Here is a 72,089-nt window from a genome sequence, read left to right as displayed (position 1 = left end):
CGCACATTCTAAGTTTATTTCCCTGTTTAGGGACTACGACTACGTTTGCTAACCATTCGGGGTATTTTACCTCCCAAATGGATCCTATTTTGAGAAGTTTAGTTACCTCGTCCTTGATGAAAGCATGTTTTAGTCGATGTGCAGCGATTTCCGGCAGAATCCCGATCATATCTAGGTGGGACCAAGAAAAACAATCCATATTATTGATAAGAAATTTGATGAGTTTTTCCCTGAGCTCGGGGGTTAACCCCGTACCCAGGTATACCTTTCGATCCGGTAGATGCTCGATCAGTCTGACTTGATCAGGTAGATGCCCGATCATCTTCGTTCGTTCACTGCTTCTCCGATTGAGTCGAGGCTGGTAGTTGTGGTTGCTATTTAGCTTCCCTTTTTCCTTTGGATTCCGATTCTTTTGTTGACGAAAGCGCCGATACCGGTATGACTTCGTTGACCGCGAACATCTCTTTGACAGCATGTTGTTCCCCATACATCATTTTTACTCCATCCGGTGTTGGGAACTTCAGCATTTGCTGAAGGGTCGAGGGGACTACCCTCATATTGGGAATCTATGGTATTCCGAGCAGTGCGTTTTATCTCATATCGCCTTCGATCACATGGAACTTTGTTTCTAAAAATAATTCCATCTACATTTACTGGTAGGATGATTTCACCTTTAGTTGTTTCACTTGCCATGTTAAATCCATTAAGAATCTGAGCTGCGGGTACGATATGATCTTGTAGGCCGAGCTGCTCCACGACCCTCGATCGAATAATATTGGCTGAACTTCCTGGATTAATTAAAACACGTTTAACCTGAATTTTATTCATAAGGATAGAGATTACCAAAGCATCATTGTTGGGTTGTGAGTTCTCTTCTTCTTTCTCATCATTGAATGATAAAGCACCTTCTGGCACATAGTCTCGAGTTTGTTTTTCTCTGGTAATTGATACTTTAGTGCATTTGAACATGGGCCCTTATGGAATATCGACCCCGCTAACGATCATGTGAATCACGTGTTGTGGTTCTTCCTACTCGTTTTTTCTGTTTGTGTCTCTGTCTCTGAAATGGTTTTTAGCTCGGTCGCTCAAGAATTCTCAAAGATGACCCTCGTTGAATAGATGGGCCACCTCCTCCCTTAGTTGCCTGCAATCTTCGGTTTTATGACCATGTGTACCATGGTATTTGCATGTTTGATTGGGGTTTCTTTGGGATGGATCTGTTTGTAGGCGTATGGTCCATCTAGTATGTTTGATTCTCCCAATGGCCGACACAAAACCTGATGTGTCGATGCTGAAGGTGTATTCTAACAATCGTTGTGCTTTTGTGGGATTGGCATGTTTATCTAAGCCACTTTTGCTCATGAGCCCTCGAGAGCTCTGTCTTCGATCATTCCTTTGATCATTTCGGATGGGATTGCATCCTGGGGCGTTGTATCTACGATCTGCGTTGTATGGTAGATACCAATCTCTGCTCGACCAGGGTTCTCTGTCGATATCCCTTTGAGTTCTGCCGACGGGCGTGTTTGGATAAGCGGAATCGAAAGGGGTCCCCAATTGATCATCCTCGAACCTGATCTTCGACTGGTACCGATTATGTACACCGGACCAGGTTACCGCTGGATATTCAATTAAATTCTGCTTTAGCTGTCATGATGCTACCGAACTTCATTCGTTCAAATCTTGAGTAAAGGCTTGAACAACCCAATCATCTGTGACTGGTGGTAGTTCCATGCGTTCCATCTGAAACCAAGATACGAATTCCCTCAACAATTCGTTGTCTTTTTGTTTCACCTTGAAGAGGTCCAATTTTGTAGTCGCGACCTTTATTGCTCCTGCATTTTCCTTTACGAAGGAGTCTGCAAGCATGGCAAAGGAATTGATGGAATTAGGCGGAAAATTGTGGTACCATATCATTGCTCCTTTCGACAAGGTCTCTCCAAATTTCTTCAGTAGAACAGATTTAATCTCATCATCTTCTAAGTCGTTTTCCTTTATTGCGCATGTATAAGAAGTGACATGCTCATTAGGGTCAATGGTCGCATTGTACTTAGATATTTCTGGCATTCGGAATTTCTTCGGAATGGGTTTCGGTGCCGCACTCGGAGGGAAAGGCTTCTGTACAAATTTCTTTGAATCCAAACCTTTTAAAATCGGTGGTGCCTCCGGTATTTGGTCAAACTGGGAGTTATATGCCTCTACTTTCTTGTCATTTGCCTCAATTTTCTTTTCTCCCGATTCAATCCGTTTAGTGAGCTCCTCGAACATTTTCATAATGGTGGGGTCAGTCCCCGATTCGTTGACATTCGACCTTTCCGGCACAAGCTCGGTCCTTTGAACGACTTCTGGTTCGATCCTACTCGGTGTTTGTGTTGATTTTGTAGTTGTGCTATAGCGGCTTGTTGAGCATGTAACATTTCGAATATCAATTGGAGGCTAACTCCACCATCTTCTCCGCCTTGTGTACCTCGACCACCTGATCGAACTTCCATGTGTATACTACCTTCGGACTCAACACCCAAATTTGCATTTAGGGCGACATGTGAACTGACATCGACGGGATTTGCAATTGGTGCTCCCTCGAGTTCGGCCTGAGGTACCTCGATTCCTGGGGCGACTATGTTGTCATTTTCCCATGAAATCCAAGGCTGTTGTCACCATATGTAGGTGCTGCTTGTTAGTTTGACATGTTTGTCCTGAAAACAAAGATTCTTACGAGAACAAGTGTAAAGCAGTGTGTGTTAATGAAATTAGTATTTAGCAATCACTATTATCCTTAGTCCTACGGTGGGCGCCAAACTATTTACCCTTAAAATTGAATAACAATTAAACTTATAATGTGGATTTAAGGATATGTGATTTCACTTAATACCAATTGAAATATATGAAAATTAATGATAGAAATATACAATAAAGTAAATCAAACCAGTATTTGAGTAGAACTCAACCTTTGAGTTAGAGTATACTCGAACTGGTCGATGCAAGGACAATAAAAATACAATAAGCTGAAGAACAAGAGTGTGAGTCTGGAAGAAAATTATATTGCTTTGCCTCCGTTGTCCCCGCAAAATGGTTAGAACTCCCCTTTATATAGTAGAGGAATTCTATATATGGTACAATTTTCATTACAAAAGGAAATCTCATGATTAGCTAAACAACCGTTCTTGATTCGATCCTTTCCGAGATTTCCGCCATGACCTTCGACTAGTCGCAGATATCTCGCTTTTCCGTTATTACGCTATCTTCGGTATTACTCGATGCCTGTCTTGTTTGGTCTCGATTGTTGTCGGCCTCGATCTTGGCAGGTGTCTCGAATTACGAGCTTGGTACCTTGTCTTCATGCCTTGACCCGATCCACTTTGGGATCGACCTTCGATGCAACTTCTTGGTCTCGGTCAGCATAAAAAAATCGGGTGGGCCCGAGTTTAACCGTATACAAAACATATTGCAATCACGAAATTTAGAAGAAGATTTTGAGACTCATTATTGTTGAGTTTGAAGCATTTAGATCTATAAATTGAAATTCGAGAAATTTTTTAATTTGAAGTGAGTGTTCAAAAATCTTATTGATAATACTTATGTGAAGCTTATACTATGTTTTGGGTTGATTTTAAGAGTTACTAGTCGAAACTTTGAGTTGGTGCATGAAAGAAAGCAAGCTGAAGAGCTGTGAATATCTATCCGTCTTGTCTGTGTATCTGTGTATACCCCCCCTTTATATCATGTGTCTATGATATCCATTAAAACATGTGAGTGATATACAATAATGTAAATAATGTACACATCAGATATACTTTATCACAATATTTTTTTAGATCGATCTCAAAGCTGATTTTGATTTCAAATGCATTCAAATCACCTCCAATCTTTCTGAAATTTTATATATAGCTTCATAGAAGTGTTTCCAATAGATTTCAATTACATCTACTCAAGAAGTAACTACTAAATAAGATCATTAGGCTAGATGATTGTAAATAAGATTGTTAGACTAGTCGCTGATAAATATTTTTTAATTGTTGTATATTTCTAAAACTTTTCCCATATAATTCATGTACATGTCCAAAGTATATCTAATACCATCAAGGTAATTTTATTTGCAAACAAGTTATATTACTATTATAATATGAGGATTAAATAATAAGGAGATTATTTACTAGACATATGATTATGCCTAACTATGCCTCCTAAGTAGTCCTGCGGTCGTTGCAAATATAATCCGGTTTACAAGTCTGGAGTCGAATCCCACAGGGAATCAACCTACTAATCTCAACCACTAGTTTCGCTAGAATTCAAGTAATCAACCTTCAGAAATATAAAATAACGATTTGAGTGTTTACTAACTACGCGCACAGTAATTAAAGTGCAGTAATTTATAATTAACAAAGCAAATGTTGTAGACAAGATTGAAAAACTCTAGGGTTATGATTTTTCCTATTGTCAGCATCTTCCTCGCTACGTTTCCTATAAATTCACCTAAGTATTCTCTACCGATCGTGAGTACTTTGGGTGTCATAATTCTCTTCCAAGCAGCTACCACAATTAACTAGACGTATTCTTTCGAACTACACTAGCTGACACTAGTTTACCACTCATTATGGTCGCACCAAGGTTTCGATATTCCTAATACCCCCTTTAAGCCTTTCATATTGATTCCTCATATACGTTAGGAGTGATGTTGTTCAAGAAGAACTATAAATTCAAGAAGAACGAAGAGAAGTGCTCCAGAGTGTTCCGTAGTCTTTTGCCCCTCCAATAATGTCTAACACTCCAAAAACTAACTTTAAGAGGTATTTATATGGTGGGGACGGGGTCTACACATTCCAGACATAATGAGAAAATAAAAGTGGCTCGGATAAGCATCATCGGCGCGGGGCATTGTCAGCGCCAACATTACTCCGCGAGGTGCCGACATTTCCCCGCGAGGATCTATCAGAGGCGCCAATGACAATGCCCTGGACAAAGTCTTGCACTGTCTAGGGCTATGAATTCTTATTTCCTTGCACATCTTCTTTTATTGCTCAATTTTTGTAGCTTTGAGGTACCATTTCGTGCAACGTTTTTTCACTTCATGTCCAAGTATTCCTACACGTAAAATAAACTCTATTAAGCTCAATTGTTGCAGAAATTAGCATCCAAACAACAAGCAAGTAGGATAAATAACGTCAAAATATATGGAATTATAGCACGACATCAACACCCTACACTTAAATATTGCTCGCCCTCGAGTCAACCAACTAAACACTTCCTCTTCAAGGACCCAACAAGTCACACATTCATAACACACTACACCTATGAAAGCACGAGTGCACATTTATTCCTTCTAGTGGTTCCACTCAAAAGCTTCCCCAAGTTTTTTCATTACTTCTTTCTAGCGCTCTATTTAAAATTCAAGTGCTTTAAAAGGTCTAAGTATCAAAATGATTCAATTAAAAATAAACGGGGATAGACTTGTAATGCGGGTGCCAAAAGAAAGGCTTATAAGCTCAAAAAGGGTAACTAGGGATGATTTTATTTGTGATAGGCAACAAAACTCAAAAAGATCAAACACTACTAGAAATTCGGCAAAATCCGACCAAACAACCGACCAAAGTTGGTCGGGTTTTCAAAATATTTTATTTTTTAATTTTTTTTACGAAACCGACCAACTTTGGTCGGTTTTCTTTGGCGCAAAAATGCGGGAAACTATTTTTGAGTCCCGCGAAATTTATTTTTCAAGAAACCGACCAACTTTGGTTGGTTTTTCAATTAAAATAAATAAAAAATAATATTAAAAAAACCGACCAAAATTGGTTGGTTAATTCGGCCGGTCATTTAAAAAAATCGACCACCTTTGGTTGGTAATTTTACTTTTTAATAAAACCAACCAACTTTGGTCGGTTATTTTCGTGCGAAAATACAATTAAATAGTATAAATCAAATAAAAGACAGTCTTAAAATAAAATGCACCAATGGTCTAGTGGTAGAATAGTATTCTGTCACAGTACAGACCCTAGTTCCATTCCAAGATGGTGAATATTTTGATTACATAATTAAAATACCAACCAACTTTGGTCGGTTTTTTTTTTGCAATATTTTTTTTTGAATTTAATTGACCGACCAAAGTTGGTCGGTAATTTCCGACCAACTTTGGTCGGTATGCCTTTCCGACCTCTAGAATACCGTCCACACGTAAATGGTCACGTTTACACGTAATTACCGACCTACGTTGATCGATTTTTACCGGATTTCTAGTAGTGAAAGAAATCCTAACATCACTTTTCAAACCAAGCAACACCTAAGATTTCGATTCAATTCACATTCCGGGCAAGTTCTAGACTCGAATGCAATAACATGAACTATGCAAAGAACTCACTTCACACATGGCACATGACTTCCTAAGGACGGTCCCATTCGGACCCTCAATCAAACAAGTATTCACAAAGCCAAGAGATATATTAAGCATAAAGCACAAAGTGAACACAAGTCAAGCAATCAAGATAGGAGTCATACCACATGCTATTCATTTTTATCAAGGCATCATCATATATTTAAAGCTAAGGGAAGGTGAAACACATACCAGAACCTATGTATGCAACCATCAAACAAGTCAAAAGGTGTGATTCACATAAGTTCTTCTCCTTTATTTCCTACATACTACTCTAAAAATAAAGAAAATAAAACTACATACCTCAAGAAAACTGTCTAGGATATCCATTGTCGGGAAAAGTTCAATTTGTTTTTGCTTTAACTTTTTTGAATAAATAAAAACAAAAACTACTACACTAGTCAATACTATTCTAATGATTAACTACTCTATATAAGCATCCTAAAATAGTAAAACAAGAAGCTAACAATAAAGAAAATAAGAAGCTAGAAATTAAAAATATAAGAAGCTAATATGGTTACTAATCTATTACTACTATGCACAACGAGAGTTACCCACCCCACAGTTAAAACAAAGCAGTGTCCCCAATGCATAATTAAAGTAGTAATAAGGGTGAATAAAAAACTCCCTGATCAATCCTCGAGACGCTGGCCCTCATAGAAGAAGAATCTGTCGGCCTCATCCCAATCATCAACATCATCATCCGGATCCTCACCAGTGGCATCAACCGCTGGAGCAACCTGCTCCATCGTCACCATGTACCGAATGCACGGGAGTGTTGATATATCATCTGGTGGCACCCCCTATCCCGTAGCTAAACCAACCAATCACTCTGCATGTATGTTGAGCGGTAATCGCTCAGTCAACTAAGTCCTCTCCTCTGAAGTGGTAGGCCTACCCCAGTCTAAACTGCAAGTCCATCATCCCACACAAATGAGCCATGACGCTCTCATCGCGAGCCTAACGCTCCGCTGTAGTCAATGTCGTACCATCTTCTTCATCGTGTCCACGGATAACATCAATGTTAGTAGTTCTAGGTGTGTCTGTAATCAACATGTCAGACCTAGGCTCCTCACCCACTTGCACCCGACGCAATATTGCGGAAGCAGATTCACAAAGAATATCCTAGTAAGCATGCCTTTTCTAGATTGTGCCATCTGACTACGTATCAACTGGCCCACATTCACTGGCCACCCTTTCATCAAGAAATACACTAGACATATTCTCTCTAAAAAAATAGCAGAATCATAGTCACACAGAAGTAATCTCGTGTTAACCAAGCGCAACCACACTTTAGCAATTTTTATAAACTTCACTTTAGGCAAAGAGGCATGAATGTTGTATCTCATTTACCGTGTCCACCCCACCTACATAATGCACCAACCGAAATATCAATAAGCCTCCCACGAATAGGTACCAATTGCTCCTCATCCTCAAGGTTCTACCCGACATAGAACTCGCGCACTAAGCTAAAGTTTGCCTCTCTCGGATTTTTGAATACAAAACCCAATCCCAATTCATGTATTCTTTCCCAAATATGAGGGTAACGGGACTTCAATTTGTTCTCATCAATTGCAAAATTATGGAGATATGAGTTTGGACGACACTTCCTGTACCATGCCCTCCTAGATGAGGGGACACTCTTGATGCCATACTCACGAGTCACCTTCTCTTGAGGTTGCTCCTCGGTAAAAGAAGAAGCCACTTGCTTTCCTTTTCCACTGTGACTACCGGACGTAGTCTTAACTCTATTCCTTTTCTTTTACGGTGGGCCTGACGGGGTAGTCTTTGCCTTTGGTGGTGCTTTGGCCTTAGCCGGTGCCTTAGAACTAGCCGTTGGACGAACCATATTGCACGTACCTGTCAACCATACCAATTGTCAATTAAAGGAAACAAAAACTATTATAAAAATAAGGTCGGAGTGACCCCACACTTAAAGCTCTGCGATATGCTAATTACTTAAACTATAGGCTACTCAGACTTCACCGTCATCAAGTAAATGCATTAGCATCTAAATTTTGACACGACACATAGCCCGTATGTCATTGCAAACACACTTTATCAATCCCCTCGAATCCGTAGATTCACCCCACTTTTATGTTTTCATATAAATCATGCTCACCTAGCACAAAACATCAATCTCGGAGACTCGGGCTCCAATTGGGACTAAAATAGCTAATGTGGCAATTTATCAAACACCTTGTATGCCTTATTTGTGTGTGAGTTTCTTTGTGGGTGAAGGATTTCTCCATCCTCCCAAATTGGCTCGGGAATCGAGTGTGAAATACTTATTACAACAATCACAAGATATACTATGGGGTATTTTAAATTGGGAATTATTTAGCATAATTGCACCATTATTGCACCTTGTAGAGCATATTATCCAACAACTAGAATTTACATAGAAAAAGATAGAATATAGGAAAGAGAGAGAACGGGGTAGTGTAGTTAGAGAGGGGAGAATAAGGGCAGTGGGGTTAGTGCGTGTAGTGTGTGATAGGACAATGTGGTTGTTTGTGGTTAGGGGGATGAGTTAGGCGTTTGTTTGTTTTTGATATGGAATGGACGAAGGGTTTTGCTGGTTGTGGGTTGGTTTTTATGTTTTATTGGGTTAGGAGTTTAAGTAAAGTAAAAGAAATAACTAGTCCTACCTGGGGCCTCGATGCGCTAGCAGTGCGAGCCAGGGTGTGGCGTAGGGGCTGAACATCGCGAGGTAGCGTGAGGGGCAGGGCTTGGATGATGCGAGGTGGCATGAGGCGCACCAAGAGTACTCATTAGACTTTTCCCCACGATGGCTATGTATTTACTTGTTCGTTTTGCAACCTTTTAGCCTGTTTAGGACCCCCGAGCACATCTTCCTTCCAAGTAGCTCAAATACTTAGAAAAATACATGAAATTCACACAAATCTAACTTGTTAGTCTGCCTCCATATCAAACAAAAACTAAAACTAAAACTAAATTAAATCTACGCTAAAAATTGGGTTGCCTCCCAATAAGCGTCTTAGTTAACGTCATGGCATGATGAATACAACATGACCATGGGTTGCCTCCCAGAAAGCACCTTATTTAGTGTCGCGACATGACACAAGCTTTCCCTTATAAACGATTCTTCAGGTACACGGTCGAGATCATTTTATCTTCCTCAACCATGCCTTAATAAATGTTTTAGCCTTTGCCCGTTAACTTTGAACTTGCGAGATCCATTTTCTGATGCAGTTTCTACAGCTCTGACGGGATGCATATCTACCACACGAAATGGTCCTGACCATCTTGACTTCAACTTTCCCGGAAACAACTTCAATCTCGAATTGTAGAGCAATACCACATTTCCAAGTTTAAAATTCCACTCAAGAATATTTTTGTCATGCATCATCTTTAATAACTCCTTATAAAAGCCTTGTACTCTCAAAAGCATGGTAACGAAACTTATCAAGCTCATGCAACTATGTGACTCTGCTTCTACCCCCAACCTCCATATCGAGATTTAGTTGCCTCAATGCCCACAAGATTTAGTTGCCTCAATGCCTCATAAATGACACACGTTGCCAAACACTAATTTATACGGAGACATGCCAATTGTAGTTTTGAAAGGGGTACGATAGGCCTAGAGTGCACCATCTAACTTTCTCGCCCAATCTGTTCTTATAGCATTCATGGTCTTTGTCAAAAAAATCTTTTTCTATTTGTTCGTAACCTCTACTTGTCCACTCGTTTGTGGGTGATATGGGGTGGTAGCCTTGTGGCGAACACCATATTTTTGTAAAAACTTTGCAAAGGCTCGGTTGCAGAAGTGAGTGCCTCCATCACTGATTATTTCCCTTGGAGTGCCAAACTGGGTAAATATTTTATATCTCAAAAAACAAATGACCCCCTTTGCATTATTTGTAGGGAGTGCAACAACTTCCACCCATTTTGACACATAGTATACATCTACGAGTATGTACTTGTTGCCATATGAGCTGATAAAAGGTCCCATGAAATCGGTTCCCCATACATCAAACACTTCCACCTCCTGAATTAGGTTCATGGGAATCTCATGTCGGCGAGAAATATTCCCGGTCCGTAGGAATTCATCACAACCCTTCACCCAGAAGTGCACATCTTTGAATAATATCGGCAAGTAGAAGCCCGACTCCAACACTTTTGCAGCAGTCCTTACACTCCCGAAATGGCCACCATATAGGGATGCGTGACAAGCCTGCAAAATAAAAGATTGGTCTATCTCGGGGATACATCTCTGGATCATGTTATCAACACAAATCCCGAACAAATAAGGCTCATCCCAAAAGTACATGCAACAATCATGGAAAAACGTTTTTTTTTGCACAAAGGAAAGGTCATAGGTGTAACGACCCGACAAGTTATTTTGAGCTCTAGTGCATCATTTGGCAGTTTGAGGCCTTGAGTAGCTTCACTTCAGGTATTATGACTTGTACGTGTGGTCGGAACTAAACTTCGGGAAGTTTGGGATTAATTTGGAAATGAATTTTTAATTTCGAAAGTTGTAAGTTAGAAGAATTGACTAAGGTTTGACTTTTGAGTAAATGACCTTGGAATCAGGAATTGAAGGTTTCAATAGGTCATATGGTGATTTTGTACTTGGGCGTGTGTTCGGGTTGAGTATCGGATCACCCCGGGAGCATTTCTGTACTTATTATGGAAGGTTAGCATATTGAAGGTTTAAGAATTTCTTAAGTTTGGTTTGAAGTGAATTTTGATGTTATCGATGTCTGTTTGGGGTTCCGAACCTTGGAATAGCCTCGGTATGTCATTTATAACTCGTGTGTGCAATTTAAAGCTATTCTGGATTGGTTTGATATGTTTAGGCAAAAGATATAGAATTTGGAAAATTTATAAGTTTGATTCGAGTCGCGATTTGTGATTTGGATGTTGTTTGACATGGTTTAAGGCTTCGACTAAGTTCGTATTGTATTTTGGAATGTGTTGGTATGCTTGGGCAGGGCCCCGATTGCGAATCAGATTGAAAACGGATTGAGTTTAAGCTTGGGGGAAATGCTGAAGCAGCTGGCATATGGTGTAACTGCACCTGCAAGGTTTTGCCCGCAGGTGCGGAGTCGCAGAATCGGCTAAGAGGGTCGTAGGAGCGGTTCTGGTCGTGCTGGGCAGTGGCGCAGGTGCGAGACCATTTCCGCAACTGCGATGGTGCAGATGCGGCGTCCTTGAGTGTAGAAGCGGAATGGCTAGGGAAGGCTAGGACCGCAGATGCAGTCGAGTTCTGTAGAAGCGGGACCGCACCTGCGCATGAGGAGCCGTAGAAGAGAAGGCATAGAAACACTGGTGGGCCACAGATGTGGAGGTTGAGGGACCTGAAGGTAGCCGCAGAAGCAGACTCTATGCCGCAGAAGTGGAGCCACAGAAGCGGCTTATTTTCTGCAGATGCGAAATGTCACTGGGCAGTGAGGTTTTTATAAAAACGGGATTTGGCCCATTTTCTTTCATTTTCACTTGATTGGGGCGATTTTGGAGAGCTTCAAGGGGAGATTATTATCAAGCAACACAAGGTAAGTGAATCCCACCTATTACAAGTTAAATACATGGTTTGTATATGGATTTAAACATGGAAATTTGTAGAAAATTGAGATTTTGTTAGAAAAACCTAGAATTTGGTATTTTTGAATTTTGACCACGAAATTGGACATGAAATTTGAAATAAGTTATATATTTTAGTTCGTGATTTTATGGGTAAAGTTTAACTTCGGAAATGATTGGAATCCGGGCACGTGGGCCTTAGGGTTGACTTTATCGACTTTTCGAGCGGAGTTGAAAATTGTTTAAATTGATTAATTATGGGTAATAGAGTATATTTTGATTGGTCTGTACATTGTTTGAGTAGTTTTGGATGGACGGGCATTGGTTTGAGGTGTTAGAGAGGCCTTGGAGATGGTTATGGAACTTCGGAGCGAGGTAAGTCTCCTGTCCAACTCTGTGAGGGGGAAACTACCCCTAGGTGATGTATTTGATATGTGCTACTTGTTGCGGGGGCTACGTACGCACAAGGTGACAAGAGTCCGTACGTAGTTAAATCCATATTATTGTCCGGGTAGACTTAGGTTCACACCGTGCTATAGCTATACTATTTGAGTTGTCTCCTGCCTATTTAATTCCTTTATTTTACGTTCGACTTGAGACTAGACTTGTGTAGAGTGATAGACTTGCTATTGTAGAGATTTGACAGGCTTCACGATTAGACGCAAAATAATTATACTCTTCTTTACGAATTTCTCCCGCACTGTTCTCATCGAAAGGTTTCCCAAAAATTTATAACTCACACGTCTGTTCATGAGTAGGGTCAAGGACCCGTCAAAGCTTCTTATTCTAATAGGATCAGGACATTCGCCTCGGTAGGATAGATACATCTATGGTTTGTGCCATTCGTCCCTCGGCAGTGCGCATATTATGATGGATCAGGCCGTACGCATCGGTAGGATTATGTACCATACTCTCATGGGAGCGGGCCGTTCACCTCGGCAATAAAATAGATATATCTATGGTTTCGGCAATGTTATGATGGATCGGGCCATACGCCTCGGCATTTATATAAAATACTTTTATGAAATCGTGCGTAATAATTGGCAAGAAGCCAACATATCTGTGAGCAATTCCTAATTGAACTGTGACGACCTCTGGTAAGGTCCATTATATATATACTCTGATTGAGAGGTAACTAGTAGCTTAGAGTTGAGTTATTGTTGAGAGGAGGATTGTACCACGTATTATATATGTTATTTCGCTTATTTATGCTGACTCACACCTGTTTACTTCTACTGTATCTGTCTTATCGGACCACTAGTAAGTGTTGGTGTCAACCCCTCCTCACTACTTCTCTGGGGTTAGTCTAGATACTTATTGGGTACGCACTGATTTACGTACTCAAGCTACACTTCCTGCACTTTTCGTGCAGGTACATATTTGTCTGGTGGTCTTTTGGTCGTAGAGGCACAACTATTGCGGGGGACTTTACCGTGAGCTGCATTTCTTGTTATGATCCACAGCCTGCAGAGTCTCCATCAGAGTTATTTATATTCTCCTGTCTAATTTGTATTCCAGACAGAAGTTGTATTTTATTATATTTCCTAGTTGATGCTCATGCATTTGTGACACCGAATTTTGGGGGTTCCTACGGGTTGTTCATTATTGTAGTTCATGTAAATATTATCATTTACACTATAAATTCTATTTCAAACTATATAATTAAAAAAATGATTTCAAATAATAAAAATGAGTAATTAAATTGATCAATCACTATTGTCTTGCTTGATGGCGGCGTTAGGCGTCATCACGACCTATAGTGGATTTTGGGTTATCACAACTTGGTATCACAGCGTTAGGTTCACTTAGGTCTCACAAGTCATGAGCAAGTCTTGTGGATCGGTACGGAGACGTCTACACTTATCTTCGAGAGGCTGTAGGGCTGTTAAGAGCACTTCCCTTCTTGATTTCCTTATCATGCGGTTTGATTCCATTGAGGCTTTTGCCTTTATCTTCTTCCTACTCAATATTATGCGACGTGAAGCGCTTGTTGTCAATTGGACGTCCAGGAGTTGTATTGATACTGCAGACGTAGTGCAGGACATTTTTCCCTGCGTGTTCGGGTAGGCTATTATCATTGCCTTACGGAAGGGTGTTCTGCCATTTCAGTTCAGCATCTGTATTTCCTATGGTTTTGAGGCTATGCATAGGTTGCTATGATGTTCATGTGTTGTTACCGCATCGTGTTGGTGTAATGGTAGATTGCTTATTTATGGATCGCGGCAGTGAATGACGCGAAAAGAGAATTCCTCAGTGCATGAGTTAGAGGTTCAGCATTTAATTCCAGCAAAGGAAAGACCATCAGACTATGTGCGTTTAGGTTTTGGTTGATGGAGTAACGAAACTTTGTATTCTCGAGCGAGGTAGAATTTTCATTGTGATGCGTCATTGTCGTCCTTGTTTGAACGCATTACGGTTCGTCGGTGTTTTGGTCTTCTTTGATTTTGCCTTCGGGACAGGGTGTTGTGAAATGGTATCTAAGGGGCAGTTGTTAGAGATAGCGGTGTGCAGCGGTTCAGAATCAAATTGGTATTTCTAATGTTGATGGCTCGAGAAAGGTGATCTTCTAGGAGGTTTAAAGTTGGTAGCAATTCATTATTTCCGGTGCTACAGGTATGGATTTGATTTGAGGCAACATTTGGGCAGCAAAGTATGAGGAAGGACATAGCGGGAGGTGTCTCGCGATAGATGAATTACTAGCAGGTCAAGTATGAGAAGCGGAGGTCGAGAAGTTGCTTAAAGGAGATGGTTTGACCGAAGTGGGAGTGACAGAGTAGCACAGAGATTCTGTGGTAGGATAGCCACATATCTTAAGGAAGATTTAAGCGATTTGGGAGGCATGGTGGAAAGTGACTAGGTCTACAAATTATAATTGGAATGGTGGTTATTGTACGAAGAAAGATTGAATATGGCAGAAAGGAGTTTGCTTAAAATAAAGAGGGGTGTGAAGATTTGATTATCGTTTCGAATGCAATATGGCTTTGAGTTTGGAAGGTATTGTTGAACTTTCACTTGATTTCAATGGAGAAGGAGCTGACTTATACAGCCGGGGGGCGAGCACGGGCTCAGGAGAATTTACTAATTACGTGGTAGTTGTACCCAATGCAACATCGTTGGAATATGTCGGTAAGGGATACCACAGGTGGGTTATCTCCTTTGAACATGTTAGCAGTTGAGTATGCGATCGTGGCCGATAATTCGAAATGTTTCATGAAAAGCTTAACAAAAGACTTCGAGAAATTTGATGGGTTAACGGTGCGAGATCATGGTAATTGATAAGGAGGAATCGTTGTTGGCTATACATTATGTGATGGTAGAATAAAGCTAAGTGGGGGAGCCCATTGACTATGATTAAATCGCATGGTTATCTGCTTGTGCGGTTTCTGGTTATCGATACATTGGTGGATTATTTATGACTAAGAAAAGAAAACATCAGGGGTAATTCGAGCAAGGAACTTGATGAATGTGTGCTATACTTCACCTTATCAATTCACGTGCAAGTTTTGGGAAGACGTAGAGTTTATTCTTTGTGGATGTGATGTACAAGTAAAAAAATTCAATCGGTTGCTTCTTTGAGAGGGTGTGCATGACAGCAGAGCATTGGAGTTATTATTATTTCTGAGGCAAGTCCTGAGTAAATTAAAAGAAGTTGGGTTGGCTAGTAATGGTTGAATCAGCATGATTGTGGCAATGATCAGTTCCTTCGGCACGTGAAGTCATATATGTGGTTGGTAGTTGTGCGTACGGGCTTGGCATCTACCATAACTTGATTGATTTGGGAAGTATTGTATTCAAATGGTCTTGTTGTGTAAATGGATTCGAAAGAGTCATGGCGGTTTAGATCATGACTTGAGGTTTGTATTTTCTACGATTTCGGAGTTCAGTTGCCTGTTGCATTGGCTCTTCTGAAATGAGCTAAGCGAAAGGTTTCTAGCCAAAGACGTGTTTAGTCTACTGGTAGTTTAGGAGTTATGATGAATTCGTGTGTTCTCGCGTAGTGGCAAGATAGGTAGAGTGAGCGGCATGGGAATTGGAAGTTGAGGAACAAGGTTATGGTTCGGTGTTGATAAAAATGTCAAGAGCTCAAATGAGCAGGGAAGAATTTAGATGTTTAGAGTATCTTAGTGTTATCTTAGTGTCACTAAGAATGGTATTCTATGGAAGAGGCCTTGTGTATTGATTTGCGGATTGTGAATTGCCTTACGAAATTAGTACGGTTGGATGGTATGGATGTGCGGACTTTGCTACCTGAGCAGAAGGTCGTGGGAGCGTACCCCATAAGGAGATTTATATAAGTGTGGCATTTTAGTCACTTGATTGTTAAAGATTAAGACCAAGTACGGAGGTTATGGTAATATCTCAAATGCAAGAGTTTATGCCTGAGAGGCATCACGTTCCTTGAGCTGTGGACAGTGTGAGTTGTTTCGAATTTGACTGTTGTTCTTAGGTGTCATGAATAGTAATTGTGGATCTTTGGAAGGTTATTGGCCAAGTATGGTATGACCAGAATCAATGTGAGGTTTGTTGGTGGGTCTAGTGTGAGTGTGTGCTCTACGTCTGGTCGGATGTGTTCGTTCGTCATAGCATTGCTTACGGAGGAGTCGTCGGGCATTGGATGTTATTCCGGTCGTCAGCTATTCCATGTAAATCTCTATTGTGCCATGTGGGTTGTGAGGCGGCTTGATTATTCGCACACGTGTTGATGTCCTATGTAGCTTGTGGTGTTATGTGAGAAGGTGGTTCTCGAGATGTAGGTCATCATTGCACCTTATTTGTGCTTGGGTTTCATAGCGTATGGCGCTATCCGTCTCCCCAGGATTCGCATTATGCACTTGGCGTGCTTGTGGTCGATATTCAAGCATTTCATAAGTATAAGCGTTACAGCTTAATGTGTGTGTTTTTCTTCTTTATGTTAGGTGCGGATCGGGTGGCACGCCACAGGTATATTGTCTGGATCGGGTGGCACACCTCCACGGGCATGTTATGTGGATCGGGTTGCACGCCGCAACGGTGTCATGTCGGATCAGGTTGCACGCCGCAACAATGAGATGTTGAGCATACTTCCTTACACTTATTTTGTGTGTCTTGTTTTCATCCCTGAGGTAGGTTCACAACATCTATTCGGCCGTGTTATTCGTTACACGGGCTAGCACGTCGTTCAACGGGTTAAGGCCTTGAGTTGCTTCACTTAAGGTATTATGACTTGTACGTGTGGTCGGAATTGGATTTCGTGAAGTTCGGTATTGATTTGGAAAGAAAATTTTAATTTCAGAAACTGTAAGTTGGAAGAGTTATCTAAGATTTGACTTTTGAGTAAACGACCTTGGAATCGGTATTTGAAGGTTCCAATAGGTTCGTATGGTGATTTCAGACTTGGGGCGTATGTTCGGGTTGAGTATCGGATCACCTAGGAGCATTTCTGTACTTATTATGGAAGGTTCGTATTTTGAAGGTTTAGGAATTTCTTAAGTTTTGTTTGAAGTGGATTTTGATATTATCGATGTCCGGTTGGGGTTCCGAGCCTTGGAATCACCTCGGTATGTCATTTATGATGAAATTTTAGGTCATTCCGAATTGGTTTGATACGTTTCGGCACAAGATATAGAATTTGGAAATTTGGAAAATTTATACATTTCATTCGAGGCACGATTCATGATTTTGATGTTGTTTGATGTAGTTTAAGGCTTCGACTAATTTCCTATTTTATTTTGGGATGTGTTGGTATGTTTGGGCGGGGTCCCAGGGGACTCGGGTGCGAATCGGATCGAGTTTGGGCTTGGGGGAAATGCTGAAGCAGCTGGCCTATGGTGTAACCGCACCTGCGGGGTTTTGACCGCAGGTACGAAGCCGTAGAAGAGGCCAAGAGGGTCGTAGGAGTGTTTCTAGGCGAGTTGGGCTGTGGCGCAGGTGCGAGACCATTTCCGCATCTGCGATGGGGCATGTGCGACGTCCTTGAGCGAAGAAGAGGAATGACCGGGGAAGGCTGGGACCGCAGATGCGGTCGAGTTCTGCAGAAGTGGGAGCGCACCTGTGCATGAGGAGCCACAGAAGCGCTGGTGGGCCGTAAATGCGGAGGTTGAGGGGCATGAAGGGAGCCGCAGAAGAGGACTCTGTGCCGCATAAGTGACTTATGTTCTGCAGATGTAAAATGTCGTTGGGCACTGAGGTTTTTATAAAAACGGGATTTGGCCCATTGTCTTTCATTTTCACTTATTTGGGGATATTTTAGAGAGCTTCAAGGGGAGATTTTCATCAAGCAACACAAGGTAAGTGTCTCCCACCTATTACAAGTTAAATACATGGTTTCTATATGAAATTAAACATGGAAATTTGTAGAAACTTGGGATTTTAGTAGAAAAACATAAAATTTAGTATTTTTGGATTTTGACCACGAAATTAGACATGGAATTTGGAATAAGTTATGTATTTTAATTCGTGGTGTTATGGGTAAAGTTTATCTTCAAAGATCTTCGAAATCCGGGCACATGGGCCCGAGGGTTGACTTTATCTACTTTTCAAGCGGAGTTGGGAATTGTTTAAATTGATTAATTATGGGTACTAGAGTATATTTTGATAGGTTTGCACATTTTTTGAATAGTTTTGGATTGACGGTAATTTGTTTGAGGTGTTAGAGAGTCCTTGGAGCCAGTTATAGAATTTCAGAGCGAGGTAAGTCTCATGTCTAACTATGTGAGCGGGAAACTACCCCTAGGTGATGTATTTTATATATGCTACTTGTTGCGGGGGCTACGTACGCACAAGGTGACGAGAGTCCGTACGTAGCTAAATCCATGTTATTGTCCGGGTAGACTTAGGTTCACACCGTGCTATAGCTGTACTATTTGAGTGATAGACTTGCTATTGTAGAGATTCGACGGGCTTCACGATTTGCCGCGAAATAATTGTACTCCTCTTACGAATTTCTCCCGCGCTATGCATTCTCATCGAAAGGTTTCCCAAAAATTTATATCTCACACGTTTGTTCGTGAGTGAGGTCAAGGACCCGTCAAAGCTTCTTATTTTAATGGGATCGGGCCGTTCACCTCGGCAGGATAGAAACATCTGTGGTTCGTGACATTAGACCCTCGGCACTGTGCATCTTATGATGGATCGGGCCGTACGCCTCGGTAGGATTATGTATCACACTCTCATGGGAGCGGGCCGTTCGCCTCGGCAATAAAATAGATTTATCTATGGTTTCGACAATGTTATGATGGATTGGGTTGTACTCTTCGGCATTTCTATAAAATACTCATGTGAAATCGTGCGTAATATTTTGCAAGAAGCCAACATATCTATGAGCTTTTCCTGATTGAACTGTGATGACCTATCTGGTAAGGTCCATTATATATATACTCCGATTGAGAATGTAGCTACTAGCTGAGTGTTTGAGTTATTGCTGAGAGGAGGATTGTACCACGTATTATACTTGTTATTTCGCTTATTTACTCTGACTCACACCTGTTTACTTCTACTATATCTGTCTTATCAGACTACTAGTAAGTGTTGATATCGATCCCTCGTCACTACTTTTCTATGGTTAGGCTAGATACTTATTGGGTACACGCTGATTTACGTACTCATGCTACACTTCCTACAGTTTTCGTACAGGTACAATATGTCTGGTGGTCTTTTGGGCGCAGAGGCGCGGCTATTGCGAATTTGCTGTGAGCTGCATTTCATGTTACGATCTGTAGCCCGCAGAGTCTCCATCAGAGTTATTTATAGTCTCCTATATAATTTGTATTCCAGACAGATATTGTATTTTATTATATTTCATAGTTGATTCTCATGCACTTGTGACACCGGGTTTTGGGGGTTCCTACGGGTTGTTCATTATTGTAGTTCGTGTAAATTTATCATTTACCTTGTAAATTCTATTTCACACTATTTAATTAATAACACTTATGATTTCAAAGTAATAAAAATGAGTAATTAAATTGATCAATCACTGTTGGCTTGCCTGACGGCGGCGTTGGGCACCATTACGACTCACAACCTATCATGGATTTTGGGTCGTGACAATAGGGGACAATACCGCTCGCCATGTAGTTTGCAAAGTCTGCATACCATGGTGCTACCTCAAGGCTTGTGGCGAATAATATTTCATCTAGGAAAGTCTCCACAATCTCTTCAACCTTAACCTTCTTCTCTGCTCCTTCCAGCCTAGACAAGTGATCAGCCTCTTGGTTTTCCGTTCTCTTTCGGTCACGAATTTCAAAGTCAAATTCTTGCAGCAGTAGCACCCATCGAATCAAGCGCGACTTTGACTTCTTCTTCTCAATTAGGTACCTGAGAGCAGCATGGTCTGTATAAATAATTACCTTCGAGCCTATCAGGTATGGCCTGAATTTGTTAAATGCGAACACCACTGCTAGTATCTCCTTTTTGTTCATGGTGTAGTATTGTTAGGCACCACTCAATGTCCTACTTGCATAGTAGATTGGATGCATGACTTTATATTTTTGCGGCCCAAGAACTGATCCCACAGCATAGTCGCTTACATCATACATCAGCTCAAAAGGTTGCTCCATTCAGGTGCCACTATGATTGGTGCATTCACCAGCCTCTTCTTTAACTCCTCAAAAGTTACCCTACAGTCATCAAAAAATACAAATGGGTGATCTTTTTCAATAAGTTTACACAAAAGATTAGCAATTTTAGAAAAATCTTTTTTAAATTGCCTATAGAAGCCGGCGTGACCAAGGAAACCTCTTATGGCTTTGACGAAAGTGGGTGAAGGAAAGTTCTCAATTACATCAACCTAAGCACGGTTCACCTCAATGCCCTTACTTGACACTAGGTGTCCTAAGACTATACTTTCCTGTACTATGAAATGACACTTTTCCTAGTTCATTACTAGATTAGTCTCCATACACCTCTTCAATACTCTTTTCAAATTCATAAGGCAATCATCAAATGAGTTCCCCACCACTGAGAAGTCATCCATGAAAACCTCAATTATGTTCTCTACCATATCTATGAATATGGCTATCATGCACCTTTGGAATGTAGTGGGTGCATTGCATAGGCCAAACGCATTCTTCGAAAGGCATAGATGCCATACGGACAAGCAAACGATATTTTCTCTCTATCCTCCGGGGAAATAGAGATCTGGTTATACTCCGAGTATCCATCCATAAAGCAAAAATGGGACCTCCCCGCCAATCTATCTAACATCTGATCAATGAATGGCAGCGGAAAATGGTCTTTTCGGGTGGCCTTGTTTAATTTTCTATAATCCATACAGATTCGCCATCCCGTGACTGTTCTTGTTGAGATCCACTCATTGTTCTCATTTTGCACTACAGTCATTCCACCCTTATTTGGTACACATTAAACTAGGTTAACCCAGTTGCTGTCAGAGATGGGGAAGATGATTCCCGCATCTAACCACTTGATCACTTCTTTCTTCACCACTTCTTTCATGTTGGGGTTCATGGTTCTTTGATGTTTTGTGGAAGGTTTGTGCCCATCTTCCAGTAGAATCTTATGCATACAAAACATTAGACTAATAACCTTTATGTCTACAATGGTCCACCTAATTGCAGTCTTACACTTCTTCAGAACCTGCAAAAGTTGTTCTACCTGCACATCTAACAAACCAAATGAGATAATAACAGGTAATATCGAACTAGGTCCTAAGAAAGCATACCTGAGGTGAGATGTTAACAGTTTTAGCTCCAACTGTGGTGGCTCTTCAATTGATGGATTAGCTGGAGGGGGTCTTTCTCTTTTCTAAGTGTAAAGGCTCAGATTCAAGCTCTCTTTTCCAGTACCCTTGGCCTTCAAGGGCCAAAACCGGCACCGCCAAGTCCTCACTATCTACCTCTTCTAAGTTCATCAAGTAGTGGTCTTTTGCATTCAGTGCCTCATCTCCCTCCTCCAAAATCACATCTACAGCTTCAATAAAAGAGCAATTAGCAAACTCACTGGGTCGCCGCATAGACTTCTGCACATTGAATGTTATTTCTTCATCGTTCAGTCTCATCTTTAGCTTCCCAGCTTCACGATCAATCAGAGCTCTATCTGTGGCCAAGGATGGCCTTACCAAAATTATGGGAATCTCTTCATCAACCTAATAATCAAGAAAGACAAAATCTGTCGGAAACACAAACTTTCCAACCTGCACAAGTATATCATCAAGTATACTTGATGGCCTATTCACCATTCGGTTGACTAGCTGTAGTAACATGGATGTGGGTCTTGCACTTCCAATTCTTAACCTTTTATAGATAGACAAGGTCATCAAGTTTATGCTCGCCCCCAAATCACACAAGGCTTTGGCAAAAGCATAGCTGCCTATGATACACAAAATTGTGAAACTCCCTAGGTCGGATAGCTTCTCCGCTATAGGTCATCTCATGAGAGCACTACATGGAGTAAATGACTCAACCTGTAAGTCTGAATAGCTCTGTGAATCATGAAACATTTATAATGTCATGCATATGCATATAAATGTCATATCATGCATAGGTATATGCGTACATAACATCATCAAGCTTCTGAGGGCATCCCATCATATCATCTCGGACTTTGTGGGCGAAATCATCAACGTATACCATCTGATCAGGTGGTAGTGTTTATATAACGTCATAACATTTTCCCATACCTCATAAACATATAATATATGGATATATAACGCTGTGTGGTCATGGGTCAATATACATGTATAAATAAATACAATGCATAATGAAGTAAGTCAATAAGATATCTTAGAATATCATAAGATCAATATGCCTTCGATTAATATCATGAAATAAACTTTATCAACTTACGTATTTTATGAGACCCATGAACAACTGATATAATAACAGGACACATGGGCAATCAAGAACATAGGCACCCCTAGTACTTCTAAGAATAGAGTCATTTGTGAAAGTTGCGTGTTTGCTCATTTCGTTGCATCATATGGATCATGCCAAAAAGAAAGAAGGGATAGACTTAACATATCTTAACTCCGTTGAGTCCTTAATTCCTTCCAAGCAATTCTTCAAACAACTCAACTCAATCTACTATAGCATAAGGAGATTCAAAATCAGTGCTGAGTAAAAACTAAGTCCGCAACTTAAACAAGTAGCTTCTTTATATAAATTTGGGCAGCATATCCCCTATAACAAGGGCATATCCAATACCATATATCAACAACAACAACCAGAGAAATCAAGCAACATATAAATATAAATAACAAGATACCACATAACAACAACAAGTCATAACTACTTCATGACAAGCGGCAAGCTCCGATAGGAATCCGTATAACTCATATCACCCCTTATAGTCTTCTTACATTAACTTAACAGTATCATTAACATGATAATGAAGTCATTCATATATGATTCCATCCTTATACCATATATTTATAACAAAGGAAATAATCCACAACTCCAACTATCCTCAATTAGCAACTTTATTCACTAGTTCATGTCAAGTCCATCCATTTAACTTAATCAACATCAAGATAACCTTAAGCACATGCAGGAACACAATAAACATACCTCCAACAGTAGCTTCAAGTCAAAATCCAAGTTATATTTAGCTTACAACAATCCTCTATAGCAATACAACATCATTGAAGTGGCGTAAGCTAATCCAAGTTTTATCTTGTAGTTTATCATCCTAACAACTTAACCAACGTACAAGCAAGATTAAGCACAATTAGTAGGCTGTTATAATCACCTTAGACAGTAGAAAAAACTTGAAAGTACAGCCAAACATAGCCCACAACTATCCTCAATGACAACACAACCTCAAAGAGGCGTTGTTCTTCACTAGAGCTAACTTTTGATGTTGAAATATGGTGTAATCACTTTGGAATCACTTCTAACCATTACGGTATCTTTTTAGGAGGTTTAGGAGGGGTGTGGTGACGCGATTGGGTTGAATAATGAGAAATAAAGGTCATCCAAATCGTTTTTAAAGTGAAGTAGGTCGACCACCGCCTAAGTGGGTCCCATTGGGAGCTGCTTGCGCAGTCTCGCAAAAAGGCGAATATCTCTCTACTTCGATGTCGTATCGATGAACGGTTTAATGCGTTAAAAAGTAGACTCATATATATTCAATGTGATAAGTTGATCACCCCATAATTCAAAGTAATTGGGAGAAAAGCTCCGCTACATTTGACATAAGTTTCAACACATTTATGAATGTAGCTTATGATGACCTTTGCCAACTTTTGTTCCACAACTTACTTGACTTCAAAACATAACACACGACTATCATACAACTAAATTAATGCATAACATAACCTTCTTATCATGTTATGAACCCTAGTCTCACCCCAAAGTGCATGCTATAACATTCCAAACTTATCGACTTTCGACGAAACTTATTTTCTTCAATTCGTTTAGCTTCTAAGCCTTCCAACCCTCTTGGTACTTGTTATCCATGATCTTTAAAATTTGTTACCTCAAAAGTAACATTATTAACTAAATTTATATACTTTCAAAGATGATCTCAATTCAGAGCTTACATCAATTGACATACGATGTACTTTTTCGTACGAAAACATGGGGTGTAACATTATTCCCCCCTTTAGAAAATTCGTCCTCGAATGTTGACTGATGCGCTTATCGGTCTTATAACCGGATAACTGTTATGAATATTTTAGTACTCTCCTTGCCATCTAGGCAATTGTTCTGTGAATAAATCCAATGGCCAAGGCATTCCCCCTTTTAGGCCTCTTTCTCACACCACGACTTGTGGTCGGAATTCTTCCAATCTCGTAACTGTTGCTACCTTATGTCATGTAGCATGTATGATTCTGTCCTTGTATCTGTGCCTATGCTAACTTCTCTCCTTTTACCTCCAGCCTTTCGCCAATCTCTAGGCCTTACTTTGTGAACATATACAATACTATGACAAGTTGTCCCTTTAGGCATCTGTAGGTGTACTATAGTTGTTCGCTCGATATTTTGTCTAACTTACGACTATTGCTATATTTTGTTTCATAGACTCGGTTATCTATCCTTATGGATTTACTGCACCTAGGTAAGTCATACTATACCATAACTCTTACTTGGTTTTATTATTATCGAGGTTTGCTACCCAACTCCAGGTTACTCTCTTGCTGCTTATGCTACATGTATAAATATAAGTCCTTTAATGCTTCCTCATTACTATTTATCTTAAGAATTACAGTCTAATCTCATCTCATACTTTGGAACTTTTATCCGTCTATTGGTGATTCACCTCAATGTTTATCTATAATCTACCAATGATAACTTGAAACCTCTTACGCAACACATTGTCACTAGGGATCTCATCTCATCGGGGAATATCTGAAGTGATTTGCCTAATCCACCTAGAGGCGATACTATACTTCAATAACCATATTTCATAGCATCCCAACCTGAATCATCTTATGGGGTTATTCTAATCCCGTGTAATTCATGAAATCCCTTTTCTTAAAATTATTATTTAATCAAAGGCCTAAACGTTATCCTCCTATTGATTACCATTACGCTCTTATTCTACTACCTGGGCAATATTTTATCTCTTCTAATTGATCTTAGTCTTAGACTCCTCTGAGTTCATTCAGGCTGTACCGAGCTTATATAACTTATGGAAACCATCATCTCTCTTGTTTTGATGGGTTTAATCCCGAGGACTTACCTATTCTCATCACTTTCTCACTCACCTTTTCTTATCCTTACTCCTATCTACCTAAAGCTATTTCGCTCTACGATACTTTAACTTGAGACCTACACATATCTATTTATACTGCTCTCAACCTTCTTTTAACTTGCTAACACCATAGATTTCCTTTCGTGCCTTCTCAGCTGTCTTTAAATGTAAGACTTTTCTTGGCCGTTCTGCCACTTGTTACATGAATACTTGGCTTATCTTATTGCCCACGAATACTAGAATTTTTGATAACTCATATGATCTCAAACATCACCTTTGATTTTTTTTCTTTTCATTAGCCACGATAAGTGCCACCCTCTTATGGAGTGTTTACAATATTGTAGTGAAACTGTTGTTACAACACCATTTCTTCTTCAAGTTACTATGCTTAGATTGAATCCTTATTCCTTATTTCCTCAGCTAGTCTTAGTACTTAAGGGAGATCCTCTGACTCTTGTAAGTCTGCGAGCTTATTACATCATATATTGATGGAATTTTTGATGTTCTTGCTTGCCTATAATTATCCCTAGTTACTTACCTCCACGCCCTTGTGCTCGTAAGGTTGCTTCTGAACTGAAATTTTTGACTGTTGTCCCAGTGGCACTCTCTTTTATTTTCGTAACAATTATATGGTACCTTTAACTACCCCAACCTATATATGAATATTTCTCAAGGATTACGATATCATATCTACGAGACTGAATTCACTATGTTGGGTTCACTATGCTTATCTTGCACGATCTATTCATTTATCTGTATCCTCTTGTCTAGCCATAACTAGACTCTTCCTACATCAAGTGTTCATTCATACTTATTTATCAACAACATCCTGGGTAGGAACCCTTACTGCCACTCCCCAGCATCATGCTTGCAAATTGTTCTGGAGTCACAACGTATCCATAGAATCTGAAATTTACCGCATTCTTCCTTTACCATTCCATAGTTACCTGAACCACTTAACTCTGAGTTAGTACTATATCCCACCATTTTCCCCCTTTAGGGGAGTACTAACATTTAATGTTATGAAGAATTACCTATAAATGTTTTACCTCTTCATCTTTGGCGTCTTTTTACATCTTCACGGACTCTTACTCGCCTTGAAGTAGGGGTAACTAAATTTCTTATGCACGAAGGTGACACCTAGTGTAACTGGCACACCTCGTCCCTTAATCTTAACTCTACTCACAGTACTTGCTTTAGGGAAGCATCTTCTTGAATGACTTTTAAAGGTTATTCTTTTGTTGTCTATTCCATTATTTCTGGAATGCTTTCTGTGAAATTCTCACGATACCGACTATTATCAAATCTTCCGATCCCTAATTCATGTTCCGTTTATCTTGTTCACTAGCCCATACTGATTTCTATTACTCCAGGGTATAACTTAGCCTTCTGGTAATCACGTTCAAGTTACCAACTCATTTCTCGAAATGAGGGTATGACTTGGCTTATACAATTTTATTGTCTCAAGTCCTTTCACCTCTTGTCTTTTCCTTCACTTGACTATAGACTGTTATTCTGTCATATTTTGATTTACCGTTATCACCCATTTATCACATATTACTCATAATGCTTCATTTACTCTCTTTTTATTCTACAGCTAATATTTCTATCTATCACTTTATTTTGAAAACTTCAACAAAACATTCTTTCACTTTTAGCTCCCCTTGCTTCATATCACTGGCTCTTCTGGATGCCTAACTCTACTTTTTTTACTAGGGGCGAGAGACATACTAAGGTAAATATTTATCCCTTCAAGGATTGCACTGCCTATCTCCTGAAATTTCTCAACACTCTAGTAATCATATCTGACTGTACTATTCTAGAGTGCACCATCTGGGTGTCTCACTAGGAGATCTATTACCAGATTTGCACTATTCTTCAAAAATGTTAGCTAATGATAACAATCCATCCACCATTTTGGGTTATTCTAATTAGAGTTGGATCCTGATATCCTATTCTTCTCTTAAACTATATTTGTTAGCTCCCATAGGGCCTAACTGAGATAGGTGTGACCAATTGTATATATCTCTGTTACTATTGAAAGTAACTCATAATGCTTATATTTCTCTGCCTGGATTGTAAAAACTGATAATCTTCACTAACTGGGTACCTCGTACCCTTCTTCACCTTGCTTCTTTTACTTGTTGAAACTTGTATCTACCTTCTGATTCTTTTGTTGCTTTTAAAACCATATGGGTGGATAGATATTCATGCCTCAGGGCTCCTTATCAAAAAGCTTACACGTCTTAGTACACACATAATCTACTGAGGAACTTACATTTACTCATCAGAAGCATGATGCAAAATCGAGTTCCTCTAACTCAACTATTCCACAGCCACATTCAATCTCCTACCAACTGTCTTCGTGGATGTAGTATCATTGTATTACAAATAAAGTAGAATTTAGGAGTTTGAATTCTTACAACTGAGCTCTACCACACGATCTAGAATAAGAAGAAAGAGTGACGGTCCTAAATGCCCTGTAGCCTCCTGCTTATAAGTGTGGTGCACAACACACCCATAAACAAGACTCTACTAGATACGGCTTGAAGACTCGCTAGGACAGAACTACTTTGATACCGCCTTTGTCACTACCCAAATCGGAGGGCCGCGGCGGGCACCTAGTGTCTTATTCAACCGAGTACCAACGTGACGTATCTTTCTTATCACACCATCATGGGTAAATGAGCCAGAAGGGCCATCATGAGATAAGCAGAATAAAACATAAGTGAATACTAGACATAGGACGACCCAACATGGAAAACAAACTTATACATGTGAGATACCGGCCTATAGGATCGAAATGATCATTTTTACACTCAAAACATAGGCCGAAAAGGCTATACAATCATCCATATACATGACATATGTCTACAAGCCTCTAAGAATACATAAATGTCATAAAGGCTAGGAAAGGGCCCCGCCATACCAATCAATACATGTCCAAATTATACTGACCAAGTGGAGTGCACCAAAACCTTCCACTGAGCTGATAGCCTACTAGGACGCCTGTCAACCTATCTATCGGAACCTTCAGGCATGAAACGCTGCATCCCCAAGAAAATGGTATGTCAGTACAAATAAAGTATCGAGTATGTAAGGCATGAAAGCAATATTTAAAATACATGAAAGAAACATAGATTAAATAACTCAACCTGTAAGTCTGAATAGCTATGTGAATCATGAAACATTTATAATGTCATGTATATATGTATAAATATCCTATCTTGCATAGGTTGCTTACATAACATCATCAAGTCTCTAAGGGCATCCTATCATATCATCTCGACCTTTGTGGGCGAAATCATCAATGTATACCAGCTGATCAAGTGGTGGTGCGTATATAACGCCATAGCCTTTTTCCATACCCATACCCCGTATACATATAATATACGCATATATAATACCATATGGTCATGGGTCAATATACATGTATAAATGAATGCAATGCATAATGAAGTAAGTCAATAAGATATCTCTGAATGTCATAAGATTAATATGCCTTCGGTTAATATTATGAAATAAACTTTATCAACTTACGTATTTTTTGAGACCTATGAACAGACGATATAATAACAAGACACATGGGGAATCAAGAACATAAGCACCCATTACTTCTAAGAATATAGTCATTTCGTTTCGTTTTGTTGTATCATATGGATCATGCCAAAATCAAAGAAGGTATAGCCTTAACATACCTTAACTCCGTATAGTACTTAATACCTTCCAAGCAATTCTTCAAACAACTCAACTCAATCTACCACAACATAAGAAGATTCAAAATCAGTGCTGAGTAAAGGCTAAGTCTGCAACTAAAACTAGTAGCTCGTTTATGTAAATTTGGGCAGCATATACCCTATAACAAGGGCCTCTTCCAATACCATATACCAACAACAACAACAAGAGAAATCCAGCAATATATAAATATCAATAACAAGACACCATATAACAACAACAAGTTATAACTACTTCACGACGAGCGGCAAGCTCCGATTGGAATCCATATAACCCATATCACCCCTTATAAACTTCTTACCTTAACTTAAAAGTACCATTAATCAATGATTCCATCCTTATACCATATATTTATAACAAAGGAAACAATCCACAACTCCAACTATCCTCAATTAGCAACTATATTCACTTGTTCATGTCTAGTCCATCCATTTAACTTAATCAACATCAAGATAACTTTAAGCACATGCAGGAACACAATAAACATACCTCCTACAGTAGCTTCAAGTCAAAATCCAAGTTATATTTAGCTTACAACATCCCTCAATAGCAATACAACACCATATAAGTGACTTAACGTAATCCAAGTTTTATCTTATAGTTTATCATCCTAACAACTTAACCAACGTATAAGAAAGCTTAAGAACAATTAGTAGGATATTATAATCACCTTAGACAGAAGCAAAAACTTGAAATTTCAGCCAAACATAGCCCACAACTATCCTCAATGACAACACAACCTCAAAGAGGTGTTGTTCTTCACTAGAGCTAACTTTTGATGTTGAAATATGGTCTAATCACATCGGAATCACTTCAAAACCTTATGGTATCTGTTAAGGAGGGTTAGGAGGAGTGTAGGGACGATATTGGGACGAAAAATGAGAAATAAAGGTCGTCCAAATCGTTTTTAAAGTGAAGTAGGTCGACCACCGCTTAAGTGGGTCCTATTGAGAGCTGCTTGCGCAGTCTCGCAAAAATGCAAATATCTCTCTACTACGATGTCGTATCGACAAACGGTTTAATGAGTTTGAAACTAGACTTGCATAGATTCAATTTGTTATGTAGATCACCCCTTAATTCAATGTACATATGTATAAAAGCTCAGCTACATTTGACCTAAGTTTCAGCACATTTATGAATGTAACATGTGATGACCTTTGCCAACTTTTTTTCCACAACTTGCTTGACTTCACAAAACAACACACGACTATCATACGACTGAAATAACTCATGACATAACTTCTTTATCATGTTAAGAACCCTAGCCTTACCCCAAAGTGTATGTTATAACATTCCAAACTTATCGACTTTCGACGAAGCTTATTTTCTTCAATTCGTTTAGCTTCTAAGCCTTCCAACCCTCTTGGTACTTATAATTGTAACCTCCAAAGTAACATTATTACTTACTTTATATACTTTCAAAGATGATCTCAATTCTGAGCTTACATCAATAGACTACGATGTACTTTTACGTACGAAAGCATGGGGTGTAACAGTCAGTGCCACAATTGCCAAGTCTTGAAAGTCGTACTTTCGAGACGTCAAGTCCTTCATCATTTTTGCGTAACCGGGCATCTCCCTCAAGGCATAAATCAGTGGAATGTTCACCTGAATCTACTTCAACATCTCCATGAATTTCTTATATTGCTCATCCTTCTAATATTTGGCCAACCTCTACGGGAAGGGTGTTGGCGGTCGCTTCTTTCCTGTGACTTGAGTTAGATCTTGCTCATGCACTTTTTCTAATGCCATCTCTTGCACTTTCTTAATCACCCTTGTATCCTCTTTCTATTTTCTTAGTTCCTCCTTTGCAGGCTGCACTTTTACTTCTATTAGCTCAATTGACTCATCTACCTCAATTGGTACTAGCATGAGTATCTGGGTTGGTCGGCTTTTGCGAGCAATTTCTTGCCGTAGATCAAGATCTCTACCATTTCTCAGACTCACCACCATCAGCTACTTCGGGCCCTGCTCTTTTGGATTAACATGTGTGTCCACAGGTAACGTCCCTTGGGGATGATTATTCAGAGCCATATATATATTCCCCAATTAAATCTCAATGTCGTTTATCGCTGAGTCATGTGGTTCAACCTTCTCTTGTAATTATTAATTGGACCCAATCAGTTATTGCATCATTCCTTTAATTTCAGACAACCCATCATCTTGTCTCATTATCTATTGTTGTTGAGGCTGTTGATAAGCTAGCTGCTGATTTTGTTGATTGTATCCCGATTTCCTTTGGTAAGGCAAAACTTGACTTTGTGGTCACATAGCTCTAAGATTATTGTTGTTATTGTACTACTACTGCTGGTCTATACTGCTGATTCTGCTATCCCCAATTTTGACCACCTTGCTTCTGGCCTCCATAATTTCCCACATAGTTCATATTCTCTTGATAGTTCTGATTGTCACTTTGACCACTCCACGAGCACACATATGGTTGGTTAATGCATGGTATGCATAAGCCTCCATTAGTCGTGTCAACTATGTGTACCTGCTTCTAGCCTGATTCATCAATCTTCTTGGTGAGGATACTCATTTGCGTCATCAGAGTAGCCATATTCTAAGCTATGGAGTTGTTTGGGTCTAGAGCTATTGAGTGAAATACATGAGTGATTGTAGAGTATCTTGTCATCCATATTGAGTTTTGAGCCATTTTATCAAGTAAGAACTTACACTCTCTAAATGATTTGCTCAAAAAGGCTCCACCTACTGAAGCAGCAACATTGACCTTCAAGCTGTCTGCCAATCCCATGTAGAACCTTTGCCCCAACATCTGATCAGGAATGCCATGGTGCAGACACTTAACCAATATCCGTTTGACCTCTCCCACATTTCTTGCAATGTTTTACCTGAAGCTCAATATCTTGTCAACTTGGTTGGCAGTCTTATTTGGTGGGTAGAATATGTTCAAAATCTGCTTGACTAATTCCTCCCAAGTAGTGATTGAGTTTATAGGGAGCGAATTAAGTCAAGTCTGAGCCTCTCTAATCACTGAGATTGGAAACAGTAACAGTCTAATTGCTTCTGGTGTCACATTCGGTTGTTGTTGAGTGACACAAATTGACAAAATACTTCTCAAGTACTGCTGTGGATCTTTAATGTAAGACCTAGAGAACAATCCCTTGTTCTGCAACAGTTGTCGCATGTTGTTTTTGATTTGAAATGACTCTGTTTGTATATGATGGACTTCAATTGCGGTTGCCAGATTTTCAGTAGTGGCTTATGCCCAATCATATACGGATGCTTGTGGCACAAGAGGTTCCACACCCTGATTGTTCTGGTCTCTCATTGTTTCGATTGTTTTGATTGTCCAAAACGTCACCCATGTCTAATTCAATTTCTTCTCTTGGGTGCTATTATCGTTTGTCTTTGTTGTTTGCACGATTTAATGCCTTGAATGCTTTCTCAAGATCTGGTAATGCTTCAAACAATTCACCAGTTCTCGAGGCATTTTTAAGCATGCACTTGTAACAAACAAGACTACAAATGTTAGAATTTCAATATAGTTAAGTTAAACAAGAGAGTTGACTAAACTAAGAATCCTAGCAATTCTGCTCGTTGTAATTAGTGACAATGTTAATTCATCGGCAACATCGCCAATATTTGATCACGCCCAAATATGCCTATAAATTCGCCTAAGTATTCTCTACCAATCGTGAGTAATTCAGTGTTGTAATTCTCTTCCGAGCAACTACCACAATTTACTTGACGTATTCTTCCGAACTATGCTAGCTGACACTAGTTTACCGCTCACTATGATCGCACCAAGATTTCGTTATTCCTAATCCTAACTTTAAACCTTTCGTATTGATTCATCATATACGTTGGAGTAATATTGTTCAACAATTACCTAAATGTGTATCCTTTTCCAAGCAATGCACACTAAATAGGCACAGTCATATCAACCACAGTGAAAACGTAATTGAATAAGTAGAGAAAAAACAAAAGCAAATTTATATTAAATGTAGTAGAAAATCATCCTCCAATAGGTTCCATCAAACCCTAGATGAGAGTGTTTAGCTACTCATAATTGTATAAACAATCATAGTAATATTAAAAATCATTAAACTACAAATTCAAGAAGAACAAAGAGAAAAACTCTTGTGATTCGTGCTCCAGAGTGTTCCGTAGTAGTTTGCCTCTCAAATAATGTCTAACCCTCAAAACACTAACTCTAAGAGGTATTTATATGGTGGGACCGAGGTCTACACGTCCAAACATAATGAGAAAATAAAAGTGGCTCAGTTAAGCATCGCCGATGCGTGGCATTGTCAAAGGCACCAACATTACTCCGCGAGGCGCTAACATCGCCAACATTACTCCGCTAGGTGCTATCAGAGGCCCCAATGACAATGCTCTGGACAAAGCCTTGCACTGTCTAGGATTGTGCTTTTGATTGCCTTGCACATCTTCTTTTATTGTTCCATTTTATAGATTCGAGGTACCATTTCGTGAAATATTTCTCCACTTCATGTGCAAGCATTCCTACATGTAAAATAAACTCTATTAAGCTCAATCGTCGAACAAATTAGCATCCAAACAACAAGCAAGTAGGGTAAATAGCGTCAAAATATATGAAATTATTGCACGACATCCACATACTTTTTGGTAATTCTTTTGTTCACCTGAATTAAAAGTAAAAATTATATGGTATAATAAAAACACATGTTTGATTCTTTGAATATATAAATTTTGATAAATTTTTATTTTCAAGTTTATACCAAAAATTAAAAATCCAACCAAACACAAAATTAAATAATTGCACATTTCATCTCGTGATTGTGTTTCTTCATATTTTGAGCCAAACAATCCCTTAGATAATGAGAAGTGTATTCACTTAACTAAAAATTTACAATCAACATCTTTTAGAGCCCTTCATTAACAAATATACTTATATGAAAAATAGACATTGAGAAATATTTCAACCTAAGAAAACGAAAGATTTGCTTCCCTCTCCCGTTTCAACTTCGTATGCCACAGTACTCAACCTTCTTTCCTCCACTATGATCCTCTTTCTTACACTTCACTCTTAAAATGGGAACATTAGTGATTTAATAGAACTTTAGAAATGGGTGTTTGAAAAAAAACTTGTTTGAGAACCCACTTTGGAATTGAATTTGGGTGTAATTCAATTCTATAGCTCAACTATCATTACTATTAGCAACATCATCTTCTCTAATATCCATCCCTCTCTTCTTAACCCACATAATACTTGTCCAACAACCTACCAAAATTACTTCAGATTTTGTCGGAAAAGGCCATCTTATGAATGAGTCTCACAACGAAATACTGACCCGAAGAAATTCGATCTCCTGCGGTTCTTTTCTGTTGGCACTTTTTTATCTTTTGATAATTATTTCTAGTTTGATGAATGAAAGGAAAATGTATCCTAGTTATACTCATGTATAATATGTGTATACTCTGCATATTGTATAGACACTGACGATACAGTGAGTATACGTCAAGTAAACATCATATGCTTATTGTAGCTAACAAAAATCTCATTTATGTTTATTAATATTAAGACGTCTAAAACTAAATTAAGATCTGAATATTGAAAAACTAAAACTATTTCTTTTCTTAATACTTGAATGGATTGTAATGACCCGACCAATCGTTTTGAGTTCTAGTACTTTGTTTTGTGATTTGAGAACTTGAATAGCTTCATACCATTTATTATGGCTTGCATGCATGAATGATTTTGATTTTCGAGTGGTTCGGGATAGATTTGAAAGAGTGATTCTCAATTTGGAAGCTTTAAGTTGGAAGAGTTGACCAAGGTTTGACTTTTGAGTAAACGACCTCGGATTGGTAATTTGAAATTTCTAATAGGTTCATATGGTGATTTGCACTTGGGCATATGTTCGGGTTTGGACTTGGATGTTTCTAGAAGGTTTTGGCTCTATTTATCGAAAGTTGACAATTTGAAGAATTAGAGTATTCATAGGTTTGACCGGAAGTTGACTTCGGTATTATTAGACTCCTATTGTAGTTTTGGAGCCTTGAATAGGTTTATTTTGTTGATTAGAACTTGTGTGCAAAGTTTGATTGTGATCCAGAATGTTTAAGTGTGATTCGGACGCATTCAACGAAGTTTGAAGGTTTGAAAATTAAAGGAAGGATTTGATATTTGATTCGCGATTTTGATAAAATTTGTGGTGTTTTGAGCCTTTGGATAAGTTTGGATATTATATTTGGACTTGTTGGCATGATTGGAGAGGGGTATGCGGCTTATAAAGAAGCGAAAGTTGAGCTCGAGGTTTATTGGCTCGTTCGAGATCTTGGTCAGAGTTTGGGAGGTTTCTTATAGGCTTGCATTGCCTCCTAGCTTAGTAGAGGTAACATGCTTCGAAATTACCATGAGGATAGGTCACATGTTTTGGGCTTCAGCACGATGCAGCTTGATGAGAACTTGATCTATGAGGAAGAGTCGGTGGCTATTCTAGACCGGCAAGTTCGTAAGTTGAGATCTAAGAGTCTTTCTTCCGTAAAAGTGCAATGGAGAGGTCAGCCAACTGAGGAGGCTATGTGGGAGTCCGAGTCTGATATGCAGAGTAATACCCCTACCTTTTAACCAGTCCAGGTATTTTTCTATATCCGTTTGAGGACGAACGTTTCTTTTAGAGGTGGAGAATGTGACGACCCAATAGGTTGTTTTGAGTACTAGCCTCAATTTAAATGTTTCGAGACCTTCCATAGCTTCATTTGATGTTTATTGATTTGCATGCGTGGTCCATGTCATTCTTCGGAAAGTTTTTACCTAAATATTTGAATAAAATATAATTTTTTCTTAAAATGAGGCTAGAGTTGACCACGGTTAATATTTTTGGTAAACGATCTCAGATCGGTATTTTAATGATTCTAGTAGGTTCGTATAATATTTTTGTACTTGTACGCACATTTTCTTGGGGTCCGGGGTGCCCCGAGCGTATTTCAGTGCATTATGTGAAAGATTGTGAAAATTGAGTTTAAGTTTAAATTCTTGAGTTTTAATGATCGATTCTCGTTATTTGAAGTTATTTTGATGATTTGAGGTAGCGAGCAAGTTTGCAGGATGTGTTGAGAATTGGGGTTTTGATTATTAACAAAGTGTGTCCATTGAAAGTGTATTAAGAACCATGTCCTCAGGGTGACTACTGAAGTGTGTTAAGAACCTGGTCCTCAAGGTAGCTCTGAAGGTTCTTACAAGGCAGTAACTTTTACACAAAGTTACTATAGTCTGAGATTGCTGGAAAGGGATTTTGATGCGATAAGGACTTTTGTCCAAGAATATCTGTATGCATAAGTGATAGACAAGACTCACAAGTTTCGTGGAGTCCTTGGAGCTTTAGGATTGCTATCAAACAGGAAGTTGACTGTATGTAGGACTCCCAAAGATCTCGGAGTACTAGGAAGTTAAATATCTTCCCTGTTGACTGAGAAGATCATCCTCTTGCACATCAAACTGAGGAACAACATACTGTATCTCGAGTTCAACATTCAAGTCGATCATCAGTGACGGTGTTCTTCTTGTTTTTGTTAGTTCATGTATATAGAAAATCGAGTTGTAATCAAGATCTCATTCATAACCTGTTAGTTGGAGTAATTGTTTGAGTGTACAAGTTAGAATAACTTGTAGTTCATTCAAATAGCAGAAGTAGGAGAAGTGTGTGGGTATTGGTTTATTGGCACTATAATCAGTATATTTGGCTCATTTGTTCTAGTGAAGTTGAAGTTAAAATCCTACGTGGTTATCACGACCCAATTTCCAATACAGGTTGTGATGGCACCCAATGTCGCCGTTAGGCAAGCCAACGGTGAACTACCAACTTAATTATTCATTTTATTATTTCCGCAATCGTGAATTTTATTAGGTAAAGAAATTAACGCATTAAAAATCATGGAATCTTACGATCTGGATAGAATAAATAATGAAAGTGGGTCAATGCTAAGCAAAAACCACAAACAAATTCTAGAACATCTCAAAATCCGGTGTAACAAGAGTATGAGCGTCTACTAAAGAGTGCAGTAATAATACAATATCTCTCTGGAATATAAAATAGACTGGATAAAGTAAATAAATAAGATAGAGACTCTGTGGGCTGCGCTGTGTAGCTTATAAAGAAGCTCACCATAAGGTCCCCTCAGCAGTTGCGCCTACGCGCCAAGATGGCCACCAAATGAACCTGTCAGATCCTACACATTTAGTGCAGAGTGTAGCATGAGTACATAAACCAACGCGTACCCAATAAGTATCTAGCCTAACCCCAGAGAAGTAGTGATGAGGGATCGACATCGACACTTACTAGTTGTCCAATACATCAATATGATAACTCATAACAGATATAAAGCACAACCGTAGTAGTGAGATAAAAACTGTAACTAACATAATCCTCCAAAATTTCTTTTAACGATATAAATCTCTCAAACCTCGTATGCTATCTCAACTGATCAGAAATATCAAGTGCAATCCCAAACGGATAAGGAATACCATATAAAATGCCAGGCCTTAGTAGAAGGGAAATCTCGTGAACATTCGGACTGCTAGTGATATAACGCATGATTATGCCGAGGTCATACGGCCCGATCCAGAGTGGCGTGTACACCGCCGAGGGTCGACCGACGTGAACTAGAAATACATCTCAATATACTGTTGAGGCGTTCGGCCCGATCCACAGGAAAGGAAGAAACTTAACGACTTACGAGTCGCGGGCATACAACACAGGTACATGGGCATAAAGTAGACATGACTTTTTTTTAGTGTTCATTAAATGTCTCGCCAAACAACTCGGGGTAATAAAGCTCGGCCCAATATATTCCCAAATCAATATCAATTATAAATTCAATTAATTAAGCTAGAAAATTGAGTTCAAATAATTCAAATATTACATGATAAAATCTTAACTCTATCCGGACATAAACATGATTTAGCTACGTACGGACCCTCGTCACCTCGTGCGTATATAGCACCCACAACTAGTAGCACGTAATAATTATATCACCTAGGGGTAGTTTCTCCCTCACAAGGTTAGACAGGAGACTTACCTCGCTCTAAAGTTCCATAACCGGCTTCAGCACCACTCTAACACCTCAAATTGTTGCCCATCAATCCAAAACTAGTCAAACAATGTGCAAATAAATCAAAATACACTCAAATGCTTATAATTTAACAATTTACAGCAAACCCCAACTCCACTCGAAAAGTCAACAAAGTCAACCCTCGAGCCCACGTGCTCGGATTTCGAAAATTTTCAGAATAAACATTACCCATAGCACCACGAACTCAAATATATCATTTATTCTTAATTAAATGTCCAATTACGTTGTCAAAATCCAAAAATACAATTTCTAGGTTTTCTTCAAACTTTTCACAATATCCACCAATTTCCATGTGAATCCATGTATGATTCATGTATTTAACTCACAATGTATAGAAGTCACTTACCTAGTGATGGATGAATCGCCCCAAGCTCGGCTCCCATGGAAGATTTGAGACAAAATGAGCCAAAACCCGTATTACAATCTTATACACTACCCAGATGACCTTCTTCGCGAACGCGGCATGTGCCTCACGTTAGCGAAGCACAAACTCCACTCCAGTCCAAAACACCTTTCGCGAACGCAAGAGCGGCGCTCCTCTGCGAACGCGTAGGCCGTGACTCCCAAGTCCAGCTTCTCTTCTGCGAATGCGACGCCCATGTCACAAACGCGATTCACTTCAGACCCACACCTTCGCGAACGCGAGTCCTTCATTGCGAATGCGAAGAGTAAACTATCCTCCAGCTCAAATCCGTCTTCGCTAACGCGATTTCCCTTACGCGTTCGTGAAGGACAAAACCAGAACCAGCAACATCAACAGCTAAACATGGAGAAATGATCTGAAACCACCCTGAAACTCACCCGAGGCCCCCGTGACCCCGTTCAATCACTCCAACAAGTATTCAAACTTATCCAAAGTCTCGAAATGTCACGAATAACATCAAAATCATGAATCGACGATCAAAATCCTTCTTTCAACTTTCAAACATTCAAACTTCGACGAATGCATCTGAATCATACTTAAACATTCCGGAATGACACCAAACTTTAAGTTCAAGTCATAAATCACGATACGAACCTATTCCGAGGCTCGAAATCCCTAACAGACATCGATATCGCCAAAGTCCACTTCATATCAAACATAGGAATTTCTAAAACTTTCAAAATGCCAACTTTCCACAATAAGTGCCGAAATGCTCCCACGCCACCCGATACTCAACCCGAACATACACGCAACTCTAAAATCATCATACAAACCTATTGGAACCTTTAAATCCTGATTTCGAAGTCATTTACTCAAAAGTCAAACCTTGGTCAACTCTTCCAACTTGAAGCTTCCGAATTGAGAATTTTCCTCCCGAATCAACTCCGAACTTTCTGAAATTCAATTCTGACCACACATTCAAGTCCTAAAATATGAAGTGAAGCTACTCAAGGCCTCAAACTGCCGAACGATGCGCTAGAGCCCAAAATGACCGATCAGGTCATTACATTCTCCTTCACTCAAACATATGTTCGTCCTCGAACGTGCCAAGAACTGCTCCAGCATTGCCTAAAACCACTTTTCAACACCTTGTGGTCCTACCCATGCCACCACAACCCATGTGAGCACATTAGCTCGAGCCAGACTGAAAATCCTTCCTGTACCTTAGCCCACAATCCTTGGAACCAAATTCCAACATCTGGAATTCTCCACGAGACCTGATTCTAACATACGCACACCGTATCAATCTCAACCCATTGTACCAAATATGATCATGCACCCATGCTAAAACCACACAATGCACCGCATAATTCGTATGCCCATAATAACATCTTCCAACCGTAGAAGCTGCAAATTCACTAACCTGATGCCCGTAGTATACCTCATAACGTGCATAAGCCCTGATCTAACCCTCGCGATACTGCAACGATAAAAGCGACCCATAGAAGCTCATAATCACCTAACAAATCAATAAATCATGGAGTCTCTCCGCTTGATAAGAACCATTACCTTATTCTAAACTGCATAGTGACATTTTCTCTTTAATATACCTTACATAAATCTGATCACACTGATTTCAGGTCCAACAAGCTACAATTCGAATATGACCTATAAGGAAGAACGAACTCAAGCAAGAACTACCCAGCCCCCGCACTGAATAAAACGGCCGAACATATGCTATGGACCTATCTCAGAGATGAGAAACTAGACAAACAAAATACATATAAGGAACCATACTCAACCTCTCACTGTTGTGGCATGCAACCCGATCAATACATGATACTGTTGCAGTATGCAACCCGATCCAAATATCATACCTGTGGCAGCATGCCACCCGATCCATACATGACAATCAATAGGGAAATACCCATCAAGCCAAAATGCTCATCCTCACGAAATGCTCAAATATCGACCACAAGCATGCCAAGTGCATAAATACAACCCTGGGGAGACGGATGGTGCCATGTGCTACTAAACTCAAGCACGACTAAGGTGCAATAAAATGACATGCGCCTCGAGATCCATCTTTCTCATATAATGCCATAAGCTACTCGGGATCACAACACACATTCGAATAGTCAAGCCATCTCATAACCCACATGGAATAATAGAGTATTACATAGAATAGTTGACGACAGGAATAACATCCAACGCCTGAAGACTCCTCCATAAGCAATGCTATGCTGAATGAACATATCCGACCTGATGTAGAGCACACATTCACATTAGACCGACCAACGGACCTCAAGCCGATTCCGATCATCCCATACTGGGCCAAAATCCTATCAAGGATCCAAAATGACCTTATTCATGAAACATACGAGCAGTCGTCCAATCCGGAACAAAATCACATAGTCCACAACCAAAGGAGTAGAGCGCCTCTCAGGCATAAACTCTCCTATTAGCGACAATACTAGAATCTCCATATCTGATTCCAATGTCTAACAATCAATGACCAACATGTCATACTTATACGATCTTCTCATGGGATATACTCCCACGACCTTCTACACTAGGTAGTAAAGTTTGAATATCAATGGCCATCGACCATGCTATTTCTATATTACTAGTCAAGCATCTGCATTTCAATACCTAACACTTCTTCCACATAATATACCATCCTCAGGCTGCCCGAAAATAGTTCCAGCCTACTCTGAAAATCTAAAATCTCCCCTGCTCCTCCTCCGAGCTCGTGACATTCTTATCAACACCGAATCGCACCTATGATGCCGCTACGCGAGAGTACAAGAATTTTATCATAAGCCCTAAACCGCTAATAGAATAAACACTTCATCGGCTAGAACCCCTTTCATTCAACATATTTCAGAAGAACAATTGCAACACACAACCGAATTCTTATAACCGTAGAAAATGCAAACCTCCAAGTCATAGTCTAAACTGCCATAACTCTTCCGGGATCCAATTACACATAACAAGGCCATCATAATCAAATACGTCCAATCAATCAAATTATGGTGGTTGTCAAGCCCGCACGTACAACCACGAATCACCTGTATAACTTAACACGCCAAAGGAACTGATTATTTCCACAACCATGCTAATTCAAACCATTACTAACTGACTCAAATTCTTCCAATTTACTCTTGACTTGCCTTTGAAATAATAGTCCTATTCAAACACATAACAAACCCCAAACTACACTCATCCGTAGTGACCCAAATCACGAGACCACATCGTCTCAATACCCATCAGTCATCTCGACCATGCGACCGCATAACTATTATGCGGTGCATTATACGACCACATAACAGTTATACGGACCGCATAGTGACCGCATACACAGATAAATTTTTTTATCATTTTTGTCGGCAATTATGCGACCGATATGCGGTCCGCATATCCATTATGCGGTCGCATATGCAACCGCAGAACCTGTTTTGGAGCTTTATTTTTTGGTTTTTAAAACCCGACCCTACTTCAGAGCTATTATCTGACATTTTAGAGGGAGAGAGGGTGCCCTAGAGTGAGAAGGTGTTCTTTAATATTGTTCTTCAATTCTTGCTCAAGTTTTGGAAGATTAAGAAGGCAAGCTCACTAGGTCTTCATCCTATAGGTAAGATTCTACACCCTAAACACTAATTTTGAAATCATCTGAAAATGGGTAATTAGCAAGATAATTTAAGGGCAAGAGGGTTGTTTATTTTACATGCATGTTTTATCAAAAGGTGTAGAAAGATTGTTGAGCTAAAAATGGTAAAGATTGGGTTGTGGGATGATGGAATCCTCCATAAAATGACCTTGAACCTTAATCCACACTTAGTGTTGAACGAAATGCTCAAATGAGCTGAGACCATGAATATCTTCCTAATTATGGTTCAATTTTGTTATGTCTCAAATAGATTGGGATTGCTTGAATTTCCAGAACGTTGTAGTAATTTAAGGAAAGCTCAATTGAGGTATGTTGGCTAAACTTTCTCTCTTGAAATTGAATTCCATATTGTTTCCGTGAGTTTCAAAGTATGGGTTGCGTAGTAAAATATGGTGGCTTGAATCGTATTTCAAATGAAAGCTAGTATGCCAAATTGTGTGAGAAAATCTCAATATTCTTAAGACTCTTAATTGCTCATATGTGTACCTAAAGTCTTAATTGGGAATGTCTTATTGTTGATAACCTATAAAGATGGTTGGAAGTGAAATCAGTAAATTGGGAATATAAAGTGTGGCCAATGTGCCAATAGTGAAAGTTATACTTGTGACCAATGGTGCCAATGAAATGAAATAATATGAGAAAGATTATGAAATGAGCTTTGACTCAACTATTCCAAAATTGACTTCGACAATATAATCAGCTAAAAGTTTATGAACTCAAGTGATGCCCATATGTGGCTGTTTTAGCTAATGCTATGCTTTGTAAGTAATTTTCAATGTGTTTTGCGTTATTACATATTCGTGAGTGGAAATTGTGTATGATTTTAACTTGTAATTCGATTGCCAATCATTTTACTCCATTTATTGGAAAGAAATCGATTGTGTTTAAAGCCTTCATTACTAATGAATTTAAAGTTGTGATTTCCGGAATATTCTACTTATTGATAATTATGATGAGGATCTATGAAAGGGAAGAAATGAAAGTGTGGAATATGAAATACGGCCATTGCGCCATGAATAAAGAATCATATGTATGGCCAAGAGAGCCAATAAAATAATAATGTTATAAGTGGTTGAAAGTACGAATTAGGTGATATGTGGTGTGAAAGGTTATGAGATGTACGTATTTGTACTTTTGTTTCCAATGTGTTATGAAACGCATAGGTATATTGTGTTATGAAACCCTATGGACGGTCTATGAAACACATAGGTATATTGTGTTATGAAACCCTATGGACGGTCTATGAAACGCATAGGTATATTGTGTTATGAAACTCTATGGACGGTCTATGAAACGCATAGGTATATTGATTTATGAAACCCTATGGACGGTCTATGAAACGCATAGGTACATTGTGTTATGAAGTACATTGTGTTATGAAGTACATTGTGTTATGAAGTACATTGTGTTATGAAATCCTGTGGACGGTCTATGAACGTATAGGTACATTGTGTTATGAAATCCATTGTGATATGAAATCCTGTGGACGGTATATGAAACGCATAGGTGTATTGTGTATAAGAGGTATAGATGTACGGTATGAATAAACACTGTGGACGGTCTATGAAACGCATAAGTGTATAATATGATATGTGAACACTAAGGACGGTCTAATGAGACATATTATTAATGCAGACAATAGGTGCCCTCTTTTGTTGTCCTTGTTTGTACAGGTTATTTCAATTACATTATATTATGTGTTCCACCTTTTTATTATATGGGCATTCTATTTTGAAAGAGGATTTTTAGCTATACATACTAGTTCTATTCGACAGTACTAACGTCCCTTTTGCCGGGGGCGCTGCATCTTTAATGGATGCAGGTGGTTCTACAGCAGACGACATTGATCAGTGATAGCAATACACTCTTTTCAGCTGATTTGGTGAGCCCCACTTCATTTCGGGGTCATGTATCTTTTGTTTCTCATGGACTGTTGTGGTTGAGGTATAGCCGGGGCCTTGTTGCCGGCATTTCCATATAACTCTTCAGCTGTACTTAGAGGCTCTGTAGACAGGTTGTGGGTGGTATTTGATGTTGGGAATTGGATTAGAACTGTTGGCACTTGGCAACATGTTTTTCATTAAATCTATAAACTCGTACTATTTTGGAAAAATTGAATGATGCTGTTAATGGGAATGAAATGGAAGCGGTTAATGAAATCTCTCCAGTATTTGATTAACGGAGTACATCTCCTCTTTATTAACGAATGAATTTGGGTAGAATGAAATCTAACAGGCTTGCTCAGTCGGGTTCACTCGGTTGAGTGCCGGTTGCGCTCCTCGGTTTTGGGGCATGACAATGTCGAACCCACAGAGACTTAGATTAAATGTTAACTAAGCTAACTAAAATCAGTTAACTGTCCAAGATAATCAAAAATGTTGTTTTTCTACTAAAATACTTTTGCATAAATTAAACAAGAAATTAGCTAAATTAATTAGGAGCAAAGGTTTGTTTTTGGATTTTACTCAAAGGAGATGAAGATTCCAGGATTGTGGTTGATTTATCAATCCTATTAAGTTCAATAATCACACTCGTTAATCCAGATTATCTATGGTTGCTAATTGACCGCATCGTTTATATGAATAGCATGTTCCTACAATACTATTCACCTTTCCACAATATATCAATCCTAGATTCCCATGGTATTGAGTTTATCATGAACGAATATAATACGGTATTCAACTAAGAAATACTGTTAGGTATATTCCTATCCTAACAGCAAAATCGTTCCCCGAGCCATGGGTTCAGAAACAAGCTCTCTTTAATTCTACTCTAATCTAAACATGGCTTTCCCAAGCATAGCATAGATAGTAGGGTGAATTGGTAGCTACAACAAGTCACAATTCAAAACTAAAATTAAAGAAAAAATAACAAGATGATAATCCAAATTAACGAAGATATAATTAGTAAACGTTAATAATCATGCCAACCACAACCCTAGAAACTAGAATGCTTAGCCACTCAAGTTCATAGTAATAATTTTTCAAGTATTTTGCATAAACAAATTACAAAGAAAAGATAAAGGAATGAAGAACTCGATGATTTTCTCCTCCAAAAGTTGTTCCACGTGATGTTCTTGCCTCCGATCGCAAAAACCTGAAAAATATAGGTTTAGAACCCCTTTTATACATGTTGGGGGTGTATACGGTTGAAATCCCTAAGTCCTAGTCGAATTAGGACAAAATCCGCCCTTTTGGCGTCACGCTTCGCGCCTGGCGCGGATCTGGACAGCAAACTTTTTGGTCTTCTGTCAATGGAGTTTTGGTTGGTGCCTAGCACCAACCTCGACAGTGAATATTTTAGCCTACTGTCAACGGCGTTTTGGTTTGTGCCTGGCACCAACCTGGGCACCAACTTATACTTCCTCCAAATTCTTCCCTTTTTGACGTCAATTTGCATGCAAACTCCCCAAATCACTTCCAATTGATTCCTACACATAAAAATGCCATTATTAAGCTCAAGTCACAAATATTCATACAAAAGTTAACAAGATCGAGGCATAATACAAGGCAAATTACATGCAAAAACATGGAATTTTAGCCAAACATCACCATCCCACACTTAAGCTCTTGCTCGTCCTCTAGCAACCAATAATTCAGACTATTCTTGAGCATTTTTTATTTACCACATTTCAAGCACACTATACCTGACCATGGTTAATAGCAACACTTAAATTGTAGCATATGAAATCAATTACACTTCCCATTTCGTATGCCATTCTTCAAAAATATTCACAACCAAGATAACATGCTTATAACAATCCTAGCCTCTAAAATCGACTCAGTGTCACAATGCACTCAAGGCTTGAATACCCAACATCTTAGAGAAGTCAAATAATGTTACCTATCCCTCATGAAACTATGTGCCCTCACAACAAGAACAAAAGAGTAAGTTGAATCCACACATTCAAATCAAATGCTCAAATATATTTTAAGGGCTCACATATATCAAAGAAAATCGCTCACTCTCACAAAAGAAGTCACATGCATGCAATTGGTACCATAGGCTTTCCCTTAATGTAAATCTCTACTAAAGTAGGCTCGCTCAATCTAAAATTAATTAGGACATTTTCATGGTTATAATGTGGGCTAAGGGACGGGTATGATATATTTAGGAATAGTGGCTAACCCTCCTAAGTACTTTAACACATCACATAATTAACTTTAAGTCCATATTCTTCAATCCCAACTTCAATTTCACAACTAAAATCATCCCTAACCACGTTTCCTCTTTCTTTAGGCACTACTTTAATTCACACCCACTAGCAAGAACAAGATGTCAATTTATTCGTCTATATTTTTCCTTCTCTTTTTTCTAGATTTTTTTCTTTACAATTTTTGCTAGTGGTGTATTCTTTTACAAAACAATTGAACCTTTCTTCCTTTCATTGGTTTCACTTGAAAGCCACCCAAATTCCCTCCTTACTTCTTTTAGCGCTCATTTCACAATTAAAGTTTTTTAAGAGGTAAAAAGATCGAAACAATGTCAATTAAGAACAAAAAGGGATATAGGCTTGTAATATAGGTGCCAAATAAAAGTCTATAGGTTCAAAATGGTTAACTAGGGATAGATTTTATTTGTAATCAGCATTAAGCTCAAAAAGAATAAAGACAGCCTAAAATCATTTTTCAAACTGAGTCTCACCTAAAATTTCGCTTCGACTCACATACCGGGCAAGTTCTAGACACTAGTACAATGACATGGACTACACAAAAATCTCACTTCACACATGGCACATGACTCACTAAGGACGGTCTCATTCCGACTCTCAAACTAATTCAAGTATTCACGGAGCCACAAGATATTAAGCATTAAGCACAAAGTGAACATAAGTCAAGAATACGAGACATAGGCGTCACGAGACATGCCAAAGCCTAAATATGCTACTATCAAACAAGTCAAGGGCGCCTAGGACTCTCATCTTTATTCCTCCATTTTTTCCTAAGTCCTACACTAAAACAAAAACTACTACCCGGTTCAAACTACATCCCATGGAAATGAACTGAGGCACAAAGAAAAATCATGGGGGATTATTACTACCTAAAGGAAACTAAAAGATATATTTTTGGCTTTTTATTTAGACTTTAATCCCTTAAGAAAACTATCTAGGAGATCCATCGACGGGAAAAGTCCAATTTTTTGACTTTTCTTTTCGATTTTTCTTTATTTTAAAAATAAAATTAAGCTACTAAAATACTACACAACTACGAAATCAAAAAATAAAAAACTAAAATCAAAATAAGAAGTTAACATTTTTACTAACATACTACTACTAATTATCTAGAGGAATTCTCCCACCCCACACTTAAACTAGTGTTGTGTCCCCAATGCACAAATAAAGCAAAAGAAAAATAATGAGGGTGGAAAAGAAACTCCCTGAAAGGCCAAAGGCCGTAGCAATCACGGCTCACGAGGTACTCAGACTTCCCCCAGGAATTGTCCTTTGCGTGGGCACCCCACACTTAGTTCTCACCATCTAGCTCGCTTTTGCACACTTCCAATGTCTTTGTTTCCTATGCTTGAAATCCCAAAATATAAAAATAAACACTACAAAAAATAAACAATAAAGATGGGTTGCCTTCCAACAAGCGCCTGATTTAACGTCGCGGCACGGCGCAAAATCTCGCCTAATCATTGGCGAGAAATACCTTCGACTTCTGACAACCAAAGTCATCTCCATAATAGTGCTTTACTCTTTGTCTGTTCACTAAGAACGTTCTCTCGCCATCTGTGATGCAGAACTCAATTGCACCATGTGGATTAACTCTTACTACCTCAAACGGTCTCGACCATCTCGATTTGACCTTTCCGGGAAAGATTCTCAACCTCAAATTAAACAAGAGAACTAATTGGCCCGGTTCGAACTTGCGATTGTGAATATGCTTATCATGCCAACGCTTGGTCTTTTCTTTATACAGCTTGGCATTCACATACGCGTGCAAGCGAAACTCATCAAGCTCGTTCAATTGAAACAACTATTTTTCACCCGCTAATTCTGCATCAAAGTTCAACTTCTTTATCAGGCGGCGTGCCACCCGATCCAAACAACATATCTGTGGCGGCTTGCCACCCGATCCAAACAACATATATGTGGCAGCGTGCCACCCGATCCAACCATATAGCCATGGCGGCGTGCCACCCGATCAAACCATATAGCCATGGCGGCGTGCCACCCGATCCAACCATATAGCCATGGCGGCGTGCCACCCGATCCACACATGACAATAAATAGGGGAGTACCCATCAAGCCAAAATGCGTATACCTACGAAATGCCCGAATATCGACCACGAACACACCAAGTGCAAAAATATAACTCTGGGGAGACGGATAGCGCCATACGCTACAATACCCAAGCACAACTAGGGTGCAATAAATGACATGCATTTGGAGAGCCATCTCACTCTTAGAACACCAAAAACTACACGGGATCACAATATATATGCGAATACTCAAGCCACCTCACAAACCACGTTGCATAATATAGATCACATGGAATAGCTGATGACAGAAATAACATCTAAGGCCCGAAGACTCCTCCGTAAAGAACGCTATGCTGAAATGAGCACATCCGGCCCGATATAGAGTACACACTCACATTTAGATCCATCAACAAACCCCAAGCCAATTTGGATCGTACCATATTGGGCCAATAACCTTTCAAGGATCCAAAATAACCTTTTTCCCATGACACATAAGAACAACTGTCGAATCCGAAACAACTTTTGCAGCTTACAACCAAATGAATAGAGCGTCTTCTACGCCTAAACCCTCACCTTAGCAATAGTACCATAATTTCTATACTCGGTTTCAATCTTTAATCAATCAAGTGAATGCATGCCACACCTATGCAATCTCCCCAGGGATATGCTCCCACGACCTTCCCCACCAGGTAACAAGGTCTGCACATCCATACCACCGGCCATACAATATTGTAAAGTGAATCAAAAATCCGCAAATTAGTACACAAAGCCTCTTACACAGGACACCGGTCTCAGGTGATGCTAAAGACAATACCAACTTACTCTAAATATCTAAATTCTTTCCTGCTCATCCAAGCTTGTAACATCTTTGTCTACACCGAACCACAACCTTCATCCTCAACTTCCAATTCCCATTCCACTCACTGCAACTAACATGCCAATACGCGAGAGTACAAGAATTTCATCAAAACTCCTGAACCACTAATAAGGTACACACTTCATCATATAGAAACCTTTCACTTAACTCATTTCCGGAGAACCATTGCAACACGTGACTGAATTCCCATAATTGTAGAAAAAGAATACACACCTCGAGTAGTGGTCTAAACCACCATAATTCTTCTGGGATCCATCTAAACATAACAGGCCATGATACTCAAATGCCTTCAAATAAAATCAATTACGGCCACCGTCAAGCCTCGCGCGCACCGCCACAAATCACATGCATAACTCAACATGCTGAAGGAACTGATCATTGCCACTGTCATGTCAATTCAACCATTGCCAATCGATCAGACTTCTTCTAATTTACTTTGGGCTTGCCTTAAGAATAATAATAATAATAATAATAGCTCCATTTAAACATAACGAACCCAAATCCGCACTCATCCTGAGAGACCTTATTTCATGAGGACACGCTGTCTCAAAACCCACGAACCATCTCATACCCTCCTTATGCACATATTCGCATCTTTAAGTGGTACACCTATTATGAAAATTCCTCTATGAATCCAAAGTTGTTTTCTCACATTCCTCTATTGCTGCACCGCATACCGAAGATAACATAGAACACTTCAAGCCCCTTTCATAATCCACTGCAAAAGCTCGACACTTGACCATACCACGGACTCGAAATCCTTAGGCACCGCACTCTAATTTTGAACCTACTAGGACCATTGTTGAGAGTCACCCATTCTGACTTGTTCTTGAATACAATCAAACTCCAGGGCCCTGCTAGCACATGAACACCCTCTCAAAGAAGCAACTGGCTGAATTACTTTCCTTGTACATCATATCCACATGAAGCATAGACTCTAAGTCTTCCCGAAACCTGAACATGAACCGATAAGGCCAAATATAGCACACATTCTTCAAATCTTTTTGCTCAAATTACCACTGATGTTTTCTTTTCTTAGTCGTAATAATCCACCAATACACCGAAAACCAAGAACCACACACGTAGACAACCACGTAATCCAATCATAAACGGTTGGGCTCTCCCACTTAGCTTGAAGCTACAATTACATTACCGTGGGACCCACCGAGGTTCCTTCTTCCACATTGACGTCAGCTAAAAGTCCAACAATGCATTCCAAATTCGAAGTCATGTTGCATCCAAATACAATCTGTGGACCTAGTCTCTGCCCACCATGAATTTCCAAATGGCTCCTAACTTTCCTCAATGCATGTGGCCATCCTACCACGGAACACATATGTTACTCTGTCACTCTCCCACTTTGGTTAAACTCTCTCCTTTAAGCAACTCCTCGACTTCCGCTTTTTATACTTGACCTTCTAGCAATTCAACCACCGCAAAATACCTCCCACATGACCTTCCCCGTCTTTCGTTGCCCAATTGTTGCCTCAAATCCGAATCCATCTCCGTAATGTTTGAGCTAATAAATTGCCACCAACTTCAAGCCTCTTAGAAGATCATCCTTCTCTAGCCATCAACATTAGAAATACCCATTTGATTCCGAAATCGCTACACTCTGCTATCTCTGACAACCTCTCCTCCGGCACCATTTCACACTACCCTGCCCTGAAGGTAAATTGAAGAAGACCATAACACCGGCGAACCTTAACGCATTCATCAAGGACTACGATACCACATCACGGATGGAGATTCCACCACGCTCAAAAATACCAAGTCTCGTTACTCCATCAACCCAAACCTGATCATTCTTAGTCCGATTGCCTTTCCTTTACTGGAAATAAAACACTGAACATCTGAATCATGCATTGAGAAAAACCTCCTTTCAAATCATTCACTGCCCCTACACATAGACAAGCACCTTACTATTTCATCAACATTGTGTGATAACAATGTCTGAACATCATAGCAATTGGTGTATATCCCCAAAACCATCAGAAATACAGCTACGGAACTTAAATGACAGAACATCCTTCCGCAAGGCGATGACATTAACCAAATCGAACACGCAAGGAGAAACATCCTGCATCACCACTGCAGTACTATTAAAATTCTTGGATTCCTAATTGATAACAAGCGCTCTGCGTCGCATAAGATTGAATAGGAAAGAAATGAAGGCATAAGCCTCAAAAGAATCAAATTGCACGATGAGGAATCAAGAAGGGAAGTGCTCCTAACAGTCCTATAGCCTCTCGAATATAAGTGCAAACGTCTCTGTACCGATCCGCAAGACTCTACTAGACTTGCTCAAGACTCGTGAGACCTATGTGAACCTAACGCTCTGATACCATAGTGTCATGACCCAAAATCCTTTAAAGGTCGTGATGGCGCCTAACACCGCTATCAGGAAAGCCATCAATACTTGATTAACTTAATTGCCCATTTTAGTATTTTGAAATCAAAATTTTCTTTCAATTAAATAATTAGAAATAAAATTTACAAAGTAAATGATAATATTTTTCCAACTATAATACTAAACAACTCATAAGTACCCCTAAAACCCGGTGTCACAAGTGCATGAGCATCAACTAGGAAGTAAACTAAAATACCACATCTGTCCAAAATACAAATTAGACAGAAAAAAAATACAAATAACCCTAGAGGAGACTCTACTGGCTGCGGATCGTAACCTGAAATGTAGCTCGCGGCAAGTCCCCGTATCATTCGTGCCTCCTTGCCCAAAGGTCCACCGGACATGAAAGTACCTGCACAAAAATGTGCAGCAAATGTAGTATGAGTACATAAATCAACGTGTACCCAGTAAGTATCTAGCCTAACCCCGGAGGAGTAGCGACGAGGGATCGACATCGACACTTACTAGTGCTCCAATAATATTAGCTACATTAAAGAGGTGAACAAATATGAGGCAGAGTAAATAAATAAAATAAACAAGTATAAATACGTGGTACAATTCTCCTCTTTAGAATAGTCTCAAGCTCTCAATTAGCAAATTTCCTCCTCAACTAGAGCATATATAAATACATATAGTGGACCTCACCAAAATAGGTTGTTATACTTCAAATCATGAAGAGCTCGTAGATACATTGGCTTCTTGCCAAATGTTACGCATGATTTCATGAGGATATTTTATAGAAATGCAGAGGCGTACGACCCGATCCCATCATAATTTGTGCACTGCCAAGGGTCGAACGGCACGAACCATAGATGCATCTATTAACCTGCCGAGGCGAAAAACCCGCTCCAATGAGAGTGTGGTACATAAATCCTGTCGAGGCGAACAACTCAATCCCATTAGAGTGTGGTACATAAATCCTGCCGAGATGAACGACCTAATCCCATTAGAATAAGAAGCTTTGACGGGTCTTTGACCCCACTCACGAATAAACGTGTGAGTTATAATTTATTTAACAAAAACCTTTCAATGAAACATTTTATATCACAAAAACATGTCGTAAGAGGAGTAAAATTATTCGGTGACTAATCATGAACTCGTGAAGTCTATACAATAGCAAGTCTAGTCTCAAGTAGTGATGTAAAACAGAGGAATTTAGTAGGCGAGAGACTACTCAAATAGTACAGCTATAGCAAGATGTGAACCTTAGCCTACCCGGACAATAACATGAATATAGCTACGTACGGCTCTCATCATCTCGCACATACGTAGCCCCCACAACATGTAGCACACATCAATATACAACACCTAGGGTAATTTCCCCCTCATATAGTTAGACATGAGACTTACCTCGCTCTGAAGTTCCATAACCGGCTCCAAAGCCCCTCTAACGCCTCAAACCGATGCCCGTCTCTCCAAAACTAGTCAAACAATGTGCAAACCAAGAAAAAATGCACTCTAATACTCATAACAAATCAATTTAGATAAATTCCCAACTCCGCTCGAAAAGTCGATAGAGCAACCCTCGGGCCCACGTGCCCGGATTCCAAAATATTTTGAATATAAATATTACCCATAACATTACAAACTCAAACATATGTTTTATTCTCAATTCCATACCCAAATTCGTGGTCAAAATTCAAAAATACCAATTTCTAGGTGTTTCTTCAAAATCTCAAATTTCTATAAATTTTCGTGTCTAAATCCATATATAATCCAAGTATTTAACTCGCAACAGGTGGGAATCAGTTACCTTGACATAGATGATGAAGATGGAGCTCCAAAATCGCTCCAAGACCGGCTCCCATGGCAGAAATGAAATGAAGGATGGCCAAATTCCCATTTTAAACTTCACTGCCCAGGTCCGCCCTTCTTTGCGATTGCGGAAAGACCATCGTGATCGCGAAGGCCAAAGAAACACTGCCTCCAATTTCCTTTTTGAGTTTGCGTCATCTTGGTCGCGTTCGTGAACATTTGAGACCACCACCCTTCGCGTTCGCATTACACCAGTCGCGTTCGCGAGGGCCAACTGCTCCAGGCCCCGCTCCGTCTTCCTTCTACGCGTTTGTGGCAGCTCTCCCGCGTTCATATAGGCTGTTCCAGACCCTCTTCCGCATTCGCAGATGTCGTGCCGCGTTTGCGATGAACAACTATCAACAGCCCAAAAATCCTCCCTTCGCGATCGCGGGACTCCCTTCGCGTTCGCGAAGGACAGCACCAGAACCAACAACAGCAATAACCAAAACAACCCGAATTGAGCCGAAACCACCCCGAAATACGCTTGAGGCCCACGGGCCCCCGTCCAACCACACCAACCAGTCCCATAATATAACACAAAATTGCTTGAGCCCTCAAATCCTATCAAATAACATAGAAATCATGAATCGCACCCTGATTCGAGCTTAATGAACTTTAAAACTTCAAGCTACTACATTCGATGCTGAAACCTATCAAATCACGTCCGATTGATCTCAAATTTTGCACACAAGTTGCATTCGACATTACAGACCTATTCCAACTTCCGGAATCAAAATCCGACCTCGATATCAAAAAGTTCACTCCCGGTCAAACTTCTCAAAAACCTTCTAAATTCTATCTTTCACCAAATGACCCCGCAATGACCTACAGACTTCCAAATTCACATCCGGACGCGCTCCCAATACCAGAATCACCATACAGAGCTATTCCTAGACTCAGAATCCCAAATGAACATCAATAACATTGATATACATTTCTACCCAAATTAATGAAATTCTTCTGAAATGCCAACCTTCCACAATATGCGTTGAAACGCTCCCGAGTCATGCAACACCCGATCCGGACATACAACCAAGTCCAAATCATCATACGAACCTGCTGGAACCTACTAATCCCGATTTCAAGATCGTTTACTCAAAAATCAAACCTTAGTCAATTCTTCCAACTTAAAGCTTCCGAAATGAGAATTTTCTTTCAAAATCAACTCTGAACTTCCCGAAATTCAATTCCGATCACGCGCACAAGTGATAACACCTGAAGTGAAACTACTCAAGGCCTCAAACCACCTAACGACGTGCTAGAGTTCAAAATGACCAGTCGGGTCATTACATCAGTACCATAAACCAGTAGATAAGGAGTTGCCCTAGTGGATGTTCAATCATTGCATTGAGTTCGTTAGGCGGCACTCGTATCATATCAACATGTATCTGGAAATGGTAACACTTTTGAACATATTTAGTGCAGTCTGTTTCCATATTCATTGAGAAATATCCTGCTCTTAATATCTTCTTGGCCAAAATGAAACCATTCATGTGAGGTCCGCAAGTTTTGGAATGCATTTCCTCGAGCAATCTGGATGCTTCCTTGGCATCGACGCATCACAACAAACCCAAATCAGGAGTCCTTCTATACAAATTTCCTCCACTTTGAAAGAAATGGTTGGACAATCTTTGAAACGTTCACTTCTGAGTGTGCGTAGCGTACTCTGGATATTCTCCTTTTTCCAAGTATTCCTTGATGTCGTGGAACCATAAATTTCCGTCAATCTATTCTTCAATATGTACACAATAAGCTGGCTGCTTATGAATTCCTATTGGGATAAGATTAATGAAATTCTTGTCTGGGTGTTTTATCATAGAAGACAAAGTGGCTAATGCATCTGCAAACGCATTCTGAGTCCTTGGAACATGTTTGAACACTATCTTTGCGAACCTCTTGATTAGCTCTTGTACATAATGCAAGTATGGCAATAGTTTGGTGTTCTTCGTAGCCCATTCTCCTAAAACCTGGTGCACCAATAGATCTGAATCTCTGATTACCAGCAACTCCTGTACGTTCATGGCAATGGACAACCTGAGTCCTAAGATGCAAGCCTCATATTCTGCCATATTATTGGTGCACGGAAACATAAGTTTTGTGGATACAGGATAGTATTGACCAGTTTTTGATACTAAGACAGCTCTGATACACACTCCTTTGAAGTTTGCTACTCCGTCAAAGAACATCCTCCTACCATCGTATGCCTCGGTGATATCTTCTCCTACAAATGAAACCTCCTCGTCGGGAAAATACGTTTTCAATGGTTCGTATTCTCTGTCTACGAGATTTTTTGCCAAGTGATCCGCCAATGCTTGCCCTTTGACTGCCTTTCGAGTTACATAAATGATATCGAACTCACTCAGCAATATATGTCACTTTGCTAACTTGCTCGTAGGAATGGGTTTTTGAAAGATGTATTTTAGCGGATCCATCCTTGATTTGAGATATGTAGTGTACGCACAGAAATAATGTCTCAACTTCTGGGCTATCCATGTCAAAGCACAACAAGTGCATTCCAACAAAGAGTACCGGGCTTCGTAAGGCGTGAACTTCTTGCTCAGATAATATATCGGATGCTCCTTCCTTCCCATTTCATCATGTTGTCCTAGAACGCAACCAAAAGCCCCATCCAACACAGACAAATAAAGAAGCAGAGGTCTTCCTGGTTCTGGTAGGACCAACACGGGCGGTTTGGATAAATATTCATTGATTTTGTCGAAGGACTTTTGGCATTCTTCAGTCCAGCTTGTTGCAACATCTTTCCTCAGTATTCTGAAGATTGGCTCACATATCCTTGTTGATTGTGCTATAAAACGGCAGATATAATTAACGCACCCTAGAAAACTCATCACATCTAATTCAATACCCCGACGACTGACGATGAAACCTAATAACTTTACAGCAGGGACCCCGAAGACACATTTTTCAGGATTTAACTTCAAATTGTATTTTCAAAGCCGATCGAAAAAATTCTTCAGGTCTGCTATGTGATCTGAACTCCTTTTAGATTTGATGATTACATCATCCACGTAGACCTCTATTTCTTTGTGTACCATGTCATGGAAGATAGTCGACATGAACCTCATGTAGGTGTCCCCATCATTATTTAAACCAAACGACATCATTTTATAACAATATATTCCCCATGGTGTGATAAAGGCGGTCTTTTCGGCATCCTCTTCATCCATCCAAATTTGATGGTATCCTGCGAAGCAATCCACAAAGGATTGGAGTTCATGCTTGGCGCAATTGTCAATTTATATGTGTATGTTGGGCAGTGGGAAATCATCCTTAGGACTTGCTCAATACAAATCACGGTAATCGACACATACTCTAACTTTCTAATCTTTCTTCAGAACTGGCACAATGTTGGCTAACCAGGTCGGGTATTCGACCACTCGGAGAACCTTGGCTTTGATTTTCTTGGTGACCTCCTCTTTTATCTTCAAACTAATATCTGGCTTGAACTTTCTGAGCTTCTGCTTCACCGGTGGAAATATCGGATTGGTGGGTAGCTTGTGAGCTACTATGGATGTGCTTAAACCAGTCATGTCATCGTATGACCATGCAAAGATGTCTTCATATTCCTTTAGGAATCTGATGCACTATTCCTTTTCTGATGGTGATAGATGAATGCTTATACGTGTTACCTTGATCGCTTCGGAACCCCCTAAGTTAACGGTCTCAATTTCCTCCAAATTAGACTTCAGTTTGTTTTCAAAGTTCTCTACTACTCTGACGATTTCCTCAGGTGTTATATCATCTTCCAGATCCTTTGAATCACTGTCTTTATGTTACGTTGTCTCATTACATGTCACAGTCGTGGGTTCATCAGGATATGAAATAATTATGCTGAAAAGAATATAGAAGGATAATAATAAACATGAAAAGCAGTAATGCATTAATAAGACTTTAAAAATGTCAACAAGTACGACTCGATGACTCGAGTAATTATTTCCTAACAAAATACTGAAAAATGTCTTAAATGCTCAAAAGTATTTGAAAGTAATTCATGCTAATTGCCGGGCTACCCAGGAACTCGGCGAGCCCGGGATGGTGCAGTGGTCCAGTTCTTGAGAACAACTCCTTCTTCCATGGTTTGAATGGTAAGGTCTTCCTACTCCCCCTCAACAATTGCACTTCCGTCCATGTCTTATTCATCTAGAAATAGCTTCCTCATGCCAGCCAAATCCTCATCTTCCTCAGATCCCCACATCATGTCAGCCTGAGGGAATGTCTAGTGCATAAGTGGTATGGATTGTTCCAGTGGAGGGGCACGCCACGGCGATGTCCAATCTTGATATTCTTTCCATGTGTATTCATACCCGAGTCCAAAAGTCGTGCCATGATCCCGTCCACAACAATATGCTTTCTATCTTCTTGTTCCACCATTGATCATTTTCAATTGCGTTTACCCGTTCAATGCGGTAATGTGTCTCTCCGCCTAATTTCCCCCTATTCTCGATGACTGGATCGGTCTGATTGGTGTAGATGGGGTTGCTTCCATCTCCATGAATGATCACCTCCTGATGATTCCACTCGAACTTCACAGCCTGGTGCAGAGTTGAAGCCACTGCCCCGGCTGCATGTATCCATGGTCGTCCTAGCAATAGATTGTAAGTAGCAGACATATCTAGCACCTGGAACTCGACATCAAACCAAGTCGGACCCATCTGTAGATTGAGGTTGATTTCTCCATTGGTGGCTCTATGAGATCCATCGAACGCCTTCACATTCATGCTTCCGATTTGTATCTCGTGCAGGACTTTACCCAGTCTCTTTAGAATGGTCAATGGATATATGTTAAGGCCCGAACCTCCATCTATCAAGACCCAGACGATGAACATATCTTCAAATTGCGCTGTGATGTGCAACACTTTATTGTGACTCAGTACTTCTGGTCGTAATTCATCTTCGTGGAAAGTGATTTTGTGGCTCTCCAATACCTGTCTGACCATGTTAGCCATCTCTCCACTCGTGACGCCGACGAGTACATAAGCTTCGCTTAACACCTTCATCAGAGCATTCCTGTGCACGTCTGAGTTTTGCAGCAATGATAAGATGGATATCTGAGTAAGAGTTTTGTTCTAGTGGTCAACAACAGAGTACTCCATTGCTTGTATCTTCCTCCAAAGATCGTCAGTGCTAGTGTCGACAACAAGCAGCTTAGGTGTGACCTCCTTGCTCGTTCCACCCAGATTCTTAGTTGTGTAAACTCTGCCAGTTCTTGTCATACCTTGCGTGGTAACTATTTCTTCTACTTTGGCTTTTCCCTTTCTCCTTGCTTCCGCAACATAATCCCATGGGATGGCATCAGACTTTTAAGGTGGTATGGGAGCTACCATCACAGTCAAGGGTGTAGTTACCTCAACTTCAAATGGTGTCTGGGTTTGTACCATAATTGGGCGGCGTGAGGATGACCGGAGATGTTTTAGGGGCGTCTCCTTCTCGAATGCGTCCGATGGACCCATCCTGATCCCATTCCTCATCAGTTTCTATCACATTCACTCCCTCACCTCTGTGATCCGGGAGAGGGTTGTTGCGAACATTTGGTGCAGCTTCCTTTGCTTGTATAATCTTAGTGTCAATCAGCGTCTGAATCTTATCTTTCAACATGCGGCATTCCTCAATAATATGACTCTTCATGCCTGAATGATAAGCATATGTCTTGTTGTGGTTGATCCATTGGGAACGATTTTCCACAATAACAGTAGGAATAGGGGTGACATAACCAGCGGCCTTTAGTCTCTCATACAGTTGGTCTATGGGTTCAGCAATTGGAATGTATTGTCTAGGACGTCTGCGGTCAAAATTTAGGCGTGGCTTTGGGTAATTTTGGCGGGCGGGTGAAGGCGAATGGTAGTATGCAGGTTGAGTGTTATAGGTAAGGTATGCGGTGGTAGGGTATTGGTATTTTGGCGGTGATGTTGATATGTGGGTGGAAGTGTTTGGTTTGTGAGGGGAGATTGGGACCCTAGGCTACCATCACGACACACACTTCCTTCTTCTTTGAAATACCTCCTGATTGCAAAGCCTTATTCGTAGCCTGCAGAGACTCGAAATTGGTTACCATCCCATTCTTAATTCTTTCTTCTATTTTTTCTCCTAGCTTGATAATATCGGAGAACTTATGATTTTCAATAACTATCAACCTTTCATAATATTGCGGGTCTTGAGATCTGACAAAGAACTAACCTTACCTTTGCAATCTCTGATCTCCAATGAGTAGCATACTTGCGGAAGGTTTTTGTCGGCTTTTTCTTGAGGTTTTGAATGTAGAAAATGTCTAGCGCATTTTTCATGTTGAACCTCATGCTATCCATGAAATCTGATGCCATACTCACCCAACTAACCCACTTCTTTGGGTTTTGACTGATATACCATGACAAAGCATCTCCTGTAAGGCTTCGCATGAAGAGTTTCATGAGGATTTGTTCATTCTTGCCCACCCCTACAAGATTGTCGCAGTATGTTCTCAGAAGCATCTTTGGATCACCGGTACCATCGGACATTGCAAACTTAGACGGTTTGTAACCCTCCAGCAGTTCCACATCCAGCTGAATACATAGGTCCTCACATTTTAGAACTTCAATGCCGTTACCACCTTTAACACTCTGGAATCTCCTTGTAAACATTTTGAGCTCATATGCCATGTTTCTAATGAACAGGTCTTTTTTAGTTAATTTGGGTATGTATATGGTTTGCTGCCGGGTATGGGGTAAGGTTTCCACATTTATCGGGTTGCTTTGATGAGCTCCCAAAACTTAGGTATATGGATGGTCGTTGGTCGAGTTTTGGGGATCAGGAGTGGGTTGCGATGCATTTTGAAGGGTGTGATAAGTAGTGGTTTGCGGGAATTGAGTTGTATGATGGTGTTGTTGTTGAGAGATTGGCACTGGTGGTTAAAGTTCTGTGGGGGTGCAGGATTATAATACTAGTGTGGTGCGGGAGGATTTGGTGGCGGATTTTTGTTTTGTGGGTTTTGTGGGTGTGTTTGGTTCTGGGTAGTCGGGTTTCATTGGTTGATGTCGGGAACATTGAGAGTGAGGGAGAGGTTTTCCAGATTTCGGACCTGCTCAAGCTCGCCATGTAGATCAAGGATTTTCTTGTTACAACCCATGTTTTCATACATACGAGTACATCGTAAGTTAATCATGTTACCTCGGAGGTTACAAATATTAAAGATCATGAACAACAAGTACAAAGAGGGTTGGAAGGTTCAGAAGCTAAAGGAATTGAAGAAAATAATATTTCGTTGAAAGTCGACAAGTTGGGAATGTAATAGCATGCAACTTTGGGGTGAGACCAGGGTGTTTAACATAATAAGGATTTTATGTTATGAGTTATGTTAGTCGTATGATAGTCGTGTGTTATGTTTTGAAGTCAAGCGAGTGGTAGAACAAAAGTCGATGAAAGTCATCACAAGTTACGTTCATAAGTTTTACTGAAATGTTGGGTCAAATGTAACTGCCATTTCTCCCAATATACTTAGATTTATGGGGTGTTCTACCCATCAAATTAAAGATCTATGAGTCTATTTTTGAACGCATTATACTGTTTATCAATACGATATCGGAATAGAGATATATGGGCACTTTTGCGAGACTGCGCAGACTATCACCTACTTGCTTAAACGAGAATCCAAAATGGACCAGTTCGGGTCGTCCAGAAATGGGCCAGTTCGGGTTGTCCAAAGAGGCATTTTTAAATGCCTATCCCCTTCATATATTAGACTGAAAATAGGCAAAATAACTAGACATAATCTCTGCACAAATCCTCCAAATACTGCCCACAAACCCCAATTGATTTTCTCACCCTTTCAAGTTCTAATTGGAGGTAAAGCCTAGACTTTGAAGAAACAAGATAGGAGCTGAGCTATCCAACAAATAAGGTAAGTTTACTACGCTCTTTCATCCATTGTTTCTGCTGTAGATGCATAGTAAGTCATTATATATTTGTAAGAACTCACGGGACGGTGATCGGAAGCCGTGAGTTCGAGTTATTCACTTGTAGCGGACTGTTTTGTGGACTGTTTTATGAACTGTTTTATGGACTATTTTATGGTACTGTTGGGCTGCGTATTTTACTACTATTTTTTGGAGTTTTAGAGGATAAAAGGTGTGGATAAATACCACATAAATGCAGGGTGGTGGGCTGGTCGTTCGTCGTAATATTTTTGAGCTAATTACACTACTACGATGGTCATTTTGTGTATGAAAAGATTGGGTGTGTTGGGCTGTTTTGTAGTATTTTGTGGTGTATATAAGGTTGAAAAATAATCTATACATGTTGATAGTGTTGTATTCTTGTGTTATTAGTGTTATCTTGAATTTGGAGGAAGTAAGGATTATAGGGAAGATGCTGCCCGTTTTAAGGTGTTATTGATATTATCGTTCATTGTGCAATAGTTGTACATTTCATAACTTAATGATAGTATTAATATCATTGTTGTAGATTAAGGTACGAAGAGGTGAGTTCAACTTGGTTATTGGAAAGATTGTGATAAGGTATGTTAAGGCTAAACCTTTCTTCATTTTGGCATGATACCGTAACTACATGAGTTTGATAACGAGGCATAAAGAGAAGTTTGTATTCCTGAACTTATGTACACTATCCTAGTCTCATAAGTTACAGTATTCTCCCTTATCAGAATTTCATATTTAGTTTAGTATTGTCTTCTTTCATCCAAGAGAGCAGAGAGAGAGAGTGTGTGTGTGTGTGTGTGTGTGTGTGGGACTTTATATTCAATTGAGTACTGTCTTATTCCAGTCAAGATAGCAGAGGGTCTATATATATACAGTATTACAGTATTTTCACCACCATCGAGCTATAATCGGTGGGCAGGCCCCTATTGGGCAACCTATGATCAGATGGTAAGTTATATACCGAGCCTATTGTGGCCGAGCACCTATGAGCGATCCCAGAATTGCCGAGATACAGAGCCTAGTATGGCCGAGCGCCTATGAGCGAGCCTACTACGGCAAGGCAGTTACACATACCGAGCCTTATAGGGCCGAACGACTATTTTACATACTATATAGAGAGAGTTGAGTCAGTATCAGCAAGTAAGCATATTTTCAGATTATTTTTAACTCCCAATTACATTCAGTTATTATATCATCAGTTCAGTTTCAACTTTCAGTTATTTTGTTTCCTTACATACTCAGTACATTATTTTGTGCTGGCATCCCTTTGCTAGGGACACTGCATTTCATGCCTACAGGTCCTGATGGACAGCTGGATAGACCTTCCTAGTAGACAGAGCCAAATATCAGCTTGGTTGGTAAGCTCCATTTCCCCGAAGTTACTAGGTCTAAACCTTGGAATCCGTTTTATATATACAGGTTTAATGGGTAGGTCGAGGCCCTGTCCCAATCATGATACAATTCAACTATCTTTAAAGGCTTGTAGACAAGTCATGTATAGTTTATATATTAGTAGATGTTCATGGCTGCCTCATCAGCCTGCACACTTATATATATATATCTAAATATATATGAGTTTTTGGGTATGTTTACCCCTCAGATGAGAGAGACGATATTTTCAAATGATTCAGAATATGGCCTCATCGGCCTAGGTTGAGGGTTACCCCTCTAGAGTTCACAGTTATAGAGGGTACACTCGGGCCGAGTATGGTACCAGGAGCCGGCTATGCCTCTTCAGGTTTGGGGCGTGACAAACTTGGTTTCAGAGCAGTTCTATCCTAGGGAGTCTACAAGCCGTGTCTAGCAGAGTCTTGTTCATGGGTGTGTTGTGCACCACTTATAAGCAGCAGGCTACAAGGTATTTAGGAGTCTGTTACCCTTTATTCAAATCCAAATCATGCTATAGAGAAGAGTCATATGATTTCAAGCCAAAGTTTATGTTTGCTAATGATATAGAGATGATTTCAATTAGAAATATTATAGCTAGCTAGAGGGCTAATACAACAACATGTAAGGGCAATAGTAGAGAGAGAATTCTTGACTACGTGGCCCTGTTTGAGACGCTATTAGATCGTGCTTACCATATGTGTGAATTTCTCATTTACCCTAAGTAACAGAAGAAAGGTGAAGAAAGGTACGAGGTACCTAGTTAATGAAGCTTATCCGAATTTCCACGCCAGGCAGAGAAATAAAAGTATTCTAAGTTACCTTCAACAGAAATAGAGGTATGTACAATTGGCCACACCCATCTCAGTTATGCCCTATGGGAGCTAACATATATAGTTTAAGAGAAGTATGGGATATCAATATCCAGTTTGGGTTAGAGTAACCGAAAATGGTGGATTGAGCCAGGGGAGCTAAAAGTGAAACAATATTTTGTTGAAGTTTTTCGAATAATGCGATAGACTAAAGTATTGGCAGGAGAATAAGAAGAGAGTAAATAAAGTATTATGAGTAAGATGTGATAAATGGGTGATAACGGTAAATCAAAATATGATATGATGATAGAGTCTATAGTCAAGTGAAGGAAAAGACAAGAGGTGACAGGCCTTGAGACAATAAAAGAGTATAGGCCAAAAGTCATATCCTCATTTCGAGAAAAGAGTTGGTGCGTCCAATGTGATTACCAAAATAAAAAATTTAGACCCCTGGAGTAATAGAAATCAGCATGGGCTAGTGAACAAGATAAACTGAATATCAATTAGGGATCGAATGAGGTGATGATGGTCGACATCAAGAGAATTTCAAAGATCGCATTCCAGCAATAATACAATCGACAACAGAAGAATAACCTTGTAAGGTCACTTAGGAAGACGCTTCCCTAAAGCAAGTACTTTGAGCAAAGTTAAGCTTAAGGGACTAAGTGTTCCAGTTACACTAGGTATCTAATACCATTGTGTGTAAGATATTCAATTATCCTTGGTACATAAGGGTTACTGCAAGGCGAGTAAGAGTCAATAAAGACGTGAAAAGATGTCGAAGATGAAGAGGTAATATATATATATAAGTAAGTCTTCACAGCATTAAATGTTAATACTCCCCTAAAGGGGAGAAGATGGTGTAATATGGTATTAAGTCGGAGTTAAGTGGTTCAGGTAACTATGGAATAGTAAAGAAAGAATGCAGTAAATGATGAAAGGAATGATAATGCATTTATTCAGATCCTACAGACATGATACGACTCTAGAACATTATGCAAGCACGACTCTGGGGAGAGGCAGTAAGGGTTCCCAGAATAGATGTTATTGATAAATAAGTGCGAATGAACACTTGATACATTAGGAGCCAGTGCAAAAGTTAAGTTAAGACAGAAGACATAACCCAAGAGAGGTTACCCAAAATGTAAATGTGAGCATGGACTGACGAGTAGTTAGTAGTTCATTCAGGAATTCAGGAAGAGCCTAGTCATGGCTAGACAAGAGGTCTCAGATAAATCAGTAGATCATGAAAGATAAACTAAGTGAAACCCAGCATAGGAAATTCGGTCTCGTAGATACGACATCATAATCCTTGAGAAATATTCTGATAGGAGTTGAGGTAGTAAAAGGTACCGTATAAGTGTTATGGAAATAAAAGAGAGAGTGCCACTAAGGAGATAATAAAAATTTGAGTGCAGAAGTAACCCTACGAGCATAAGGGCGCAAATATAAGTTACTAAAGATAATTTTGGCGAGTCAGTACATCAAAGTTTTCGTCGGGTATACGTTGTAAAAAGCTCCCAGCTTTACAAGAGTCAGAGGGTCTTCCCTAAGTGCTACAACAAAAGACTAGCTGAGGAAATAAGGAAGAAGGCTTCAACATAAGCATAGTGACCTAAAGAAGAAATGATCTTGTAACCACAATTTCACTACAACATTGTATACACTCCATAAGAAAGTGGCACCTATCATGGCTAATGAACGGGAAGTAAAAATCAAAAGTAATATTTGAGATCATATGAGTTGCATGAAATTCCAATAGGTGTGGGTACTAAGATAAGACAAGTATTCATGCAACAAGTGGCAGAACGACCAGGAGAAGTAATTGTGCACATTTAAAGAAAATTGAGAAGGCACGAAAGGAATTATTCAATCAATGACCCAGAGTTAGTTACGCTATGACCGCACTTAACATTTCAGAGTATTATCCATGCAGCATATATGTTGATATTCCTACAGCTATAGGAGACTCCGGTATAAAGTTAAAAGAAAGAATTGAGTCCACCTCATAGAAAAAGGCTTGAATTGTTTGAAGATTATATTATGGATGTTCCATGGCGTCCACCAACGGCGAAAGTAATAATACCCTGAGCAGCAGATCGGAAGATAGCTTAAGCCTACTTAAAGGCTGGGAGAGAAGAGAAAACTAACGAGTTACATCAGGTAAGTGAATCAGGAGTCTGATTATTAGACCAGTATAATTATAGAAATCATGATTCTCAACATTGCAAAATCACTCTTAACATTAGAGGTACAATAAAGATAGTACAACAGCCATATTCTATAATGGCTCTACAATAAAGCCAAATTAAAAACAAAAGTACCAGCCTCACAAGGAGTAAGTATAAAGCTCCCACCGGATTGTGTACGCACTAGAGGTGCAAGTTTATAGCGGAGCTTCAAGTTGTGGATGCGAATTCTACATATGTGGAAGGGAGGTTATGAAAGAGACAGAAGAACAATGCAAGATTAAAAGCTAAATAAGGTAAAGGTTAAGAAGGTACGAGATGCTCAAGTGTAGAAGGTTGTAGATAGTCCATACATCAGATAGAAGACTAGAAGCACCGTGATTTAGTATCCACAAATGATAGTGGTGTTGTCAGTGACATATCTTCAAGCCTATAGTTTCCAAGTACCGAGAGGTCTAGTTAAGAGAGTAAAGAAGAGTTAGAGATGATTTGATGTCTCGCTTGAAGTTCCAGAATAACATAAGGAAATGTATGGTGCTAGAAAGTTAAAGGAAGGTTGTGAGTACTATAAATTGATATGTGTAGGTTGCAAGCTAAAGTATAGTAGAGTAACAAGGATTTAGGTGGACAGGAGTAAGGATAAGCAGAGGTGATTGAGAAGGTCACGAGAATAGGTAAGGCATCAGAATTAAGCCCATTAAAACAAGAGAGCTGATGGTTTTCGTAAGTTATAAAAAAAACCAGTATAGCGTGAATGAACTCAGAGGAGTCTATGACTATGATCAATTTGAAGAGATGAAATATTTCCCTGGTAGTAGAATAAGGATGTAATTGTGATATATAAGAGGATAACGTTAAGGCCATTGATTGGTTAATGATTCAAAGAGAAGGTATTTCATAAATTTCATGATATTAGAATACCCCTCATAAGATGAATCACATTGGGATGCGATGAAATATAGTTATTGAAGTATAGTATCTACCCTAGGTGGATCGAGCAAATAAATTCAGATGTTCCCTGATGAGACGTGATCCCTAAGGACAATGTATTACGTAAGAGGTTTCAATTTATCAGTGGTAGATTATAGATCAACATTAAGGTGAATTAACAAGAGGTAGATAAACGTTCCAAAGTATTAGAAGATATTAGGTCGTCATTCTTAAGATGAACAGTAATGAGGAAGAACTAAAGTACTTAGATTTATACATATAGGATAAGAAGCGAGAGGGTAACATGGAGTTGGGTAGCAAACCCCGGCAATAATAAACCGAAGTAAGTGTGATGGTGTAGAATAACCTACCTAGATGTAGTAAAGCCATAAGGATATATTTACAAGGCTACGAAACAAGATATCGCACAGTCGTAAGTTTGACAAAGTACCGAGCGAAGAACTTCACTATACCTATATATACCGGGAGGAACAACTTGTCATAGTTCTGCATATGTTCCCAAAGTGAGGCCTAGAGATTGGCTAAAAGCTGGAGGAAAAGGAACAGAAGAGTCGCATAGGCACACATACAAGGACAAAGTCATACAGGCAGCATGACAGTAGGTCGCAATAATTATGAGGCTGGAAGGATTTCGACCACAAGTCGTGGTGTGAGAAAGAGGCCTAAAGGTGGGAATGCCCTGGCATGTGGATTTATTCATAGAACAGTTGCCTAGATGGAAAGGCCAGTAATAAAGTATTTATAAGCTCTATAGGTTATGAGACTCATAAGTGCACCAGTCAACATTCGAGGGCGAATGTTCCAAAGGGGGGAATGATGTTACAACCCATGTTTTTATATGTACAAGTATGTCGTAAGTCAATTGATATAAGCTCAGAAATGAAATCATATTTTAAAAGTTTACAAAGTAAGTTAATCATGTTATCTTGGAGGTTACAAATATTGAAGATAATGAACAACAAGGACAAAGAGGATTGGAAAGTTCAGAAGCTAAAGGAATTGAAGAAAATAATGTTTCGTCGAAAGTCGACAAGTTGGGAATGTTATAGCATGTACTTTTGGGATGAGACCATGGTGTTTAACATGATAAGGATTTTATGTTATGAGTTATGTTAGTCTTATGATTGTCGTGTGTTATGTTTTGAAGTCAAGCGAGTGGTGGAACAAAAGTCGATGAAAGTCATCACACGTTACGTTCATAAGTTTTATTGAAACTTTGGGTCAAATGTAACTACAGTTTTCTCCGAATATACTTACATTTATGGGGTGTTCCACCCATAAATTTAAATATCTACGAGTCTAATTTCTAATGCATTAAACCGTTTATAAATACGATATCTAAGTAGAGAGATATGAGCGTTTTTGTGAGACTGCGCAGACTGTCACCTACTTGCTTAAATGAGAATCCAAAAATGGTCCAGTTCAGGTCGTCCAAAGTGGAATTTTAAAAGGCCTATCCCCTTCATATATTATACTGATAATAGAGAAAAATAACCAGACATAATCTCTGCAAAAATCCTCCCAAATATTGCCCACAAACCCTAATTGATTTTCTCTCCCTTTCAAGTTCTAATTGTAGGTAAAGCCTAGAGTTTGAAGAACAAAGATAGGAGCTGAGTTATCCAACAAATAATGTAAGTTTACTTCTCTCTTTCATCTATTTGTTTCTGTTGTATATGTATAGTAATTCTTTCTATATTTATAAGAACTCACGGAACGGTGATCGGAAGCCGTGAGTTCGGGTTATTCACTTGTAGCAGACTATTTTGTGGACTGTTTTGTGGTACTGTTGAGCTGCGTGTTTTACTATTGTTTTGTGGAGTTTTAGATTAGTAAGGGTGTGGATAAAAACCACATAAATGCAGGGTGGTGGGCTGGTCATTCGTCGTAACATTTTCGGGTTATTTACAGTACTACGGTGGTCATTTTGTGTATGAAGAGATTGGGGTGTGTTGGGCTGTTTTGTAGTATTTTGTGGTGTATAAAAGGTTGGAAAATAATGTATACATGTTGATATTGTTGTATTCTTGTGTTATTGGTGTTATCTTGAATTTGGAGGAAGTAGGGATTATAGGGAAGATGCTGCCTGTTTTAATACAAAATAAGCTTGTCGTTCGTTGTGCGATAGTTGTATCTTTCGTAACTTAATGATAGTATTAATATCGTTGTTGTAGATTAAGGTACGAAGAGGTGAGTTCAACTTGGTGATTTGAAATATTGTGATAAGGTATGTTAAGGCTAAACCTTTCTTCATTTTGGCATGATCCCGTAACTACATGAGTTTGATAACGAGGCATAAAGAGAAGTTTGTATTCCTGAACTTATGTACATTATCCTAGTCTAATAAGTTACAGTATTCTCCCTTATTAGAATTTCATATTCTGTTTAGTATTATCTTCTTTCAGCCAAGAGAGCAGAGAGTATATATATATATATATATATATATATATATATATATATATATATATATATACAGTATTACACTATTTTCACCACCATCGAGCTATAATCGGTGGGCAAGCCCCTATTGGGCAACCTCTGATCAGATGGTAAGTTATATATACCGAGCCTACTGTGGCCGAGCGCCTATGAGCGAGCCCAGGATGGCCGAGATACACAGCCTAGTATGGCTGAGCGCCTATGAGCGAGCCTAATATGGCAGGGCAGTTAGACATACCGAGTCTTATAGGGACGGATAACTATTTTACATACTATATGGAGAGAGTTGAGACAGTATCAACAGGTAAGCAAATATTTAGGTTAGTTTTGACTCCCAGTTACATTCAGTTATTATATCATCACTTCAGTTTGAACTTTTAGTTATTCTGTTACCTTACGTACTCAATACATTATTTTGTACTAACATCCCTTTGATGGGGATGCTGCATTTCATGCCTACAAGTCCTGATAGACAGCTGGATAGACCTTCCCAGTAGACAGAGCCAAATATCAGCTTGGTTGGTAAGCTCCACTTCCCCGGAGTTACCAGGTCTAAAACTTGGAGTCCGTTTTATATATACAGGTTCTATGGGTAGGTCAAGGTACTGTCCCAACCATGATACAGTTCAACTATCTCTAAAGGCTTGTAGACAAGTCCTGTATAGTTTGTATATCAGTAGATGTTCATGGCAGCCTCGTCACCCTACACATTTATATATATATATATTTAAATCAAGATGAGTGAACCACCTGGAAATTGGAAGGGCAATCCACTGCTAGGCCACCATTCTTCAATGGCCAGTATAACTCATAGTGGAAAACAAGGATGAGAGATCACATGATGGCAGAAGATTAAGAGCTATGGGATATAATCACTGATGGTCCACTGCCAACATTGAAAAAAAATAATGAAGGTAAGGATGTTCCAAAGACAAGAGCTGACTGCAATGCTAAAGACTTAAAGATGTGGGAGAAGAATGCGAAAGCCAAGAAATGGCTTGTCTGTTGACTTGGTCCAGATGAGTACACTATAATCCAAGGTTTCTTCACTACCAAGAAAATATGGGACACACTACAAGTGGCCCATGACGGGACAACTCAGGTGAAAAGTTCAAGAGTAACCTTGTCGTTTTCCCAATATGAAAACTTTGCCATGAGAGATGGAGAAACCATTCAGCAGATGTACACAAGGTTCACTACCTTGACAAATGAACTAAAGTCTCTTGGAAGGATTATCTATGAAGATGAAAGGGTTGAGAAGATATTACCTAGGATTTTACCAATCACATGGGAAAGCAAGATCATTGTCATTCAGGAATCAAAGAACATTGCTACATTTCATTTGGATGAGTTGATTAGAAATCTAAAAGCTTATGAACTTAGAAGGAAAACCATGAAGATGGATGTACCAAAGAAGGAAAGGAGTGTGGAACTCAGAATCACTGAAGGTTCTGATTTAGAAAATGATAATGATTACCAAATACTTCAAGAAGTACCTAAGAAGAGGAAATGGTTCTTCAAGAAGTGGAAGCTATAGCAAGGGTAAAGGACCAAAGAAGCAAACAAATAATGGGTTCTATAACTGTTGGAAGATTGATCACATGATCAATAAATGTCCCTTGTGGGAGATTGAATGGAAAAGGAAAGAGCTGAACAAAGGAACAGGTTCATCCCAAGATAGGCAACAATAAAGGATCAACCATGGCAATAGTTACTGCATAGGGAGATAGTTCAGATGAGAGTTCAGATGATGATGTTGATGATGATGAGTGAGCTCTAATGGCTACTGGAGAATCTGATGAAGAACCCGAGGTAAGTGTCTTTCAATTAAAAGATAAAATTAATTTTTGTCTAAAGAAAGATTATCTGAATTGTTACTGGAATTAATTGATGAGTCTGAAGATGTGAATAATGAAAAGGAACAATTGTCAAAGAGGTGTGTCATTTGAAAGAAAAGTGCAAAAAACTAGAACTTAGGGATTTTGAAACTGAAAAGGAAAATGTTGTTTTGAAGAACCGGGTTCATGCACTTGATACATCTTTTTTAGAACTTAGATCGGAAAATTTGAAACTGAAGTTAGGAACAGGTAAAGAAATAGCTAGTGACACACAAATCACACTAGAAAGGGATTTAGGAAAGGTAAAAGATGTGTTATATAATATAGATGAACATGTAAGAGTCTTGAAAGAGGACTTGACTAAGGTTAAGCATTAGCTAGATAGAACATGTAAATAGAACAGGTCTTCTGATGCACTTTTATGGCTAAAAGAACACCATAGTAGCAATAGAAGGAGACTTGGCTTTGGGAACTCTGCACCTAAATGGGATCTAAAAATCAAGTACTTCACACTCTCTAAGAATAAAATTTGCACTCACTGTGGTAACACTGGTCAATATAAGAGTGAATGTACTGCAAAAGAAAAGGCAAGTCAAAGGAACATAAATTTTGTTCTTTGGAAATAAGCTACCAAGCTGGGCTAAAAAGAATCTGATTTATCCTTTTGCCTATAGAAAGGGACCCAAACTAGTTTGGGTTCCTAAGACTAACCCCTGATTTCCTTTTGCAGGTCCAAGTGAAGGAGAGCAGCCAAATATGGTACATGTGTAGTGGTTGCTCAAAGTACGTCATAGGAAGCAAGAACCATTTCCTTTCACTTGAGGACGTTAAAGGAGGTAATGTCTCCTTTGGAAATGGAAAGAAAGGTGAGATCATT

This window comes from Nicotiana tabacum, chromosome 13 (assembly GCF_000715075.1).
Source record: "Nicotiana tabacum cultivar K326 chromosome 13, ASM71507v2, whole genome shotgun sequence".
In the NCBI taxonomy this organism is placed as follows: Eukaryota; Viridiplantae; Streptophyta; class Magnoliopsida; order Solanales; family Solanaceae; genus Nicotiana; species Nicotiana tabacum.
Note: the sequence above shows the minus strand (reverse complement) of the source record.